General features: G+C 44.6%; 1 long non-coding RNA gene across 1 annotated transcript; it reads right to left on the bottom strand.

Moving 5' to 3' along the window:
- Positions 1–28,681: 28,681 nt before the first annotated feature.
- Gm40118 lies at positions 28,682–56,256 on the bottom strand. Its single transcript, XR_867545.1, has 3 exons — positions 56,155–56,256; positions 30,178–30,269; positions 28,682–29,038 (listed from the first exon to the last, which is right to left on the bottom strand). It is a non-coding gene; the product is annotated as a predicted gene, 40118 (long non-coding RNA).
- Between the last annotated feature and the right edge of the window lie 15,833 nt (positions 56,257–72,089).

Here is a 72,089-nt window from a genome sequence, read left to right as displayed (position 1 = left end):
CTTGAACCAGCAAGGCTGAGTGCCTTGGGTCGGGGAGCTAAGGGAGTTGTCTCTCTAGAGGCTGGAGTTAATGGGGGTGCATGTGGTGGTCTGTGAGGCCCCAACAGAACCCTGCCCTAGGATGGAGTTAGCAGCTTTGTGGTGAGGAGGCACCCATGAGAACCTCAGTGGGCTCATGTGCTCAAGCCCTGGTCCAAGTCACACCACCAGAGGCCATTGCACTCTGAAGAATGGAAGACCTGTCTCTCCAGTGCCAAGATATGGGAAGATGGTTTGACAGGCTCTGAGAGCTTTAAAGCTAGAGACAGCACGGAGAAGGGGATGGAAGACAGAGGTTTATAGAGTGATGGAATTAGTCCTTCCATTTGTATGGAGCTTCCAATGTGTGAAGACCTCGAAATGCATCATCTTGGTAGCATCCCTGCAACCCAAAAGCCATCAAGGTGGCTGTTCCTCTCTACTGTTTTGTAGGTAAAGAAGCCAGAGTGTAAATGAGTTGACTGGCCTGCCCAAAGTCGTGAAGATAACTGGATAGAGACTCAGGAGTAATTACAGACAGACAGATAGATAGACAGACAGACAGACAGACAGACAGACCCAGGCCCCATTGCTCCTCTGTCTGGCCTCTGGCATTATCTGAACTTTTCTGTTTTTATTCTGCAAAGCTGAGTAGAAACAGCTTGGGCAGTTGAGGCAGATGATGGGTCTAAGTAAACAATCAACAGGTCTAATCTGCTGTTTCTCCTTTCTAGGGCTGGGACTATGGCTCAGTAGTATAATAACAGTTGGCTAGCATGCTGGTTTTAACCTTAGTCCCACACACTGCAGAAGAACTCCTTTCTTTAGGATAGACAATGAATGGGGTAGAGGGAGTCAGAAGGCCTGATTTCAAATCCTGCTCACTACTTCTGGCTATGTGATCCTAGATCAAATTACTAAATTTTCTAGTAATTTTTCCTTCTGGAAATGGAAAAAGCAGACCTCTTGACAGCTGAGAGCACAGAGAACAGACCTAACGACCTTCAGCCTTAATAAACTCAGTTCTTCTGTCCACTGCAGACATGAGCAGTCACTTTTTCTGAAATCTGCTAACAAATTCTCAAAGACCTCTTCTACCTTAGGCTATGGATAGTTATTGTTTATTACTACCTTTGTGGTTGCTTACCAAGCATTTGTTCTGACCCAGACACTGTTCAGTGCTTCGGTGCTTAACCTGCGTTATCTTGTTTTGGAGTCTAGGTTTAGTTGATGTTATTGGTTTACAATTTTTGATTGTAGAGTCTTGCATGGCCCTGGGTGACCTTGAACTCACTAGGTAGTCAAGGATTATCTTGAACTTCTGATCCTTCTGCCTTCGCCTTCCAAGTGTTGAGATTAGGAGTATGTCCCTGATGGGCTATCTTATTTAACTGCTCTATAACAGACAAGAAGTTCAGAAGCTCACCCAAGGCTACTGTTAACAGTGGCAAAGATGAAAACAGGCTCTAAAGCCAGAGCTTTTAACCTATCCAGGCTTGAGCTGACCCTGCACACTCAAACATGGGGAAGAGTGGGATTCCTTTCTTCATGTATGAGTATCCCGCCTTGGAACCTGAGGAACCTGGCAAATTGGGAAGCAGCCTGGCCAAATTGAAAATGCCAGACTTAATCATTTATGCAAATTCCAGGATTCTGTTTGTTTAAGAGGTTCCGAGTTGAGATGCCTTTGGGAAGCTGGGGGATGTGGATGATCTCAGAAAGCCGATTAGTACACAAAGGGATGTTATCCCTGCTGGAGAAGACAGGCAAGCACTGAGAAGTTCAAGAAAACTTACCGTGTACAAAGAATTCAATTAGAGAAGCAGCCACTAAGATTAAGAACAAAAATGAGCATTAAGAATAGGTGCCCTTAAACTTTATATGTCCCAGTACAGGAGAACGCCAGGGCCAAAAAGGGGAAGTGGGTGGGTAGGGGAGTGGGGGTGGGTTGGTATGGGGGACTTTTGGTATAGCATTGGAAATGTAAATGAGCTAAATACCTAATAAAAATGGAAAAAAAAAAAAGAATAGGTGCCCTTGACACTTACAGAGGAGTTTGTTGTCTGACCTCCAGAGATCATGAAGTGACACACAAAGATCTGGGTGCCTGGTACTCAAAACAGACAGACCCTGGCCCTGTATAAGTGAGGAAGGAAGGAGGGAAGGAAGGAAGGAAGGAAGGAAGGAAGGAAGGAAGGAAGGAAGGAAGGAAAGGATGATGGATGGGGTGAGTGGATGGATGCATGGATGGATGAATGGATGTGAATGGATGGATGAATGGGAGGATGGATGGATGCATGGATGCATGAATAGATGGAAAACAATTCTCTTACTGAAGAATGTGGCACATTTCTTAACATCCAATAACCTCGGGAAACTCAGGAGACTGAAGAACTCACTGACAATAGAAAAATAGAAAGTCAGGACAGGGTAGGAAGCTCACCTTGCTAGGAAGCTGAGGATGGATAGAATTGCACTAGCTTCCTGAGTCCTAAAGCAACAGGGTCACCAAGCAGAGAAGGGCCACTCCATGAGGGATATGTAGCCTCGACATAATTGTTTGTTTTCCTAGAAATTGACGTATTGGTAAAACCAAGGTGGCCTACCCTTCTTGTTAGCCTGCCTCACTTCTTACCCTGCAAGCCTACCCTAAATCCCAGGAGTTTCCCATTAAGTGACAATGCCTGGAGGACCTAGCACATGGCAATGTACATGCTAGATATACTCATAAGACCAATTTCATGGGGACGCAGCTTTTTTCCATTTCTATGCCTCTGATTTTAAAAGTCACTTCTAAAAGATTCTAGTCAGTTTAGAACTCAGTGGTAGCAGCTACAGTTCAGAGGCTCCTAATTTAGGCAGGCAGCTAGGCTGGGGACTCATGTGGATCCTGTTTTAGCTTCAGATTAACCTAACACCACCAGTATTTAATTAGTCGCTGTGCTGGTTTGAATGAAAATGGCCCATAGACCCATAGCGAGTGGCATGATTAGGAGGTGTGGCTTTGCTGGAGGGAGTGTGCCATTGGCTTTGAGGTCTCAGGTGCTCAAGTGAGGCCCAGTGTCTCACTCTCTTCTTGCTGCCTGCTGAAACAAACAGAATTCTCAACTACTTCTCCAGCATGATGGTAATGGACTAAATCTCTGAACTGTAAGCCAGCCCTTAATTAAATATTTTCCTTTATAAGAGTTGTTATAGTCATAGTGTCTCTTCATAGCAATAGAAACGCTAAGACAGGCCCCGTTTTACTGGGGGAAACCCTGAAGCTGAGAGAAGTTAAGAATTTGACCCAGGGGGCTGGAGAAGTGACCTGTGGTTATAAATACTAGCTGCCCATCCAGAGGGCCTACAGTTGATTCCCATTATCACTTGGCAGCTCACAATAGTCTACAACTCAAGTCTCAAGGGATCCTACACTACACCCTCTTCTGTCCTCTTTGGGCATCAGCCATGCACATGGTACATAGACATGTAGGCAGGCAAAACACCAATACACATTTTTTTAAAAAAAAATCATAAAATAAAATAACATCTTTTTTTTTTTTTCAAAAAAGAATTTGACCCAGAACATAACTAACCAACGAAGGACCCAGTTTTGAGACCCAAGACATGAAAATGATTATGAAACCCCCTCCAGATATAAGGCAAAGACAAAACGCTGGTGATAAAACAGATATAAAGAACTTTACAAAGATCTTAGTTTTCCCATGACTCTTTTAAACACAATTGTTTAAAAGTAGCTCAGTGGCAGCTGCTTACAGAGCCTGCATGCTAAGCTTGCCCGTTTTTCTGAGCTCTAACACAAAAACATAATCTCCCCTCTCCCTTCTTTCTTTTTCCAGTATACCCAAGATATGCTATCAGACATTCTGGGCTCCCTCAGTATTCTCTGGGGACCTCGTGCCCCATCGTATTGAACTGCTTGCTAATATGCATGCCTAACTTGAAAGGCATGACTCTCCTCCTTTTTTTTTTTTTTTTTTTTTTTTTTTGACCTCCCTCCTTCTGGTAACTGCCAGGATTTAGAGCTTGCCTGGCCTATTGTTTTTCTCTCAAACTCTAATAAAATGATCCCCAAGCTTAAACAAAAAGAAAAGAAAAACATACTTCCTTGACTATAAGTAAATCTACCAGGATGAATAACCCAGGGCTGCCTACTCTAAATGATGAGTTCTTTTATTAATTTTTGGCCAAGTTCATTCATACATATATACATACATTATATTTTTATCATAGTCACCCTCCACTCTGCCTAACTCTCCTCAGATCCACACACCACTTTCCATTCTCTCCCAGTTTTATGCCTCTTTTCATTTTTTAAAGAACACTCCAATTTGTGCTACTCATATACTCATGGGTGCAGAGCCAAGGGTATGGTTGACTTACCATGACCCACACCTTTAAAGAAAACTGACAATTTTGTCTTCTTTAAAACACAGAGAGAGGGGGGGAGAGAGAGGGAGAGAGAGAGAGAGAGAGAGAGAGAGAGAGAGAGAGAGAGAGAGAGAGAGAGAGAGAGAAATATTATAAGAATATGGTTTTGTTTTAATACCAGGTGGGATATGGGGCTGCTTCAGGTTGTCCACAGCCGCCGACTATGATTTGCCTCCTGCAGGGGTATGATTTTGCCAGTGGCAGATAGTTTCTGTGATTGTGTGATGTTTGGAACTCTGGGGACTTTTCAGAGGATATATAAATGCTAGGGCCCTGAGAGGTGGTGGCTGGGGTAGGGTGTTGGTCATAGTTTATTAAGTAGTCATGTGCAAAGAATAAGAAAGAAGAAATTAGATATCCCAATGGCTGAGATTGAACTTGCCTCAAGGAAGTGGAACTCCCTAATCAGCAGGAAGTAGTCTAGCAATAATATCACCCCTTTTCCTTTCTATCCTTTTTTCTCTACCTATCTCCTTTCCCCCCCCCCCTATCTAGAAAAGGGTAGAAGAAAGAAGAACCCACAAAGCAGCTAATGCCAGCTTCAGCCCCACTTGCCCAAGGACAGATAAAGTCCTATAATGTTGGGGGCTGTTCTTGTAAGATAACAAGCCACATGTCTTCGCTTCTATAAATAAGATTGGTTGCCTCAAGTGCACAGGATGTGCCTGATCACACATAGGCAGAAGGTATGTAGGCAGGAAGTACATCAGGATGTATGCTTGCCCCACATTGGACAAAGGAGAGAAATATGTAGCCTTGAGGGGTTTGCCTTTATAAGCATCGGACTAACATCATTCACAGTTATTCTCTGGGAATCCCAGGTACAGGCCTGGCCAGTGTCCATCATCCTGATAAAACTAGCTTCAAATTGGCTCAAAAATTGTGGTAGTGGTCTTATTCTTGCCTGGAAGGATTAACATATCCAGTCTTCCAGACATTGTTTTTTGTTTTTTTTTTTTTTTTCCTCTGCATTTACTATAAAGGCTCTTTCAGTAGTCTCTGTCCAGAATACATACCTCACTTGTAAGGTTCAATTCCGTCATCAGAGAAGGCACTCCTATGATACTTTTCCATCCAAAGCTGATAGACTAAAGTGGACAATGAGCACCAGCAGGGCTGATCACATCTTTCTTCCTTAATATAGAGTCAGGGATCTGGAAGTCAAGTTGATGGCACCCCAGAAGCTCAGAGACATAATGGCTGACACCAGGGTAGGATGCCATGTTGTGCTGTTGCAACCCATGAAATGGCACCCAAAAATTACAGCCCTGTGGGGGTCTGGAAGGCTTCTGAAGGAGCCTGAGAAGCAAAGCCTCTCTGAGTTTCTACTATTCTGTCAATTTCCCCTCTTTGTGCCTGAATGTGTATCAGAGAAATCAGCATCCCTCTCCCCTAAGTATATCGTTGAGATTGGAACTCCCTTTCCCTCAAATTGGTGATAAAATCTAGAGAGTCACTCTTTCCTTCTCTCTTTACCCAGAGGCCTAAGAAGCTGCCAAAGCCAGCCCTTGCTTGGTCCCCAACCTGCCTGTCACATCATGCCTTTTGTACAATATCATTTCACCTGGCCACCTTTTCTTCATTGAACCTAAGCACAAACAGTTTCTTCTCAGTCTTTGTGTCTTCTGAAGCCTCTTACATCACACAAAATTAATCAGTTATACTTGTCTTTGGTTTTTGATGGTGGTGGTGGCCGTGGTGGCGGTGGCAGCAGTTGTGTTTCTTAGGATAGGTGAGGAAAGATGCCTTCCACTCCATTTCCACCCCAATCCAATGAAGTACACACGAAGAAGAAGAAGAAGAAGAAGAAGAAGAAGAAGAAGAAGAAGAAGAAGAAGAAGAAGAAGGAGGAGGAGGAGGAGGAGGAGGAAGAGGAGGAGGAAAGAAAGAAAAGAAAAGAAAAGAAAAGAAAAGAAAAGAAAAGAAAAGAAAGAAAGAAAGAAAGAAAGAAAGAAAGAAAGAAGAAAGAACGGGGAAAGAGATGAAACCACACAGGGACAGCAGCTATCCCAGTCCTTAAAACACCTTCCTTCCTATCTCCTGTCTCTACAGAAGCCCAAGTTCACGTTCTGCTTTTGGGAGTGGACTAAACTCCACCACATTGTGCTTCCTCCCTCCAGAAGTCCCTTTGAGTCAGTTCCCATATTGGCAGTCAAAAGGAGAGTCTTGGAAAGCAATTAACATTACCATCCATACTAATGGTTATTGAGTACCTATTTCATGTGGTCCAGAAACTGTCATGATTTATCTCACTTATCATCATCTCTTCATCTGCAACATCATGAAAACATTAGCATCAAAGAGTATTCATAAAGAGCCTACTTTTCTATAACAACACTCAGCTAGACTGAAAGGGAGTGACATCAGCCACATCCAAGTCCCTTGACAGTCTTCTAGACAGGCACACTGATGTGAAGACAAATGCACAGGGTGTTAGACTAAGACAGGAAGAGACAATGAGATATTTCCCTCATTATCAGGTAAGAAGTGAGAGCGGGAAGCCAGAATAGACCCTGCAGATAAGCTAAGGGCCTGAGAGGTCAAGGTGGAGAGAATGGGTCCCAGTTGGGGAAAAACTCCAGCTCTGCTCAACCTGGCCAAGAAAATGCAAGGAAAGAAACATAAAAGAAACTGAAAAAGCCAGTCCAGTACCTAGTCCAGTTTCTATGATCAAAGCATATATGCTTAGACTTGGAAGGGGAATTTGTGGGAAGGGGAATTATGGGAAGAAAGAAGTGCTGGCATATATAAATGGACTAAGAGGCTAAGAGAAGAAAGGCCAAAAGAATTTGTCAGTGTTGGTATCAATCTATCTGGAAGATCTTAAAAAATATCCAGCCTGCAAAACAGAATGAGCAGGGGGGGGGGAATAGAGAGGTATGATAAACCCCAAAGGGCAATGGTACCAAGTAGAGATGGAGAGAGGGGGCTTGGACAATCTAAGGGTGGGGGAAAGGACAGAAAAAAAGAGATCAGAATGAGGGTAAAGGGTGGAATCCGAGATAGGAAACACCAAAGGCTCCGCCAGGTAAAGAAGACACAAAGGAATCCCTAAACAGAGGACAGAGAAGGTCTAAGAGAAGAAGCAGTAAAACTAGGCTGCAAAGGAGGGTGGGAAGAGAGAGGGCTCTATGAGTCTCAACACTCCCCTCAGGAAATTGCTGTTCTCGTCCACCCTTCTGTCCTTCCGTCCTCTCGTCTGGGAGCCTTTCTAATTTTTCCTCTCCTCTGTTCTCTGAATGGATAGCAGGCATGCTGTTGTGCCATTCTTCCAAACACTCAACCATCCTCCACCCTCCCGTCACTCTGCGTGATTGACACCAAACTTGTTCTTACCGCTAGTAAACTCTAAATCAGCAGTTCTCAACCTGTGGGTCACAACCCCTCTACCAACCCTTTATCTCCAAAAAATATTTACATTGTGATTCATAACAGTAGCAAAATTACAGTTATGAAGTAGCAACAAAAAGAATGTTATGGTTAGGGGGTCAGCACAACATGAGAAACTGCATTAAAGAGTCACAGTATTAAGAAGATTAAGAACTGCTGTCTTTATTCCTGTCCCAGCAACACTGATTGATCCTATTTTCAATAGCTTTATAAAGATCTTTTGAGATGACCTTATATCTTCCTACCTGCCATGCGAATTAATAATTAATAATTGATTAATAATAATTAATTAATCATATCCACTCCAAGATCCATTCAGTCATTAAGTACATATTTCCTGATAATTAGTCCCAGTTCCATGCTCCTTGTTGGAGTTTTAACCCTGAACATCATAGAGCAACTTCTGATCCATGGAACTTGGTGATTCATAGCCAAGTCAGGTATTAATCAACCAACTACTACTATGGCAAGTGCCACATGGGAGAAACAGAGGGTGGCATGAAAATGTAGAACTGAAGCCGAGTATTGGGGTGGTAATGTTCCAGCTGACCACTGAAGAAATAGGGGACCTTGACAGTCCTGGTGCCTGTGATTCCTGCATCTGAGAGGCGGGAGCAGAAAGATCAAGAGTTCATATCCAGCCCTTGCAATACAGTGAACTCCAGGCCATCTTCCAGTGCAGCAAAGCAAGAGCCTATCTCAATTTAAAAATAAGCATAAGAGAAGGAAGGAGGAAAAGGAACAAGCAATTGGAGAGGTTGCCAGGCTTGTCCTTTCATGGGGTCTGGAAATTGCAAAATTTGCAGACCTAGACTCAAAGCTATCCTATGGTAGCATTTCTACCATCATTACCTCTGTGTCCCTAAGAACACCATCTGATAGGCATAGTATATACAGGGGTAGACACTGCCATGCCTTCAGGGAAGACTCCATGCCACCTCCAAACCTTAGTGTCTCTTTCTGTGTCTTTCACCCACCCAAACTCCCCTGCCTGCATCCCCCCAGGTCCTGCAAACTTATCACACCCTTGTCTGCAGGTCAAGCCCTGAGCATCAGTTGGCATCTCCCATCTTGACTTCACTACTGTGTTTGCACTATCATCCAACACCTTTTAGCCTCTACCGTGCCAAGTAGGCACACTGCTGCTGCCATTTCTCCATCCTGAAAGGCTGTGCTTGCCACTACTCTAAACCCTACTCACCGTGAGTCTTCTCTCCTCTTCTCTCACTCATTGGCATATTGCAATGAAAAAGTGCAAGGAACCCAAGGTCAGAACCAGTGATGAATTCCATGTACTGCTTAAATTCTCTCAACCTGTTGCCCCATCAGCAAAATTTGGGCATAACAGAAATATTGACATAGGAATCAAAACATCAAAAAAAGCTAAGTTTCTATCTGAAAAATCCTTCATAAACTGAGAAGCAACTTCAAAGAATGAGAAATTGACTGACAGCCCCTCTCTCCACTCACCCATTCGTGCAAACAGCATGAAACACTTGTGCCAGAACTTGAACCGTGGCCTTAGTTTTCTCCCTCAATCATACTAGAAACCACCCAAGGGACAGGTATTCTTCACTCCCTTCCTCCATCCTCTGTGGTACATAGGAAAGAACTGGGAACCTAGTAAATACATCTGGGTGAAACTAAGATCTATGAGGTCTGTGAATATGATGGAGATATTCCCGAGTCAAGTGGGCTTAACTCAAAGGCAAAGGTACAGGCATACATGCACACACGGCTTCCACTGAGTCAGCAGATCGGGGTACTCCGTCTCACAAACCCCAAGAATGAATTTCAAAGACAATGATGGGTGAGATCAAGAAGTTTTATTATAAAGAGAAAGCAAGCAGAGTTCCCGCACATTAGACAGGTTCACAAGAGAGGGTTACTGGCAAGTTTAGACTTGGGGGCCTGGCATACATAATGGGAAGGGGCCAGAGACTGAGACAGAATTGCTGCCAAAGGATTTTTTTTTTTTTTTTTTGGCTAGGGGCTAAATAGGCTCATTCCTGAGGAAGTAAATTGGTCTTTGAAATGATTTGGATGACATATGGCATTATGGGGTGGTAAGATGACCAGTCCAGCTGGTCAAACCTTAGAGCCCTGTGAGATGTACTGTACCTCTCCATCCTGGTGACTAGACAGGTTTCAGCACAACACATCCAAAGATCAGGGAAGTATCTGATCACAAGTAGCTTCCAGGCAGCTCTGCTCATTAATTCTCTGTGCAAAAGAAGAAAGATTTAAAACCAAGGACACAAACCAATATCTCTAGTCAAAATATTTTCCATGTTTCTGGTGATGAACCAGCCTGCCTCCGTTTTAGGCTTGAGAAACATCTTATAGTAAAGATGAACTAGGCTTGTTCTTGTTTATAATTAAATCTCTGTTTCTCAAGAACTGGGCTATGCCCCATCTGTAACCTTAACTACAAATGGTTCTGTACTGCCTGTTTCAGGAAAGTACAGCCAGGGCTTGTTTCAGAAAGTTGTTTATAACCGCCTTGAAACCCTACTTTTGTTTCAAAAGGTTGTTTTGACTACCGTCATGACTGCCTTGTTAGGACCACCTTGTCTTTGTGTCTTGTCTCAGGAGGTTTAGGTCATTATGACTGACTTGTTTTGCTTATCTGTTGCTCCTGTAACCCCAAGTTTAGCCACCAAATCCCCTATTTGGAAACCCTCTACCCCAAACTATAAAAACTTTATTTTTTCTGCATCCAAGGCTGATCTCTTGAACCCCACTCCCACCTTAGGGGGAGGCAGTTCGTGTACACAAATTAAAGAGCTTGCTTTAATTAATCGCCTGTTTTAATTAATTTGGCCGTGGTGATTTGGGTCAGTGGTCTTTCTCCTAGCATCTTTGGGACTCACACTGGCCTCCAGCCAAGACACAACTGCAGTAAGACTAAGGACACTCCTGACAGAACTGGCTGCTTTCAGGGTCTCCAACTGATCCTATCCCTGCAAGTTTCTTTCTCCTAATCTCATCACAGGTTTATGGCTGAGCTCTCCTAAAGTATCAGGAGGCTGTCCCATGGTGATATGGAGTTATTGACACCTGCGAGGCTGTCTGGGAAATGAGCCAGCTCTTCATGCCTCTAACCTCGGGCTATCACATCCCAGAGATGTCAAGACTCCCAATGCCACCAGAACCAGCAGCCATTAGATTGATTTAGAGAGACTTGTTTTTTTGGTTTTTTTTTTTCCCCAGAAATATCTGGATTTCTGTTCCCCTTGCCAGCCTAGCTATAGCCCTAGGATTATAACGATAAATTTCCATTTAGCCATGACAAATGACTGCACAGCTCCCTTCCTCCTGTCACCCCAACCACCTACTTTTGAAGTTTCACTCTCAGAGGCAGCTGGAGGGCCTTGCCTCTGTGTGACACTGGCAGAGTCTACCATTCACAGGGGCCTAACACCAGTGTTATTTCAGAGCAGACTGTGCCCTGGGAGGAAAAGCAGCCCTGTGGGACAAGGCTGGGGTGTAAAGTCTTCCAGCCTTCCCTGGGTGAAGTCCCTGCTGATCTGGGATGAGGACAGGAGAAATCTGAATAAGAAGAGGCTGGTGGTAGAGGGGAAGGAGGAAGAGGCAAAAGAAAAAAGAAAAAAAAAAGTTCATTAGCTGCATTGATTCAAGGGGAAGACGAGTGATTAAATAATTCACCCCCAAGGAAGAGGCTCCCCTCCTGCTCTTTCCTTGGCAGGATGCAGAGATAATTTTGTATCGAATCAGTCCTTGCTCTGTCTGAGCTGGGGCTAGAGTGAGGGGGCTGTGGAGTGAGACTGCCACACCTCCGGCAGCCAACCCTTAGCCAAGCATTTTAGAGGAGGCGGGGCAGCGCCCTCTGGCTTCTGAATCAGCTACTCCCGGTGGAGGTACGCTGAGCTGAATTAAGCCCAGCACCAAAAGGTTCCTTCATAAAGCTTCTGTTCCCTGAGGCAGGGGCCCATGACAGAGGGGAGAGGAGCAAAGGTGGACCAAGGACTGGAAAATGTACAAAGTAAGCAATCTCCATCGTCAGCGTCCAAAGCCAACCGTCACACCACTTAGAAGAGAAAGGAGATAGCATTTCCATTGAGCCTGCTTGGTTCTGAGGGCATTCAGCCTGACTTACCTGTTTTTATTGCCCTCTTGTTATCTGCCAGGCAGAGGGACGGAACACAGAGAGACAGTCCCTCCAGGCTTTCAGTCATTCTACATAAGGAAAGGAAATGTGAACAAGTAACTGTCAACGGTATTAAGTTAAGACTGGCAGAAGGTGGGGGTGTAAGAAGGAGGGAGGAGGCCAGGGGCCTCTGGAAGGTTCCCACAGGAGGTGTGTACTTTGCTGGTTCACATACCCCAAGCTCTGCTGCTCACAGTGTTCTAGCCCAGACTCCTTCGCCAGTTCACAGCTGTCGGAATGTGGCCAGCCTCACTCCTGCTTTCCCCCAGCCCAGGATCCTTGCTGTAGGATCTACCTTGCTAGAAAAGGGTGTAGTCCAGCCCCTTCCTGTGAGAACACCAGAGGCTTGGTGCAAGAACTTCTTCATACACATTTCCACAACAGGACTCGGCCTTGCCAACTTGATGCCACGTTTTGGTGAGTGAGCAACTCTCGGATTGTCCTCTCAATTTTCTACTTAGCTTATACAGTCTTCAAATCAAGTTTGAATCCAGCCTGGAAGACAGGGTGTCTAGCTGTCCTGGGCCGGTCCTTCATGCAGGTAGAAGAAAGAGAAACCTGCCCCCCTCCAACACCAGCCTTCCTTCCCCCATCTCTTTCACTCTTGGCTCTGAGACAGAAACCACCAAAAGAGGAAAGGAGGTAAAATAAACTCCTGGCTCCCTGCTTTTTTCCCCACACCTGACGCCTGCCCATCAGCTTCCACCCACCTAGCACTAAATACTTGAAGACCTTCAGGCAAGATGCTGACCTCCCATTATCCCGCCTCTGCAATCAATAAGAGCTTGCCTTTCCCTGCAGTTAAGAGCCGCCCGGCCTCTTCTTCGGCCAGTTGCTGCTCTCTTCTCCCATGAGCCAAAGCCCCCATTAAAGCCTTGCCTGCAACGTACACAAACTTGGCAGGGTCTCATTTCTGTTGCTTCAAAGCCAAAAGATCCAGGTCTCCAGTAAACACATCCACTTCCTATTTAACCAAGGACTTCCAGCAACAAATTCACAAAGTAAGGGGAGTTTTGGGTTTTGTTTTGTTTTGATTTTTGGGTTTTTTTTCCTGTAAGAGCTCCATAAAGAAATAAAATTGGTTTTGGCCAAGTTGAAGGAGAAGCTAGATGTTCACATAACTGATCCCAATTGTTTAACTTCATGCTCCCACTGTTTCAGTCATGTGATGCCAACTCCTGCTTCCTAGGAAAGCACTGAAGACAGTGCCAGGATGTCCATTTCTGATCGAACACTTATTTGAGTCAGGCTCCATGTTCCTTTTGCCTCCACCTAGCAAGTTGCTCACACTTAGCAGCTTTGTCAAGATAGAAATAAGAATGGTGGCACACGCCTTTAACCCCAGCACTCAGGAGGCAGAGGCAGGCAGATTTCTGAGTTCGAGGCCAGCCTGGTCTACAAACTGAGCTCCAGGACAGCCAGGGCTATACAGAGAAACCCTGTCTCGAAAAACCAAAAAAAAAAGAATGCCTGTGTTGGCAATCAGTTCTAACGCACTTTGTCATATTTCAACTCCTCCAGACCTGAGGGTCCCTGCCCCCAGCTGGTTTCGATTGATAATAAAGAATTACCATACACCCAATGACTGGGCCAAAAGATGGAGATGAGACTTTTAGATTACACAGACAAGGGGCCAGGAGAGGGACGAGAGGAGAAGCCATGACGGGGAAGGAAAAAGATGAAATTTAAAGGCCCACTGGCATGTAAGAATCCCAGAAAGTGCCCAGAGACCACTTCCGCAGTTAAGTCTGAGGTAGCAGAGATGAAATATAGGTTTTAAAATACATTAACTCAGGAATACCAGAAGGGGGTATGATGGCTAGCCATGGGGGAATTTAGAAGTGCCCAACCATTGAGCCAGTCAAAACATATCAAAATTAACTTGTGTGTGTATGTGTTTCATTTGAGAATCTAAGGGGCTCTGGTGGGTGGCTGAAAGAGCCACCCACCTGAAGCCAAAGCAGTTGAACTAATTTACCGCTACAGATGGCACTAACATGGTAAGCAAGAACTCACTATTAAAAATTATTTAGAGATTCTCTGATGGCATACACACATGCCATGATGTTAAATTAAGATTTGGGGGAGAATTGGCTTCTTAGCAGGCTATAGGTTTTGCCTGAGCCACATGGGGAGTCCAGAACAATACAAAGAACTTGAGCTCAGAGATGCTGGGAGCCCCTGCTGTGCAAAGAGACAGGTTGCTCAGAGGCAGAGAGAGTCAGATGGTAGAGAAAGTCAGATGGTAGAGTCAGATGGTAGAAAGAGTCAGATGGTACAGAGAGTCAGATGGTACAGAGCGAGAGTCAGATAGTAGATGCTTGTTTCCTACAAGCAGATAATCAAAGGATAGAGATGAATGAAATTTGATTTAATTGTTTTTAAGGACAGAAGGCTGTATAATGGTAATTGTTTAAATGTTCTTAAGTATACATGGAATAAAGAAATCTAGGCTTTTGATCTTAAATTATAGGTTGTACTGGCTGGTTTTGTGTCAACTTGACACAGCTGGAGTTGTCACAGAGAAAGGAGCTTCAGTTGAGGAAATGCCTCCATGAGATCCAACTCTAAGGCATTTTCTCAATTAGTGATCAAGGGGGAAAGGCCCCTTGTGGGTGGGACCATCTCTGGGCTGATAATCTTGAGTTCTATAAGAGAGCAGGCTGAGCAAGCCAAGGGAAGCAAGCCAGTAAAAAACATCCCTCCATGGCCCATGCATCAGCTCCTGCTTCCTGACCTGTTTCAGTTCCAGTCCTGACTTCCTTGGTGATAAACAGCAGTATGGAATTGTAAGCTGAATAAACCCTTTCCTCCCCAACTTGCTTCTTGATCATGATGTTTGTGCAGGAATAGAAACCCTGACTAAGACATAGGTCAAAAGGCAGAGGGTAGGGAGCCAAACCTATCTCAGACAGTAGAGACTTAGGCCTTGAACTCACTATTTAAAATTAATCATAAAACAAACAGGAGATAGTGGAGGAGCACTATCTCAATAGATAATATTTGTTTAGATTGTTTTAATTGCTTTGAGTTGTTTTAATTATCAAAATGAATATGATTATACATTTGGTGGTATTTATATTTAAATTCCTCTGAGAGAGAGGTCAAGCTATACTTTTATGATTTCCAGTTATTGGACCACAGTCATGCTATTTTGGGAGAGAGGCTCTATATTTGTGTTAACAGGAAAGAAGAAAAGGCTTTGGACCCTCCCCCCTTCCAAAGTAATATGGATCAGATATAATAGGGGAAGACCCCCTGAAGATCTTGGTTACAGACAGAAAAGAAAAATCAAGAAGACCAAACGGGATAGCTAACTTGATTTGCTGATTCCTCAACATGGGAACAGCCCAGTAACTGGCTTAGATAAAAAAAAAAAAAAAATGTCTCTAGCCAAAATTTCAGCTAATTTAGACAATAACATCTTAATGTTTACAAATTGTTAGTCTCTTCCCTCCCAATAGTAGTCAGAGGTACCATTGACCAACTAAGAAGTGGGACTTTTCCCAAAGTATTAATATACACTTCATGCAGGTGTTCACCATATGGATGTGTCCATATTTATGGGATTTCCCCACTGACCTGAATTCCACAAGGGAAGTGAGAACTGTTGAGCATGACCACGTAAGCTACAACCATAGTTAGCATAGAGAGATGAGCTGAAATATACAACAGAGGGGGCATTTATATCTATTTAGTCTGGTTCTCAGCTGAAAACAGTTAACAGTAGCTTCCAAGTTAGATAGTTGAGCTCCAAGTGCAAAGAGTTTGGGGAGCATTTCAAGGTTTCAGCTTCTTTGATACTTACTCTCCCTAAGAACTGATATGCACAAAGGACCTGAGATAGTATCTAAGCCAAGCCCTGGAGGCCCAAATCGGGGAGTAACTTAACCTCCAGGTCACCTGGCTCCCAATATTGGGTTTTGGGACATCATCACACAGCCACTGGTTTTTCCAAGAGAAGAAAGATGGATTAAGATTGGCAGGTGGAGGGGCTAGAGAGATGGCTTGGAGGTTAAGAGCACTGATTGCTCTTCCAGAGGTCATGAGTTCAATCCCCAGCAACCACATGGTGGCTCACGACCATCTGTAATGAGATCTGATGCCCTTTTCTGGTTTTTCTGAAGACAGCTACAGTGTACTCATATACATATAATAAATATAAATATAATAAATAAAACATTTTTTAAAAAAGATTGGCAGGTGGAAACATTTATAACAACATCAATCACAAAGCATTGATTGATCAACCAACTACTATGTACTTAATGCTTTTCAAAGCACTTTGGCAAATAGAAAAGAGGAATCTAAACTGGGGAGCAAGTACTCCACGTGATATCTCTGCCTGAATCACGCCATAGGTGCTCATTAAACATTTGTAGCATTGCATCCCATAAACTGCAATAATACTGATCATTATTTACTGAATGCTTAGCGTGTGCCAGGGATCTTGTTCAAAGCTCTTCACGTGCATTTATCTCATTTGGTGCTAACCACACTTTAGAGTTGGACACTTCTAGTAACTATTTTTCAGATAATGCAACTGAAATGTAGAGAGGTCAAGCACGAAGCCATATCCTGGGCAAAGGGACAGAGGAAGAATGTGCATTCAACCACAAGATTGTAGAAGCCTTGAGACACACATATGGTGTGTGAAAAATCAGCCCCTTCTAGCTGAACTGCATTTGCCAGGTCAGAGCTAATAGAGCCTCTCAACACTCCTAGCATAGCCCTGTCCTTCCAAGGGTATGGTGAATGCAAGCCCTAACATACGCATAAACCCAAATGCACTGGGAGAGGCACCAAAAAGAAGTTCAATAACATCAAAATGAGGGCAATGGTTTTATCTCCTTGAAGAGGAAATTCAGAGATAGACTGAGTTAATAGAAAGAGGAGCTTAAAGAGAACCTAGCAGTGTGCACACCATGAGTACCACCTGCCAACATCATCATCACTGCACCACCATCATTGGTGGCAAACATGTACTACAATTGGAATATAGAAAACAGGGCAGAAGTACCTGAAGAATGTTTCAATGTGTGCCAGAGTCCAGGATAGACCCCAAAGAATGATGGAGATTTACAGGGACACTGACACGTGATAGTACCCCTAACTAATAGGACTGGAGATGGGATTCCAGCCTCCTGGTAAGTACAAGAATGTTTACATGAGCCTAGAAGACTTGCACTGATTCTTCTCAAATTGTGGGTAGGAGAATTGAATGAAAGGCTTTGGCCTGAGGGGGAATAGAGACATGGCTCATCAGTTAAGAATACTTGACTGCTCTTTCAGAGTACCCAGGTTTAATTCCCAACACCCACATGACAGCTCACAACTGTCTTCAACTCCCATTCCAGGGGACCTGACACATTCACACAAACATACATACAGGCAAAACACCAATGCACTAAAATAAAAATAAACAAAAAAAATTTTAAAGTCTTGACTTGGGACCATGAGCCCTGGAAAGGGTACCCCACCTTCCTTAGAGGTAATAGGTCATCAGGGTCTGGGCTTTTAGAGAACTACTGTGATTTGGATATGTTCCCCAAGGACTCTTGTGCCACAGAACTATGGTGGTACTATGGGAGGAGGTACAACTTGTAAGAGGGATAACATAGTGGGGCATCCTTAGGACATTGGAGTCATGCCCTCAAAGAGTGCAGGATCCTGGGCCTCTCTCCTTCTCTTGCTTTCCAGCCATAAGGTAGGCCGTTTCCTCTGCCTCATGCCTCTCACTGCCAGGCACCCCTCCAGAGGCTCAAAGTGATGGTTTTGTCTAACCCTGGATAGGAACATCTAAATCTAAGGGCCAAAATAAGTCTTTTCTCTTTATAAAGTTTTTATGTCTTTTATTTTGTTATAGTGCCTGAAAGCTGACTATTTCCAGAACTGTATCACAGGAGCCTAGTGGGGCCACAGCAAGCCCTGAAAAGGGTGTGACGCAACCTGGGTCCCCGGATGAGTACACAGCAGTCCTCACCCTCTCTACTTCCCTCAGCCTGGCCAAGCTGTATGGGATTTGTGTGCTGTTTATAGAACTGCCCTTTTATTCTTGAAGCTGAAAGCTTTACTGGGTGTTAAATTCCAGCTTCAGACTGCTGTTTGTGCTCCTGGATGAAGAAAAAAAAAAAGAGATGGGGCTTTAAAGCTTTCAAAAAGCAGAACCTGAATCATTTATGCATAGGAAGCCCCAAGCCAGTATTGGGATAAACACTGCTTCCAGGAGGAAAGAGTTGATTGTGGAAGGTGGGGTGCTATCCTCACCCCATCAGCTCCTAAACCATGCAAGCAGGATCATGTGCACTGGCCCCTTCATCACTAATGAATACTCTGCCAGCATGTGCTATGGTGAAGTATGTCAGCCCATGACACTGTGACAGAAAGGGCTCTGACACTTGTCTTTCTGAGATAAAAGAGAATTGCTCAGTCCTGGATCCCATGGCTTCTTCGGCTTTGGCCTCATTCTTATTGGAATGTTTAAGCCTCCTTGTGTTTCTCCTGAGGAGGCTGGTGCCCAGTGGGCTGCCCCAGTTGATAGCTGACAATGGATCCTAGCTACTTTCCCAGGCCCAAGCCCAGATGGGGACTGTACAATGTCAGAGCTAAATAGCTCCTACTATTTCTTTTTCTTGAAGCCAGTAGCTCAACCCTTTCATTAGAAAGGTTATAATCTGACAGCAGAATGCTTCCTTTTAGCACTGTAGCATTACAATGCTGAAAGGGACGGAAGACAACAAGACCAAGTATCATGCCATTTAAGAGGATAGATCTCTCTCCATACCCAAGTATCCCCTCTCCTCCCTCATCACTCAGCAGTTCTACAAATGTTCCAAATAGCACATGACTGTCATTCCTTATTACAGCTGAAGAGATCTGGTCGTTCAAGCCACTGTAGACTACCCATTCTTGAGGTAGCCAAGGCCCTGAAACACTGAACTTGGTTGCTTCCAGAGAGATCTTGAAGGTGCTGGTTTTACCCAGGCCAGCAGCTGCCAGGTCCTTCAATACCCAACATCCCCTATGAAAATCCCAAAAGGACCAAGAAGTTGGGTTTCAGAGTACCATGCAGGATTTTGCCACAGTGGGGAGGATGGGTGTACTTTCTGCTTTGCTAACCTCACAGAGCTGCTGGGCAGTCATGTCGGTGATGGCCACTTGCTTGGCTTTAGCCCTGGAATGTAAGGCCAGCTCAGTCACTAATAAACTGTGGGAGCTGGGTTCTCAACTCCCTGACCTCCACTGTCCTCATCCTAGACAGGAAGTAGTTGATGGCTCCCATGATCTCCCAAGCTCTGTGATCCCAGTTTGAAATTTGTTGTGAAGACCATTATAAGTTTCTGCCCTGCCTGATAGGAGGGAAGATGCGGTCCTGGTACCCAAAGCCGTGGGGCAAAGGCAGCCACCCAGGCTCCATGCACTTGGGTGAGACAGGGTACAGAGGAGCTGAAATAACCTAACAGAAGCTCAACAGCTTCCCTCAGAGTCTAAGTCAGACTTACAGGGGTCTGGTGGACCAAGGCGTCATCCTTATCCCGGAAGAGGGTATCCTCCAGGAAACAACTCCCTGCCCTGCCTCCTTACAGTGTCAGGTAAAGGGTCCCTCCTCCTCAAAGGTCCTAAGGAGCATTCACCGAATGCCACCTTAGAGTCAGTCTGGAGCTCTGGAGATTAGAGAGGTACAAGGTAGAGCTAATGGATATTACGTAAGACCAAGTGTCCAAGGGATTGGAAGGACAAGAGCAGAGACACAGCCATGATGCAGAGCACAGGTGCTGCTGGCCTGGGTCAGAGAGGAGTTGCCTGGGAACTCCCAGGATAGGAAGCCCAGAGATCTCAGTAAACACAAGAAGCTGATGCCCAGGAGTATGGAGTATATGGGCAAGAGAAAGCCAGTTAGCTGAAAGTAGAGTCACGCCAGGAAGGCATTATCCTGGGAGCTTGTGCCAAGGGCCACCTGCAGCTAGCCCTGCCGTAGAGCCTCAGCTCATCTGGGAGTACTGCAGCTCAGGACTGTTGTGAAGCCAGACCGCATGGCCCAGAGCCCTTTTCTGCCCACATGCACAGGTTCGAGACCAATGGCCATCCCCCCGGGGGAGGATGGAGGTAGGAAAACAAGAAGTTGTTCTGGAGTTTGAGGATATCTGAGAGTTTCTTCTCCTTAGAAGGCCTGAGTTTTCCCTGTAGTCAAAGAAGGGCTTGAGGTTGATAATCATAAGCTACCTGCTCAGACATTTTGGGATTCTATTATTTAAGAATAAATAAATAAGATCATATATAGTATGTGTCTTTGTCTATTTTACATAGTATGACATTTTATGTTAAATCATGGCTATGTTAGGCAGATTTATTTAATCACTTTACAATGGATACAAATACCAAAATGTCATGTTATATACTATAAATATATGCAACTTTTACCTGTCAATATCTTAAAGCTGAAGGGAAATAATTTTTAAAACAATAAGTGTAAAGGGGGCAAAGAAGAAGAGGTGAGGAAGGAAAACATCAATTTATGTCCTGGTGACCATACAGGGAAGAGACTCCCAAGATCCAGACAGTGGTACAGAGTGGGACTGACCTCTTTTGAAGATAGACGTGCTTTGGCACGGAGGACAGAACTCTTTGAGTGGCATTCTCTGTTATGCTGATGGGTGTTAATTTATCAAGACCCAGAAGTTTCCTATAAAGCCTTAGCTCAGCTGTAGAGGCCCTAGGTTGTTTGGTGTCCTTCCATTTAAGCCTGCACATTGTGCCAGGGACACCTTGTACCCTGAGCCTTACCCTAGAGAGTTCTGGTCAGCTGACACAGGACCCTGGGACCTCTAATTACATCATCAATAAAGAAAGCCAAGTTCTTGAGCCTATAGCCATTGCCAAAACCCTGTCACTCATGCCTAAGTGGGGCAGGGCCAGCTCAGGCAGGAGGATTAATGACAGTGATTGAATATTTTATAAGGGGAATATTGTGTATTTTCCAAAACCAAATGGAATGTCATTTTTCTCCCCAAGAAAGATGGGGAACGTCACTGTCCTCGTTTCCCATTCAGACCACATACTCCAAGGCAAACAAGATGAATGAAACCAGAAGTTTCCAGGAGAGGGGGAGAAGCCAGAGATAAAGAGAGTTCCTTTCTTTCTCTCTCTGTCAGCCCCACATGGCTGCATCCAACATAACCCAACAGTTGAGGCTCCATTAACCTTCCTACTAGGGGTATACCCACTCCAGACCACAAGTTCGTCTTTTTCTCACAGGCCGATTAAATCAAAATGCCACCTAACCTGCCCCTCTTTTTCCATGAAACAGAGAATCAGATAGAGAACACATCTCCAACTCTTCCTAGTGTTCTTAGTTCAAGCTCTCATTTATTGCTATTATTTATTATTATATGTACCATGTGTACATGTGTGTGTGTGTCTGTGTACATCATTTGGAAAGAGCATGCACACAGGGAAGTCTGAGGGTGACTTTGTGATGTTTCTCTATTTCCACACTGCTATGGGATCAAACATAGGTTATCAGGTTTACTCTGAAAGCGTTTTACACACTGAGCCATCTCACCATCACCCACCCCAGCCCCATCCCAGCCCGCTACCATCAAGCCCTCATTTTCTTTAGAAATTCCTTCCTTCAGGAATTCCTAACTGAGGTCCTTAAACTCTGAATGTTGACCCTTGTGGAGAATAGAATATAAGTGGCCACCCTCCTTAGGGAGGAAATTCTACCTGGTCTCAATAGGAAAGTCTGAAACTAAAGGGTTTCTGAAGGCTTGGATCTCGAGTCACCTCCTAAGGCAGGCTCTTGAACACATCACTGGCCTGTGTGAGCGGTACTGTTTGATTAGCCCTAGAGTGGTGAGAGGCCCCTCTTTGCTCAGTGCCCTCGTGTGTGCTGCAGGGCCACCCACAAGCTCCACAGTTTTCCATTTGCCCTGCAATCTTTCATGCCAGTTGACTTCTCATCTCCAAATCCCTTTTCACATTAAACACAAACCCACACACTCTGTCCCATTTTCCTTTGAAATAAATCATAAGCCCATGCCAGAAACGACTCAGGGCGTTCTCTGGAATTTGTAAACAGCATTAAAGTCTTGTGGGAAATGTCACAGGGTGTTGGGCTGAATTTATTAAGTAATTTCTCAGCTTAAAATATATCTTTCCAGCCCGCTGTCTGACAACGTTTACCTCTAATGGAATTTTATCCACTCTTGATCACTAAGCACTGTCTCATCCCAGAGTTCAGATGCCCAAGCTCCGCTCATCCTGTTAGACTCTCCGTGGGAGTGCTTCAGACTCACTACCCAGGCCCCTTCCTTCCAACAAGCCAGTTGTGGGTACCCAACCAGGCTGTGTTCTCAGGATGTCAGTGTGTCACCAGACAGCAGTGCGTGCATGCGACCAAACTGAAGACCAAATACATATCTTGCGACTACGGTCAGCCCGCACCAATGGCAGAACTGGGCAGTGTCTGAGAAAAGGTCTCCCCAATGGCCCTTGGCTCCAACCTACTCTGAACATAATATTTAAAATAAAAATCCACTATTCTCTGTACAAAATAGCTTCAAGACACATCCTTTTAAATTGGCCTCCTCATCTCCAACCAATTATCATCTTTAAGTCCTCTTAAGTAGAAAAGTTGGCATCATCCTTCGGTGATTTTGACCTCTAGTCTTAATTGGTCACTTAAGTTCCATATCTGTAAAGAGTAACTTTTTATTCAAATTTATAATGAAGAACATAAGTGAAGAGGCTGCTCTCTTTGGTCCTTCTATATCAAGTCCAGGCTGATGTCTTCTATGACCTAAGGCCTGTAGCTCCAGGGCCCATCCTAACTAACTAAGGCAGAGGGTAATGCAACAGCATTTGGTAGACCTGTCCTACAACTGGAAGGTAGGCTGCCCAAAGTAGTTAGCTCTACACCTCTCACACCTCTGAATGTTAGCCTTCTCTGCTGTGTAATACAAGAAATACAGTACCCTGGTCAAAATGTCTGCAGTTGGGGCTGGCAAGATGACTGACTGCATGGGTAACGGATCTTGATGCCAAGCCTCGCAACCTGAGTTTGAATCCTGGGTCCCACATGGTAGAAACTGTCCTCTGTAAGTTCCTCTCCACACACTCCACACAGTCACTGTGGCATGTGCAAATATCACTCACACACACACACACACACACCACATGCATGCAACTGTTAGGTCTCAGGTAGTGCATATGTCTAGAAATGGCATTCTTGCTCAGCACGGGCTGGACCATAGAAGGATTTCTGGTAGTTAGATACAAACCAGCATTCCCCTAGGAACTTGTAAAATGGGTTCCTATCTTTCATTCCTTTACGTCTGGCAGAAGGGACATATGACTCTCCATTGGCATATACCTGTGGTTGCATATCAAAGCCCATGCTGGCCACCAGACTCCTTTAGCCCCTACTCACATGTACATGTATATGTATATATACATACATATATACATGTACAAGGGCCAGGATGCTAATGTGGGCTTTGATATACATATTTAATGTGCATGTACATACCATGTGTATATGTATGTATACATATATGTACATATGTGTGTATATATGTGTGTATACACACACACACATACACATACATGCATACATACATACATATACATTTACAAAGGCCAGAATATTAGCATGGACTTTTATGTGTGTGTGTGTATACATATATATATACACATATATACATGTACATATGTGTGTATGTGTGTGCATGTGTGTATGTATGTATATTAAAGCCCGAACTAACATCCTGGTCCTTTTCAGTACACAGACTTCCCTCCTCTGAGATATCTGTCCTCTATATATTGGCAAGTTTTTCCCCTGTCTCCACTGTTACCCCTTCTCTTGAAGATAACAGTGGCCATAACAACTTTGCTTCTTTTTCTCTCTGCTTTGGACTCTTCCAGATGCTCCTGGATGTTATCTCTCTCCTATCCACAATAAAAAACCTTCTCCCTTGCGGTGGTTTGAATATGCTTGAGCCATCAGAAGTGACACTGTTAGGAGGTGTGACCTTGTTGGAGGAAATGCTTCACTGTAGGGGTGGGCTTTGAGGTTCTGTGCTTAGGTTCCACCCACTGCAGAGGTCAGTCCTTCTCCTGGCTAGCTTCCAATCAAGATGTAGAACTCTTATCTCCTCCAGCATCATGTCAGCCTGCCTGTTGCCATGCTTCCCAACATGATGATAATGGACCGAACCTCTGAAACAGTAAGGCAGCCCCAGCTAAACGTTGTCCTTTATGAGTTGCCTCAGTCATGGTGTCTGCTCACAGCAGTAGAACCCTAAGGCAGCCCTAACTATGGGGGCCCCATTTTGGTGTATTCTTTACTATGCTTTCACACACAGTAAATTAAATGTTTTTCACAAAATCTGCAATCTGGAATTCCGTTGTTGGCATCTTAGTTTAGCTATTCACTTGCTAGATGATCTTAGACAGAGTTATGACTTAGTGTGCTTTAAACATACACCCAAGAGTTTCATGTGCTGGAATCCTGGTACCTACTAGAAAGTTCTAAGACCCTCCTGAGGCTGGGTCTAGCAGGAGGTGGTTGGTCCAAAACTTCCATAGCGAAGAGACTAACTCTACTTTTGAGGAGTAGGTTGGATGTGACTAACTCCTGCCCATACAGATTACTACAAAGAACAAGTGTGGCCTCTCCCCTATCTGTTCCTTCCTGTCCTATCATGTGACCTCTGTCTTTGCATGTGTCCACTTTCCCTCCTCTTTCTCTGCTGCTATAAGGCAGCCAGAGCCTTCACCTGATGCTAGCACCATGCTGTTTGGACTCCATTGTGAAGCAAACAAAATGCTTTCACTAGGTACTGCCAGAGTCAGGTGCTATGTTGTAGTAACACAAGGAGACAGGATGAGTTATTGAAGCGATTTCTGCTTCAATTTCCTTATCTATATGACATGATTATATTAGTGTCTACTTTGTAGGGTTACCTTGAAAAGTAATATGTGTAATATGTATTAATATGTATAAAATGTCTATATTAATACCTGGTTATTATTCCTGAATAATTATCAAGCATAGTCTGTAATTATCATTTGCAACCATTAAAATGTTTGCTATTGTTTTCTTGTCTGACTGGCATATGCCCTTTACTGTCTTTCTTCTAATTATCTATACCAGGTCCTTAGCCTCTGTGAGGTAGTTATTCTTTGTCTGAGGAGAAACTTTGAGCTGACTTCTCACGCTGGGTGAAGCTCTTGTGGTACCGCTGCTTTAAGGATTTGGAGACAAGCTCAGCTCTCAAGGGGTTACACTTCTGAGGAGAAGGTAAAAGCTGAGCAGCCTTCCTCTCCAGAGACTGCAAGGAACTCCCTTCTCCCAGGCCAGGCCGGAGGCTCTCCTGTGCTTGTGGAACCCAGAAAGTGACAGTCTCTGGGAAACGGAAACTTGTTTCACCAGGCAATTTCAGAACAAATGTTACAGCAGAGCTGTTAACAGTTGGTGGCTTCTGGGGAGTAGGGAAACCGCTTTCTTTAGGGGATGGCCGCAGGAAGGTTCCCCATGACCCACTGAATAACTGCACATCCATGCACATATGCACAGCACTAACTGGACTCAGTGGTTATTTCCTTAAAAGAAGAAAATATAATATTGAAGGGAGACATGTTGCGGGGTGAGGGAGAGTTGGGAGGAGAAACTGAGAGTAGATATAATCAAGATACAGTGTATATATTTATAAACTTTTCAAGGGATAAATTAATAATTTTAAAAGCTAACGCAACAGTTAATCAGGATGATCACAAAATCCTTTTTCCAGCTCCCCAAAATTTAGTAAGGGACAAGAAATATAAGTCAAAAATATAAACATACTAAAACCCACCAGCATGGCTTAAGAAGCCAATTGTAAAATTTGAAAATTATGTCTATTGCAAGTTTTTGTTTGTTTCCTGAAAAGTGTTACATTCAGGTACCTCTGTCCTCTATTCTAAGAATAGACCTACTGAGTGGATGAGAAAGGCCAGCTGTGGTGGCACACACCTGTAATCCCACTGCTTCAGAGGAGAGAGCAGGGAGATCGCAGGCCTGAGATGAGTGCCTGAGAAGGAAAGAAAAGGAGAAAAAGGATAAGCAGGTAAACACACTGGAAAAAGGTTTCACCTGGGGCTCAGTTTTAACTCCACTCAAAAGAGTGTCCTTCTGTTTGATGACATTGCCTTCGACATACTGCAGTTAATTATACCAGGACTCTTTTTACATTTTAATATAGGAAGATGTGGGTGGCATCCATTTCTTAAGATTTAGAAAGTGGTCTAAACACTGACGATGCATTTATAAACTCACACTGGGTTAGTTATGTGCATCCTAGTGTTTTGGTTTTGGATTTGGGTTTTTTGTTTTTTTTTCCTCAGTCAATGGCTAACTATACAACTGAAGTCTAGAGGCTATTTCGAGTCAGCCAAAAGACAAAATAAGCCATACGTTTATTTATTTATTTGCATCATACTCTGTGTTTTTAAATAAATGCAAAGAATTATGAGACCATTTAAAATATTTACTCTGCCTCTTAAGTCCCAATTAAAACATCACAATGAAAGAATGTTCCTACAAGGTATGGCAGAGGCTCAGGTGGCTGGGGAGGCAGAAGGCTCAGAGTCACCCAAGAGAGGAAGCCTGACTTGGGAAAGCTTCCTCAGGGCTGTAAAATCCAACAGTTAATGAGCAAATCTACAGAAACAGCAGAGAGCAGATAGACAGGAAGGAAGGTCAGAAGCAAACAGGTCAGGGCTGAGAATAAACCAGGGATTAATTATAAATGAATTAAGCCTACCAGCTCAAATTAAATAGGCAATTTCAGTCTGACGTTTACAAGTATTTTTGCTAGTTACCATTTTGGTGTGTGTGTGTGCTCTCAGAGATTATTCTATTTGTGTTTTCTTAAAATTTGTTGAGAAATTCCCATTTCTGGGGCCAGAGAGATGAGTCAGCAGGTAACGGCGCTTGCCTAGGCAGCTGGGCAGCCTCAGTTCAATCCTCAGAATGCGTATAAAGGTGAAAGAGCAAAAAAACGACTCCACACAGTTGCCCTCAGGCCTCCGTACTCGCTCTGTGGCATGCACACATGCACGCATACGCACATGTACACTCGTACACAGCATGTGTGCACAGACACAGACACACTAAAACCAAATAAATTAACACAACTAAAGAAGGAGAAGGAGAAGGAGAAGGAGAAGGAGAAGGAGAAGGAGAAGGAGAAGGAGAAGGAGAAGGAGATGAAGAAGAAGAAGAAGAAGAAGAAGAAGAAGAAGAAGAAGAAGAAGAAGAAGAAGAAGAAGAAGAAGAAGAAGAAGAAGAAGAAGAAAAAGAAGACATTCTTTTTTGTTTAAATTTTTGTTAACAATCCATGTAGCTGCTGGGGATGTAGCTTGCTTGGTAAAGCTCTTACCTTTCCTGTATGAAGCTCCGGGTGTGATCCCAACATCACACCCAGATGTGCTGGCTCATGCCTCTGATGTCAGCACTCAAAAGGTGAAGGCAGGAGGTTCAGAAGTTCAAGGTCATCTTTGGAAAATTAAATTAAATTAAAAAGGTAAAAGGAAAGGAAGCATGGCTGTTCCTAGATATGGTGGGAAAGGTTTCTGGTAGATATGTGGGAGAACATAGCCAGAGGCAGGAACATCTGGAAGAGTCCAGAATGGACATGACCAGACTGAGCTGGGCCATGTTGAGAGCTGGGAGGGGCATGGAGAAAGAGGGACCAAGTGCAGCATTCGGGAGACCCAAAGTACAAAGTAGCCAAAATGGTTGGATTATATAGGGAAGAGCAGCCCAGACCCTGGGCTGGAGAGTTCAGAGTAGGGGGTAGAATATACCAGACAAGAGGGCCCCTGTAACAAGTTTGGACTGATGGATTTCATGGAGAACCTGGTAGCCAGTGTCAGCTTTGATATGTTAAATCGACACCCCGGCCATTTGTCCCAGGTTTGAAACCTAATGATCTTCAACTACTCAGGGTTTATGGCCAGCCTAGGCTAGAACCCTGTCTTTTAAAAAGTTGTGTGAGGTTTGCTATCTGTATAGTTGATTTTGCAAATCATAGTCCTGGCAAGTCGTTCTCAAATCATGTTCTTTATCAGAGTCCCTAGGACTCTCAGGCAGTCACGTGTGTGAGCCCAAAAACCACTGAAACTTTAGAAACAGAGTCCTAGAGAGCAGCATGCTTCCTCATACTGTCTGACCAGTGCTTTCCCTACCTCCCATCTTTGTTCACGCTTGGGAACCCACGAGCATCACCAGGTTACTATGGAAAAACAAAACAAACAAACAAACAAGAACCCTGAGCTGTTGTCCTGACCCTCAGATACTTACCTGGAAAACCTAACAGGCTGCAGAGGCACAAACCTGAAAGTTAATTACTCTCACAAGGCAATCAATACAAACCCCAAGGTAAGGGTGTTGTACATCCGAAAACATGGCAGAGTTCAGACTACTAAGGCTAGGGTTGTAGTCCCAGGGAAAACTGTGATGCAAGTATGTCTGGAGCGAACCCTGAGGGATGGACACAGATGATTACTTGGTGTAGGTGGATAGGGTGAGAGAAGGCAGCAATGGAGACTGCAGAGCAATGATCCCATCTGGGTTTGCTGTAGTAAGATGCTAATTAAAATTGCCTTCGGTTCCCACAGGCACCATCTTGTTAAAGCTCAAATAGGTAGAATTAAAGAGAGAGAGAGAGAGAGAGAGAGAGTCCATAAAATTTAGTACCAACTTAATTTTTATTCATTGTGAATCAATGCAGAAACCAGAATAGACCTAACACATCGTTGTGGGCTGGGGTTTGGAATCACAACACATTCTTGGCTGGAATCAGAAAGGTAATAAAACTGAAGAGGAAGCACCAGGTCTTCGATCCCGCTGGTGCTGCTAGTTCTGTTCTTGGTGTCTACTTGCAGAACATCTCCAGGAACAAGAAGTCAGCGAAACCCAGTAGGTGCAGAAGAAGTCAGATCTACATCCTCTATAGTATGTGCTCAGTACCATCTTTGGGCCTGGGGAATAGGATGTTGTCACAGTTTAGAGACCCTCCCTCCCTAGCTACTTGGATCCCTTCTCACATGGGAAGAACCCACGGGATTAAGAGATATGCATGTCGGTCAGGGTTTAGTGACCTTCCTCATAGATGGAACTGTAGATACTGGAAACACTAAAATTCCCTGTACCTTCTTCCAGTTCTGTTATTCCAGCATGGACAGTCTGCACTCTCAGAGCTAAAAAAAAAAAAAAAAATGCTTGGGGGAGGCTTGAGGAAATGGTATGGACAAAGCTTAGACAAACAGGGGAAATTCAAGAGGGAGGGAGGGAGGGAGGAAAGGACAGCATCGAGGAAATGAAAAGGAGGTGTCTAGTGGAGCTTGAATGTCTCTATTTGCCTAGACTGCAGAATGCTAGGGAAGAGCATCAAAGAGCCTCAGTTTCTGAGGGTTGTGGCAGCCCCTACCTTGGTGGTTATGACTCCCACAGGCTCATGTATTTGAATGCTTTGTCCCAGTTGGTGGAACTTTCTGGGAAGGATTAGAGGGTGTGACATAATTGGAAAAAGTGTGTCACTGGGGGAGGGCTTTGAGGTTTCAAAGGTACACACCATCCCACATTATCTCTCTCTGCCTCACTCTTGTGGATCAAGATGTGATCTCTCAGTTACTACTCCAACACTATGTCTGCCCACTTGCTACTATGGTCCCTGCCATGGTAGCTGTAGACTCTAACCCTCTGGAAGCAAGAGCCCCAAATTATATGCTTTTTTTTATAAATTGCTTTGGTCATGCTATTTTAGCAAAGCAATAGAAAAGTAACCAAGATACTCTTATCAATGTAAGTACCCCACGTTATGCGTTTCCATGACAGAAGTGAGCATTTTACTCTATCCCAAGAGTGAAATGGGCCTGTCTCCATCCTCAGGTTGTAGAAACTTGTGTGGTGAGGATGGTTAGGAAAATTCCTGTAAATGCCTAAGCCAACCTTTCCTGCCTCCCCTGGACTCCACATGCTTGAATCTATCACCTTTTCTTCTCCTTTTAGGGATCAGAAATCAAAGCTAAAAGCTTTTTTTACCCCGCTCTGGTCTGTCTGTGGATTCAATTCAGGAAAAAAAGTAGAAGGCTGCCTTCAGCCATAGATCTAACCTTACCTTTCAACACAGAAGCAGTCACTGATCCCCAGGACACTCCAGCATCAGCTCAGGACTGTGTCATTGGACAGGTAACTATAGCAGAGCCAAGCCTAAGATGCGCCACAGGGAGTCCACGGGTAATAAGGCAAGTGAAAGTAAAAAGAAACAGGAAACAGTCTTCATTTAGGAGAGAAGGCAGCCAGAACAAGCGGTGAGGCATCATGGACCACAAACCACAAAGAGCAACCTCGGTGGCAGCTGCTGAGAAAGCAGCTGGAAAGTGTGCAGGACAGGCTGGACCTTGAACCAGGAGCTAGAAGTTAGAGATTTGATACTAGTAGGATGCCATCTAGGCCTTGGAGCAAAGAGAAAAAAATGCTCCAGGGAACCTAACAGCACCTCCAGTCAGGATTGGGAGTGAGAAACTGGAGAGAAGAGGAAGGACCTAGCATTTCAAAGACCAAGAACAGCCATAGGGTTCAAAGCCCACCTGGTATGTTAGACATGGTGGTTAGACTTATGCTTATGACTCTGCTGAGAGCTGCTCCTATTTACGTAGACCTTGAAACCTGAAGCTCCTCCCTGGTGAGTGGGGCTCCGTGGGGATCAGCTGCATGAACAGAAGTGTGCGTGTGAGCCACAGTGGAACCACTGTGCCCAGCTAGACACAAGCTCAAAGTCAAAAGCCCAATCTGATGTCCTAGTTCCTGTAGCCAGAGGATGGGGGCGAAGGGGAGGAGGAAAAGGGAGGAGGGCTATAGGCAGGTGCTGCCAGAGACCCTGTCCTTTTACGAATACTTTTATTGGAGAATATTTTGTTTTAAATTTTTCCATCTCTACCTTGGCTTAACTGAAAGGAGTACCTTGGGGGGAAAAAACCTACACATTAGAATTCATAAAACTTTACGTTTGTGGAGTTGTGTGCCCAAACCTAGAGAGATGGGTCGATACATAAGAACATGGCATGAGGGAAAGCTGAGGGCAGGACGGAATGCTTGAACCGGGTCTTTCAGGAGATGCTTTTTAGAGAAAGAGCCAGCAGGACGGCCCAGTGAGCAAAGGCACCTGCCAACCAGCCTGACGACCTGAGTCTGACCCCTGGAACCCACGCGGTAGGAGAAGAGAACAGAATCCCACAAGTTATACATACAAGCCATGGCAAGTTAAGAAGGATCTCTTGTGCGTGCCCTGACTCGACAGCAAGAACGACGATGCAACAGGATCCTTCTGCACACGTTTATTGGGAGAGCTTGATTGCAGAGGCGAAGAGACCCCAAGCCCAGAACTGGTGCTGCTTATATAGGCCTAGGAGAGGCGTGTCTCACACCCGGATTGGTTATGCATGGGTTATGCTTACCACCTCATTTGCATGCCTACATCTGATTGGTTAACTTGTCTCTCATCTGATTGGTTAACTTGTCTCTCATCTGATTGGTTAATTCTCAAAACCTCATCTTGGCGAAAAACTTTACTGCCTATGTATGTGTGGTGGCCAGCGGTAACCAGCACCACCCTGCAACGTCACATGTGACTTCCCACAGGATCTAAGGAGACAGCTCAGCTGTTAAAAGCCCTGGCTTCCCTTCCACAGAAACAGGGTTCAATTCCCAGCATCCACCTGACAAATCACAACCCTTCACAACTCTAGTTCCAGGGGATCCAATGCCCTCTTCTGGCCTCTATAAGTACTACACACGTGGTGCACAGACATAAATGCAGAAAGACACATATACAAAAAAAATCAAAATGAAATATTTTAAAATAACTTTTAGAAGAAAAAGACATAACAACCGGAAGAATTTTTGAATAGGAGAAAATAAAGAAAGGGGGAGAGGGAGTGAAAAGAGGAAGGGGAGGGAGGGAGAAAACAGAGAAAGAGGAGAGAGAGTGGAAAGAGGAAGAAGGTGAAGAGAGGGCAAGAGGGAGGGAGGAAACGAGGGAAGGAGGGAGAGAGAAAAAAGACAGGAGAGGGTGCAATAAATGGGCACATGGAAGAAAGAAAGGAAAACACAGATGTTCTATAAGTAAAACATCCTCATCTGGAGCAGGGATGTTTCAGTTTCCACTCAACCACGTTGCTTGGCTGGGTGTTTGGTTTTAAAACCAGCAGGCAATGTCACACGGCTGTTTTACAGCCTCTGTCGCTTTGTCAAAACTAGCCTGTGCTGTCCAACTGTGGGCACCAGACAGCACACTGGTGCCAGGCATTGTAGGTAACAGATGCGCAGGATCTGCAGGCAGTGCTGTGACGCTCAGGCCTGGGTCCCAGCTCTCCCTTTGGAGCAGGGACCTGAATCAGAGACCCTAGGAACACTGCCAGGGAGAGATGAGCAAACAGGCCCGGCAGGCTGTCTCTTTCCAATTTTAAAAAACTCTAGGAATAGTCTTCCCTTGGTGGGAACACTACAAAACACAGACTTAGGCTCCAACTTGACCACAGGCCAGTTGATTTACTGTCAAGTCTCTGTTTCCCCATTTACAGACTGTCAATAATATTTATCAGGGTTTTTATGTGACTTAAATGACATGATAGCATGGCACACAGCCTGAATACAATCTTCCCTCAGCTAATCTCTTCCTCTTCTTCCTCTTCCTCTTCCTCTTCCTCTTCCTCTTCCTCTTCCTCTTCCTCCTCCTCCTTTTTTTGTGGGGTGGTGGTGTTAGGAGGGAAGGTGTTTTGTTTGATTTGATTTGGTTTGGTCTGGGTTTTTGTGGGTGTTATTGTTATTGTTGTGTCCTGGAACTTGCTCTGTAGACTATGCTGGCCTCAAATTCACAGAGATCTGCCTGCCTCTGCCTCTCAAATGCTGGGATTAAACACATGTACCACCAACATTCAGAAATGTGTTTTTTTTAAATATTGAGGAACACAAACAAGCCTAGATGTATGGATTCATGGGTGTGTAGGGTACATGGATGCACGAATGCATGGGTGTATGGATGCATGGGTGCATGGGTATGTGAGGTGCATGGGTGCGTGGATGCATGGGTGTGTGGATGCATGGGTGCATGAGTGTGTGAGGTGCATGGGTGCATGGGTGTGGGGTGCATGGGTGCATGGATGCATGGGTGCATGAGTGTGTGAGGTGCATGGGTGTGTGGGTGTGGGGGGTACATGGGTGCACAGATGCATGTATACATGAGTGTGTGGGGTGCATGAGTATATGGGGTGCATGGGTGCGTGGGTACATGGGTGCGTAGGGTACATAGGTGCACAGATGCATGGGTTCATGAGTGTGTGGGGTACATGGGTGCATGGATGGATGGGTGCATGGGCATGTGGGTACATGGGTGCATGGGTGCATGGGTGCATGGATGAATACCAGAGAAGAGATAGTGATTCAGGAATCCCTTCAGATAAATTTTTGGTTTCTGATAAATTATAAAAAGGTAATTTTTAGGTCCCCTCCCACTTCATGACAGTAGCAAAGCTACTTGGGAATCACAGAGACAACTCTCTTTCTACTCCTCCCCACTCCAAAAAAAAAAAAAAAAAAAAAAAAAAACAGCAATACTACTCTGAACACTGTCTTCCCATCAAGCTGGATAATGGTCATGTCAAAGGACCCCAAGGATCAGACTTCCTCCAGTGGCCTATTTCCTCCTGAAAGTTACTGCATAACTTTGTGATGTGTCTGCATTAGAGTGGAAGTAGGGCTCCAGAGTGAGATGATCTGAAGGCTCAATAGCAGCATTGTGAGAGAGGAAAGGACAGCATGTCTACTGCTCTCTCAGGATAACATGGTCAAGAGAGGGGTCAAAGGTCAAGGTACCCAACGTTCACCATCCTCATTAGAGCACTGTTTTCCAAAAGGCATATCATGAGGCTCCAGACAGAATATCAGCATCTGTATCTTCATCATCAACATCCTTACCTTCATTACTCTCAACCCAGAACAAACCATCCCAGAAGACAAGTGGGTCTTGTCCACAGGGCATAGAGAGTCCTGCCACAACCCCCACCCCCCAATGGGCACTTTACTTGGTTGCCTGTTAATGTGGCCCAGATCCAGCCTGCTTCAGGGAGGTCTCAGAGCCTGTTTTCCTCATCTGTACTAGGTCTACCCCCAACTTCCAGGGCCTAGATCATAGGAGTTAAAAGTTATAAATCAAGCCAACAGACTGTTAAAATAAATATACTCTGTCCCCATACCTCAACAAATATACTTTTATAAGCCTGGAAAGTTTAAACTTAGAATTTTTGGGTTCCTTGGAGTTCTGCACTGGAGTGGGGGAGCAATGGGGAAAGATGATTTCTAACCTGCAGCCCATCCCTAACCAATTCCACATTGAGCTCCCTCACCCTAGAGAGACCACACACACAGACACACAGAGGCAGACACTCAACTTGCATGTCCAAGCCCCCATTCACAGAGTCAGTCTCTGGAAGACTCTGGAAAGAGGCTTATAAGGGCATAAGAAGCTGGCTTAGGACCACTTAGCAGGAAGCCCCAAGTCCTTAGGATACAGAAAGAAGGGACTCTAACCCTAGATCATGTGGCTCTGACAGACCCTGCCCTTCTTCCCCACTCCCTCCACCTAGTTTAAAACCATTAGATTACATTCCCAAGGTCTATTTCTTTATTTGGTCAATTCCTCCTCCTGAGGCTGACTCCCAAGGTCCAGCTATCAAAGCAAGTATTGAGGTACAGAATTCCAAAGCCCCCTCTGATTCACCTAATTAACATGCCCAATTAAAATTCAAAGCCTCACCCTAACATGGGGTTTCCCCTGGTACCTTTATAAACTGCCATTTTCCTATATGCCACATCTGTCTTTTCTCTATCCAGTGACAGTCCTTTGTCCTCTCAGGAACAAATACCCCTTACCCCTCTCCGGCCACACTGCCCTTGCCATCAACATCCTCATCTGATTCTCACCAGAGTATGCCCAGTACCATCCAAGGGAGCACACATCCCTCAGATTCCCTCCCTGCCTGGGCCTTGCTGTCACCTTGAGCTAAGTCTTTCAACAACTCCAACCAGAAGCACAGAGACTCTTAAGGCCAAAGGCCCTGTAGAAAAGAACTACATGGGACAGACAGAAGGAGACCTATGTGAAGCTGGATAGAGCTGGGATTCCTCAGCCAGCTCCCATTTTACAGCACAGGCACACGTGCAAGCATGGACACGTGCACACATATATACTCACACACACACACACACACACACACACACACACACACACACACCAACAACAACAACAACAACAACAACAACAACATCAACTACACCACCACCACCAGATTTAATGGCTCGATTCTGCTGCGCTTTTCACAGTGTTGTGGCTCTTAATAGGTTCCCCTGGTGGGCTGCACAGGGCCCACACTGCCTCAGAGCAGCTGCTGTACTGAGCTAAGGTGCTCAAGGGATCCTTTGCAAACTATGCTGCCTGTGGCTCTCTCCGAGAGCCCTCCCAGCACGTCCTGGAACAGACTTCCAAGGAAGCATCGCAGTTCTGTGTGTTCCAGCAGCGTCACAGCTGCTGACTGGATGAGAAAAAGCTGCAGAAGCCAGTGCCAAGCCACTCAGGAATCTCAGGAGCACCTCCCCCCACCCAGTCTTCACTGAGAGAGGCCGCACCCCAACAATGTGGGCAGGGGCCCCACAAGTGTCTGGTTTCACCTCCTGCCTGGCAGAGGAGGTCAGACATTTGTCCAGACCTCTGTTGGTCTTGAGAGAGAGCTGCCAGCTAGAAAACTCAGGAAGCAAGTCAGGTCTTCAGAGGCGTGCATCACTGACAATTATGTGATCTTCATCAATGCCTCCATTTGCCCATTTGTAGAATGGAAATGAATCGACTTCCCATCCTCAGGGCCATGCCAGTTTTCAGAATACTAAATATTTAGTTAAGAGCTGTGGGTTCTAGGCCAGGATCATGAGCATCACCTGGGACTTGGGAGAAATTTATACCTGGGCCTACCAAATCAGGAACTCTGGCTACAAGAGCCAGTGATCTACTTCCACGAGCTTGCTACAGTGTATGTGTGAGTACCCCTGACCAAGCAGCACACCAGTGAGCTCCCCACCTTCCAACCCAGTACTGCCCAGATTGTCTATAACCCAGCAACCAGAGGATCAACACCCAGCATAAGAGAAGCCTCCAGGCCTCTGCCCGGCTGCCTCCATTCCATGTGGTCAGTGCCCATGTCATACCTGTTTAAATGTTTTCACTACAAGCCTTATTGTGATCAGCATTCAGTGAGTCCAGGCCATAGGCACTGGCATAAGAAAGGCAATGCTCTGATGTTAGGTGAAGGGTTCTTGCTGTTCTTTGAACCTTCTGGGTTCACAGCTCTGTCTTGAGCATGCTCTGTCTCCCTTCCTTTTGCTGCAGAAAACCAGGCCACTGTTAACTTGTAATGGTCATCAGACCTTCACTGGCCCTGAAATAGTATAGTAGTATAGTATAGTATAGTATAGTATAGTATAGTATAGTAAACAGGATAGTACCTGTTTCCCACCTACCTTATTCCTAAAGAAAATCAGCAGCCTTGACAGGCTAGTGCAGTGATGCTCAGCCTATGGGTCACAACCCATTTGGAGAAATCAAACGACCCTTTGACAGGGGTCACGTGTCATATACCCACATTACAACTTATAACAGTAGCAAAATCAAGGTTATGAAGTAGCAATGAAAATAATTTTATGGCGGGACATCACGTCAACATGAGGAACTGCATTAGGACCACAGCATTAGGAAAGTTGAGAGCCACTGGGCTAGTGTATTAGGGACCTGTCTCCTTGCAATAGAACACCTGACAAAAACTGCTTCAGGAATGAAGGGTTTACTCTGGCTCGCAATTCCAAGGGGTACAGTCCATCGTGTGCGAGACGGCATGGCAGCAGGAGGCAACTGGTCACACCACACCCAGTCAGGAAGCAATAAATACTTGTGCTCAGTTTGTTTGTTTCTTTTTATTCAGTCTGAAGGTCTCACCACCTCAAGTAGCTTAACCCAGACAAGTCTTTCATAGCCATGCCCAGAGAGTTGTTTCTACCCATGACTCTAGTCCCAAGGAGTTGACAAGGAAGATTAGCTGCTGTGGTTCGTATCCTTTTGTTTTGCTGTGCTATCCTTGCATCTTGGCTGGCTGTTGTTGATAAACAGACTTTTTAGAGCAGTTCCAGGTTTAGAGCAGAACTGAGCAGAAAGTGCAGTGTGTGCTGTGTACTTCCAGCCTCCACAGGAGCACGGCCTGCATCTCTATCAGCATCTGTCACTGGAATGGGAACATGTCCTTCAGCCAACAACTCTACTCTGACATGCCATGATCACCCAGATTCCACAGTTGATAACCGGGGGGTCACTCTTGGTGTGATAAGACTTGTGGATTTGGGCAAACTATAATGTCATGTGTCCAGTGTTATAGTACCATCGAGAGCAGTTTCTCTGCTCTAAAATATCCACTATGGTCTGCATATGCCCCCAACCATTGATGACCACAGTGTCTTCGCAGTGTTGTAATGTTGCCATTTGGGGAGTGTCAAATGTCCCCAGAAAAACTTTCAGCTCCAACAGGCAAATGGTCACACCTTTGGAGCCAATGGACTTTTTGAGGATCTAACTAAATCATAAAATTCACATACAAACATAATACCTGCTTTTACATACTATCTTGGGGTACTTACAAACTTCTCAAGGCTCATTCCTGAGGTCATATTTGGTGAGCATGTTAAAAGGTCTTGCTAGAGGCACGGTGGGGCAGAGGGGAGGGGAGGAAAAATAAATAAATAAAACAGTTGAGTTGCTAAAAGAGAGCCTGGCAGAGTACCAAAGATTAAAGTATAAGCCATTCTCCTTTAATGAAAATGTCCCAAATTATTCCAAATTCACAGTCCATATCCTCAAAGCCCCCTAGGCCATTTCCTGGCCAGTCTCTTGCTCTTTTGAGATTAGTAGAAAGAAATGAAATAGCTTAGAAAGGTCATCTAGCCCTGATGGCACCACCTCATGTAGCCCCAAACCAAACAGAACACACACAATCTACCCTCCTCACATCTTGTGATGTCCCTCTTCCCACCACAACAGTGTTCCCCATCCTCCAGTCTTCCCACAGCTCTCCTCTGCCCCCAAAGGCTCCACCCAGTGGGTGTGCTACCTTAGGCCTCTGGGGTCCACACACAATTGGGACCTGGGTAAAACAAATGAGGTGCCAACATTATAAAATTTAAGAGGACTCTGCCAAGAAGTATAACAGTGAGGACCCCTTCTCATGAGGACCCCTGACTTTCCTCTCCTTTGCCTCACATTCTAAGTTCTTAAGAAAAATCACAACGGGATGATTAAGACATTGCTAAATAATTTTTCTTTAGTTGGGAAAAAAAGATAGGACATCTCATCTCCTCAGAAAATATCAGAATATGTAGCAACCTGCCCTCCCCGCATCCTAGTTCTGTACATCAGCTAACAAACACAAAGAATGGAAACTGATGTCAAGTTAAACTTGCAGAAAACTAGTATGCTTGTCTAAAGAGGCTGGAAAAGTAGTTCAGTAGCTAATGGCACTTGTTCCTCTTACAGAGGATCTGGGTTTGACTTCCAGACCCCATATGGTGGCTCACTACCTACAATCTGTAACTCTAGTTCCATGGGACACCACACCCTCTTCTGGCTTCCACAGGCACCAGGCACGCATGTGGTATAATAGGTCCCAGACCCTAGCACAACTGACACCATGTTAGAGGTTCCATTCTAACATTAAACCTTAAAACGTAGGCCCCAACACCTGCCAAAACAGGAACAAAGCCCTAATCCATCCAAGACCTAGCCCATAGTTCCAGCAAAGTCCATAAAAATACTAACCTTGCTTTTAGTTTCTGTGTTCTGTTTCTTGCTAACTGAAGCGTCACAATCAAGATGTAGGTTTTGTGCACCAAAGACAGAGAGCTATAACGCTCAGGGCTGCATGATATAGGCACATTCCCAGTGCAGTGTCAAGCCAGCAATATAGACTTTTTGGCTTTATGAGTGTCCATGTGGTAGTCTCTGCTGGGCTTACCTTGCAACATTTGTGCAAATGTGTATATACAGGCAACACACTCATATACATACAATTCTAAAAATCTAATTTTTTGAAAAAAGAACTGCAGTAACTAGTACTGGAGATGTAACTCAATCCTATAGGACTTGCCTAGTATATTGCAAGGTCCTGGGTTCAATTCCCAAGACTGCAAAGAAAAAAATATTATGCAAGAATTATTGGAACTAGCCCCAGAAGTCAAAGCTAATTGCAATGTTCTATCCAGAGGTAAAATGTAAAAGGTAACACAGGCCCTGGATGTTAAAGACTCCACGTAGCACACAGTCTTCCCACACACACTGCCAGCTGTATCTCTCCTTTCCTGCCCTATAGAAAGCTTTTTGTACCTGGTTTCCTAAAATGGACTTTGCCAAATGGTGAGAATAGATCCTCCTTTGTCTCGGGGTGCCAGTCCTTAAATAAATCTAGTTCCCTTCCCATCAACAGCCAGCTCTTGAGTACTGGCTTTTAAGCAGTGAGCAGATGGACTTGGGTCGTAAGAGAAATCCATCCAGGAATTATTTGGCTAGCAGACTCACCAGTTCATGAAACTGGCTGGAGAGTGGAACCAACCACTCTCTGGCCCAACCAAAATAAGTTGGTTTGTAGAAACCACAGCTACTTCAGACCAAATTCCCTGCCATTTCACAAATCTCAGCCTCGCCTCTGGTGCTCTTGAGAGGATATAGACAACAGATCAGCTCCCATCCATGAAAGAGGACTCAGACCTTACTAACACAGGGCTTCACACAGAGCCCTGGAGAAGCTGGCCTGGATCTGGAGGTAAGGTTAAAGGTCTTTTTCCACATCACTCTGAGTCAATGTGCCCTAATGTCTGCTGGGCCAGCTTCTTCACTGAATTGAAGGAAGCTATCCCACAGAGAGCCAAATATTGGCAGTCAAACCTAGCCCTCATACAGACTATTCTTACCAGTTCCTGTTGTGAACTCTCCCAAGCCCCTCCTACAGCTCTGCAGTCTTACCACCCCTTTCCCATTAGAAGTAGATTCTACCACCCAGCAAACCCTAGCTCTTGCCTTTCTTCTGTCCATCCCACACTCCTGCCTGTCAACTGTCTGAGGTTTCCCTAGTCTTTCCAGGCCTAGGAAATTCCGCTTCAGTGGAAGGGGGACAGAGATCATCCCACCCCCCCCTTCTGAACCACCCTCTGGTCCTGGTGGCATGGAAGAAGAGAGAGGAATGTGGTGAAGCAGCCAGTCACTGGTAATAGAAGCTCGTCCACAGTTACTCAGGTGTGAAGCTGGTGAGCCTGAGAAGCTAACTAGGGTGTGAAGCACACCCTTAATGTCTTTTTTGGATGGGGAAGCCTTTACATGCTGGACCTCCCAGTCCAGGCAATCTGAAAGGCAGAATAGATAGGGTCTGTGTCTTAAACATAGGATGTTCTAGCCCCACTCATGGGCTGTCCACCTCTCTGTTCTCCTGGTCTCTCTGGCTTTTCCCAGGCTTTATCCAACTTGCCTGTCACAACAGCAATGCTCAGTCTTGGAAAGGGCTGATGTGGAAGCCACAGAAACAGGGAGGAATGGGTGGGCAGGGAGGCCTAGAAATTGAAGAAATTTTTTTCTACCCATTTCTCTTAAGGAAGGTAGTTTTCAGAGTTAGAAAACTACAGAGAGTAACCTTACTATAAAAAAAATGCCCTACAAAGAATGGAGAGCCTATATATCATTTAAAGTGGAAAGAAAGAAAGAAAGAAAGAAAGAAAGAAAGAAAGAAAGAAAGAAAGAAAGAAAGAAAGAAGGAAGGAAGGAAGGAAGAAAGAAAGAAAGAAAGAAAGAAAGAAAGAAAGAAAGAAAGAAAGAAAGAAAGAAAGAAAGAAAGAAAGAAAAAGAAAGAGAACTTTTGATGGCCTCAGAAAGAAAGCTTGGAAATCTAGAAGTCAGCCATGCAACTTTGGGAGACAGTGCAGCTTCCTCCCCCAGAAGGCACCCCACAAAATGTTTTGCCTCTTGGATGTCAGGAACATGACACTGAACCTCTTCACTGCACCAGCCACTGAACTAAGTAGAGGTGATCAAATTAGTAACAGTCACATTAACTATGTGTTTCTTACAGAATGACCAAATCGTTCTAAGAACTTTATCACACTGGATTCTCACAGGCAATCTATCATTGTCATTATCATGTTAATTAAGCAAAATGCTCACAGTCTCTCTCTGGGAATCAGTGGGACAGGATAGACCCACAAGTCAAGTTCACAGTCTCGGTCATTTGGAAGAGTGAATCGTATCTCTCTTCAAATATATTTCTTTGATATGGTTTGAGTTGGTGGCTCAGAGATAACATAGACCTCTGCAGACCACCGGAAGGGCTCTGAAAGTCTCCCTCCATAAAAGACCTAACTATACATCTATTCGGGAAGGCAGCATTCCTGAAGGAAGTAGCCAGGGAATGCAGTCAAGCTGTTTTATCAGACATCTTCCTTTCTGCCTGGAAGGATCCTTTTGCAGGAAGAAAAGTGAGCCATCTGCCCAAGTAAGGATGACAATGGGCAGCAAGAACAGGACGGCACACAGTGCGTGCTCTATCCCCCCTTGCCTTGATTGTCTACAGTCTGCATCCCATTCCTCCCCCCAATAAATCCCATGCCCTACCCCTCTGTCTGCCACTATATAAACTTCAACTGTCTAGCCTTAATGTGAGCCTTGTGCTTTGTATATAGCTTTCGTAGTTTTACACATTAACAAAACTTGTCACATTTTCCTGTTAATATGTCAACTGTCCATTTATTTATAGACAAAAATGATTAAACTTTCGAAGGCAAAGAATAAACTGAAATTTTTCCCAAACCAAGCTGGGAAGATGGCTCAGTGGGTAAAGAGCTCACTGTGCGAGCATGGGGACCTAGGTTCAGTTTCCCAGCACTCACAAAATGGATAGTCCTGATGTGCACATCTGTAACCGCAGCACTGAGGGAAGGGTACAGAGCTAGGAGGATCCTGAGAGCTCTCTGGCCAGCCAGTCTAGCCCAATCAGCAAGCTCTAGGTCCACTGAGAGACTCTGTCTCAAAATCAGACTTTGAGGTGGTGAGTGAGAGAAGACACCCAACACTGACCTCTTATCTCCATGTGTGCACTGCACACACACACACACACACACACACACACACACACACAGAGAGAGAGAGAGAGAGAGAGAGAGAGAGACAGACAGACAGACAGACAGACAGACAGACATGTGTGCACACATACACAGTCCTTACAATTAATTTTTCCCCTAAACTACTATTATAAACTGCTTCTCAAGATAACAAAAAAAAGAAGGAAGGAATGGAGGGAGGGAGGGGAGGAGGGAGGCAGGGAGGGAGGGAGGGAGGGAGGGAGGGAGGGAGGGAAGAAGGAAGGAAGGGAAGGAAGCAACAAAGAAGAGAATCTCTGCCTTACAGACCTCACAGTCCATATTTAGCCCCAAACCTATATTTCTGAGTAAAGTTTTATTGAGTACTGAAGCAATGGTGGAGTCTATAACAAGCTTGCCTTGCAAGCATAGGGGCCCATGTGTAGATCCCAGCAGCTGCATAAAAAGCCAGGGGTGGTGGCACCCAACTGTGCTGGGGAAGCAGCAGTAGGATCCCTGGGACTTGCTGACTAGCTTGTCATGCTGATTCGGTTAACTGAGCTCAAGGTTCAGTGAGAGACCTTGTGTAAAACAGTAAGATGGAAGATGATAGAGGGGACACCCAACATTGACCTCTGTGCACTGGCTTCCACAAGAACACACATGCATGTACCATGTACTCACATACATAAACACATATACACACATGCACCACACAAAATAATAAAATGAAATAAGGCTTTATTGAACCACACTCACTTATATATCCATTATCGATGCCTATGTTTACACTATGATGGCAGATTTGAATGACTGTGACAGAAATTTCATGAGCCACTAATCTTTTTTATTGAAAATAACTTTTTCACGCAGTACCTTTTGATTATAGTCTTCCCTCTTACATCTCAGATCTTTCTCAGATCCCCTCCAAGAAAACAAGAAAAAGAAGAAAACAAAACAAACAAACAAACAAAAAACCCAAGAGACAAGTAAAGCAAAAAAAACCCAAAAAATCCCAAAACCAAAAATAAACATTATGAGATAAAACATCTTCAGAAGTACCACTGAGCTCATTTATGTTGGCCATCTACTAATGGGCATGGGGCCTCCCGTACATGTATGCCCAGTGTGACTCCATTGGAGAAAACTTATTCTTCCTTAGTGAACACTTATCAATTGGCAAAGGTTCTGGGTTAGAGTTGAGGGGTTTTGTGCAGTTCCCCTTTCAGTATGGAGACCCCTTCTGGCTTGGACCTGTGTAGGCCCTGGCATGCTGCCACAGTCTGTGAATTCATATGTCAGCCCTGCTGTGTTTAGAAGGCACTCACTGTTTCCTTGGGGTCCTCCATCCCCACTGGCTCTTACACTCTCTCTTCCTCTTATTCCACTTAGTTCCCTGAGTCCTGGGTGGAGGAGTTGGATGAAGACATCTCACTTAGGACTGAGTATTCCAAGGTCTCCATTGAGTTCCTACCTACTGCAGAAGAACACTCCTCCAATGATGGCTGAGTCAGCCTCTGATCTATGGTTATAGGAGAATGTCTTCAGAGTAATTTTACTGTTATGTTCTTTTAACAGAACAATACTATTTGGTTTTATGGGTTACAAACCATAAAGGATTGCTATATCATTCCTCTGTGTGTTAGATTTTCATTACTGTGACCAAATACCTAACAGAAACAAGGGAAGAAAGATCATTTCAGTTCATGATTTCAGTGGAACATCATGGCAGCAGGACCATACATCAGTTAAAGTCCTTCATTTCTTGGCAGCCGGGAAGCAGGGGAAGGTGCCATACAGGAAGTGGCCAGGGCAAGATGCACTCCCAGTGAGTGACACACTTCTTCCAACTAGCTGTCCTACTATGCTACTCTCACCTCCGCCCCAAAGTACCATCTCATTTGAGGTCCTTGTGGGATTAGAGATAAGCCTTATTCTCAGAGAAACACAAGGCATTCATCAATCCCCTAAGCTCTTCTTAATCCAGTCAGGTTGATTATCAAGACAACTACTATAGTCCTCTACAGAAAGAGAGCCAAATCTTAGTCTGGTGAAAATAGAGCCATCCTTTTTTCCCCAGGGACATCAGAAGAGTTCACGAGGTCAGGGCAGAGACAATACTTTGAGTCACTGATCTAAGAAATGAGCAAAGCATACCCAGCGTATATTCAGCCTGTTACCCACATGGATGCTATTCCATCTCCAGAATGATCAGGAAGGCTAATCTGTGAGCAGCCAGATCCTAATTATTCCACCATCACCTTGATACCAAAGTCCAAAGGAGGCATAAAGGCACCAGGTGGCAGGAGTCCATTTACTATGTTAGTCATAGTTACAAAAGGAGAATCCATAAAAATTGTAGCCACTAGAACACTCTCTGGGCCAAATACTGAAGACAGCTTGGGAAACAGTGAGCTCTACCTTCACCCAGTGGAGCTACTCATCCATTGCATCTAACTGTTCAACATTCATCAGTCACATACTGTATACGAGGCTCCAGAGTGAGTGTTGTACTCATTGGGAGTAACATAATGGACAACATAATTCAAACAAAAATCACATATTGGTCTAGAACTAAACAAAACAAACAAAAACAAAACAAAACAAAACAAAACAAAACAAAACAAAACAAAACAAAAAAACACCATAATCCCTTTTATAATTCCAAACTGTTAGGCTTGGATGGTCTCCTATAGTTTGTTTCTTTACAAGGAACGCCTCTGCTTTTGGGTCTCAGAGAGCATAGAAGTACTGTGTGAAACTATTCCTGGAGAGATGTGAACAAATATCTATTCTCTCCAGATAGGAAATTGATGACAGACTAAAATAAAGTAAGGAAACTACCAAAGTCCAACCTGATGAACCAATGAGTTTGTAGGAGTTACTTACAGGAGTATAGGAGAGGGGTTATCTTACAGGAGCAGAAATGACTCATCACTGACAGCCCACTCCAGCATAGGTGACAGCTCATGAGAACTGGAACCCTGGAGCTTACTGCATAACTTGAAGCAGCTTGAGAGGTCAGAGAATATCTCTTCTAGCCAACTCAGCTAAGGTAAACCTCTTCGGTCAGTACTGCTACTCTGAGCCTCTTTTGGACAGCTTGACTGTTCTGATCTCTTTGGCAAGTCTTACTGTTTACTTAAGCTTAGGAGGGGCGAGGCCTTGTGCACCTGGTCAGTTTCAGGGACTTCCTGAGGCTTCCAAGTTTCCTTCCTGAGTTTTAAGATCCTACCTTCAGAACTTGCCAAGCTTTAATTAGCATCCTCGGGATGGAATATTCACCTCTTTTTAAAACACCCTGAAATCTTTTGTAGAGGAAACTGCTATGCAACAAGGGGATCAGACTGAGAATCAGCTGCCCCTCTACTTTCACTGCTTCTAAGTCTACCCTCCTTGTTCTATAGAATAGCTCTCAGCAAATACTGTATAATTCACTAGTTTCCTACATATATGTAATCCATATACATTATTTATATATGTATATTCAAGATTCTTTTGTTCAACCTTTATTAAATGGTACCTAATGAAAAAAACATCAAGTAAAGATGATATTGACATAAGCATTTTGAGGATGTGAAACCATAGATTAGCCTGGGACTTGGACTGACAGATGAAAAAGGTTAGAAAATATTTACATATCAGAAACAAAAATGTGGTTAAATCCATACTTCTTGTCAGCATATAGTTGAGTTTCCATCTAAGTCTATTTATGAAGGGAAGGGGAGTATTCAAGGAACTTTTCTATAATATGAATAGTTTAAGAGTTCTAAGAACTGCCAGCTTGTAACCAAGAGACCACTAAAGTTTGCTGTCAGAGACAACATGTGTGAAAATGTTTGCAGTAGAAAATTGTTCACTTAAAGTAGCAAAGCTGTTTTTAATCAAAGAAGGTTAGATTTGTCTCGCTCTCCTCGCTATAATTAATCCACTGCCTATGACCTCACTAGTCTTGTTATAATTTAGCCAGTGAAAAGAGACTCAGCCGGGCCTCTTAAAATTAGGAGCGTAACTAAAGGCATTCCTTCTGTTAAAAGGAAATGTATTTGGAAAAATCAAATAAACAAGTGGTCCTGACAGATTAGCTTCAAAACACCATGCAGAATCTCGATTTTCCACGACAGCGAAATTGTGGTGTCAGGAGGGTTGATGAAAGTGCCTGAAGAGCTTCCCCTCTTTAATGCCAAATGTGGGCACATCTTCAGGTCACCAAGCTGTTTTCCTCCAGGCCTAGGGCTGTTCATTCCTACTTCACTCCAGTTCTCAGGAAAAAAAAATACGCAAAGTGCATCCTCTCCACAAGCCACTGGCCTGAATCTTCATTGCCTCTCTTGCAGCTTGGCCTGCAGAAAGGCTCTGGGAAAACTAGCTGGGGCTGAGTGTGGGGAACCTCCCTGGAGGACTCCAGCTGTTCTCTTTACCCAGCCTGGAGCCTCCCAGAGCCAAAGACCTGTGACTGGAAAAGCAATTTGCTTTTCAATGCATTTTCTCCTCCCAACCAGGGACAGAGACTTGGTGCTAGCTGCTGCTGAAGGCTTTTGGGTTAGACACAAACACTAATGGAATGACAGCTGGCAGAAGGCAAACAGCACTGTCATGCCAGGTGACTCTTGGGGGAGTTTGGCTGGATGGCCCCAGAAGGCCTGCCAGAAACCCATGTGAGGACATTCAGTGCAGCCTCACAAACCAGGGCATGACTTCTCTCACGCGTCCCAAAGCAGGCACCTGCTGACATGCTCACGTGACGTGGCTCACATGACCACAGGAAGACTCAGAGTGGGACAAGGTTTTAAATGATCTGTTACTCCATAGTTTTGTTTGGTTTGTGAGACAGGGTCTCTAGTAGCCTTAACTGGCCTCTCCAGTGATGATCTTGAACTCCTGGTCCCCCTGTCTCTACTTGCACTTCCACACGTGCTGAGATTACAGCATGTGCCACCATGTCCTGGTCCTCCTGTCTCTGCACTTCCACACGTGCTGAGATTACAGCATGTGCCACAGTGCTTGGGTTTTATGGTGTGCTGGGGACTGAACTCAAGGCTTGCTGCTTACTGGTCAGCACTCTATCAACTGAACCACAACCCCAGCCCTGCAGCCCAACTGTGAACAGCTGAAACTACTGTCCGTTTCCAGAATAAACTAGGAACCAGCTCTATACCAAAATGTCATTATGCCCCCTAGATTCCCAGGGGTTGGAGGACACGTGGACACCCAGAGGTTGTCTGCCCCTCCCTCTCACCCTGGAAAAGCATAACTCCAGCTGAAGGATGCAGGGAAGCTAAGTGTCTCCCTCCTCCCTTTCTTTCTAGATTTCCTTTCTTTCAAGATTTTAACTTCTCAGCTGTTACTTCTTCCTTCATCCCCTTCTTTCTCTTCCTTTTACTAAGTCCCTTTCCTTTGCTGATCAAGCTGAACTCAGAAACTGTAAAGTAAAAAGGGCTCTAGCTGGGGTCTTAGTGTGGAAGATGCAAGCTGTGAATGTTCAGAGGAAGGTAGGAGAAGTGGCTTGTTCGGAACTGGGGCTGCGTATCCATAGATAGAAACGTGCACAAAACAGAAGTCCAAGAACCTCTTAGTAAGTATATGGAACCTCTGGGCACTTTAGTTCCAGATGCCAACAGGCAAAGGGCAGAGAAAAGAGTCTCCATCCCCAGGTGTGCTGGAGCATGCTTCAGCTCTGATTCCTAATGGCCTTCAGAAGCCACTTGCAAAGCTCTTACAGTGTTACCTCCATTACATGCACTCCTTTAGATCCACTTACCCTGCCTTTTCCCCATCTTCCTTTTCTGATAGCCTCTCCCTACTGGTCTGAGAGTTCCTTTGCTCACTGGAAAGGAGTAACTCTCAAACTCAGGAAGATCAAATGCCATAGATAGACTTGCTGGTGAAGGAGCCAGAGCCATAGGGAATCCTAGCTGAGTTGGGCAGGGAGTCCTTTTCTCAGCTCTGGTGAAGGGAGTATACCTAGGATCTGATGGCAAGGCTGCAAGGTATGATGCTTCTAAGTCAGAGAGTTTGAGTTATGGCTCTAATACTCACAAGCTATGGGATCCTGGCAAGTTCCTCTAGCTACCTAGATCTCAGCCTCTTAATCTCTCAGAACAAAAATCATACCTATCTCAGAGTTTTGAAGATTAAAAAGAGTTTATGCAGATAAAATATCTGGACCAGAACTGGTGACCAAGGTAAGCCAGGCCCCTTTCCTTCTCTCTTTCTTCTGTGAGTCAGTAGTGTCATCCTATAGGTAGCATCCTTAGAGAAAGGGTCCAGGAGACTGATCCATCCGTATTACACTCCACTGTCTGCCCACATCCTAGGACATCAGTATCTGCAGTGATTCCACATAGGGGCCTGGGGAGGTAGCTCTGGCAATGACACACTTGCTGAAAAAGCCTGAGGCCCTGAATTCAAATCCCCAGGACTCATCTCAAAAAGCAAGGTATGGCAGTGTCTGCCAATCATCCCAACATAGGGAAACAGAGAGAGGAGGATTCCCCAGAGCCTGCTGGGCAGCCAAACTAGCCGAAAAGAGTAAGCTCCAGCTTCAGTGAGAGACTGTCACAAATAATTAAATGGAGAGCAATGGAGGAAGGTCCATGATATTGACCTCTGATTTATAGACACATGTGTACACACAAACACACACACACACACACACACACACACACACACACACGTCAACCAGGATAAACAGTGAAAGCACCCCTGTGTGAAGGGAACAGAGTTCTGAGGGGTTCACACGATCAACCAAGTCTCTCAGGGCCTGCTGACAACTGGTTCAATTCCATTCCCCTTTTCTTTAGCCCTAAAATGCTCACCCTGTGAGCAGAGGATACAGATAGCCTCAGGCCCATCAGATGTACCCCCACTGTGCCGCATGCTGCCATCTAGTGTCTGTTCTGATATAGGCCTGCTGCTTTGTGCATGAGGGACCAGCCAATCAGAACTCTTCCTGGAAGTGAGCCTGGCTCTACAAAGGAGTGCTTAGTCAGACCACTGCATATGGTCCAGAGCTCTCCCTTGGTCCTTTCCATCCTAGAAAAGGTTGGAGAACTATATAAAGCCTGGAAAGAAGTCCCCAGCTGTGCTCTCAGAAGGTTTTGTAGAATAAAAGCTATAATAATAACCAGTAACACTAGTGTAGCTCTTTGAAGTGTCTGAGGAATTTTTATCTGTTTAAACTCTGTCAAAAGTAGGCTAAATGCTACAAAGAATGACCCCAAAATTTCAGCAGCCTAACAGAATCAAAGTGTTTCTGTTTTCATCACAGTTGAAGGCAGATGGAGGTGAGCCTGGCAGGAAGGAAAATCTGTCACAGAGGCAGAGGGCCAAGGCTCCTTTCGTGTGCCTCTGTCAACACCTAGAGCCGGAGTACTTACCTTCCAGTCCTCAGGTAGGGAATGCAATAGTATGGAGGGCCACAAGAGAGGTCTCTGTGTATCAGACCTGGGAATGAAAATATCCATTCTGCCCAGTGATATGATTAGTCATAGGCTTACCCGATTCCGAAGGAGGCTGGTGCTGAGAAGGGAAGGAGCCAGGATGTGGAAAGTGAGTAACTGCGCTATCCTTGCTCTAACACCGTGAGACAACAATACTTTCCTCCAGAGCAAGAAACTGGATCTGAGAAGAATGGATGTGCCCCATATACCAGTCAATAAATGGCCTTGAATGTGTATCTCTTTCCATGCCTTATCTCATGAAGGACTTTTCCTTCCATAGGTACAAGCTGTTGAGCAACTTATAGAGTCTTAAACATAGCCTGGTTGTCTGTGCTGTATCTTTTCTGCCCTGCCTCCAAGTATTCAAAAGCTGCTCATGGGATACTGCATTTCTTGCCCTGGGGAGAAAACAAGGTCCTCTATTTCTAAGAGTTCACAGTCTGATGACAGAAACATAAACCGCTATAACTTGGCTTGATTAGACATCAGCAGGTCTCTGCAAAATGCTTTGAGAACACACGTGAGCAGGAAACTGATTTTGTCAGAGAGTCAGAGAAAGTTACATGGAGCAGGCCAGGCCTGCCCTGCCCTGAACTGTGAGTCAAAAATAGCTGGGTAGGGGAGAAGGAGGAGGCATGGAGGGCCAGAAAGCAGCATTTGCCCAGACATAGACATGAAAAAGAATGGGCAAGTCCTTGACAGGAAACAGGGAACAAACCTAGAAAGCTGCAGAAGCCCCTGCCTACCCCCTGCCTCACCCCTGGGAGAATGGAAGATGCTGAAGACTATCATTGACTGGGGAGAGTTCCAGGGCATTATGCTGCAAGTCTGAAAGGCTGGGAGGCCACAGCTGTGGTATCATTAGCCATCACTTGTGCAATAGGATGTCTAAAGTCTCTACAGACCATCACTGCTGGTCTTCACTATGCCGTTGAGGGAAGCAGATGTTACAGACATTTACTCAGCAGGCAACTGCAGGATCAGAACTTACCCTGGGTCCTATACTCCAAAGGCCATAGAGTAGAGAGCTAATTCTGAGAGTGAGCATCTCAGTGCAGCACCCCAGTCTAAGGGATGAGGACTCTCCCCTGATTCTGGATGCAGACCTACCTACCCCTTCCTCAATCATCAATAGTTCCTCTACAGCATCTTTGTACATCACACATTCCTTCCCAACTCTGCTTCTTGGTGTATTTCTGCTCCTTCTTTCATGGTATTCCTTAAGCCTTGTAGGGGGTTGATGTAGATGTCCCACATAGGTCTGGGCACTCAGGAATCACTTCATCTCAGCACTTTGACTGGTTTTTTAGTCTCTGCTTTAACTTCTGCCCACTACAGAAGCTGACAGCAGCACTAATCTACAGGTATAAACATAAATATTAAGAAGATAATTTAACATGTCCATTTATCAAAACAACAGTTGTAGGTTCCCAACTTCAGGCCTATGACCTCTAGAGACATCGGCTTTTGCCCAGCTTACATTGCCAAGAAAGAGTTCTTTTCGTGGAGTAGGCCTCTAATCCAATCAGAAAGTGGTTGGTTGTCCCCATTACCTTCATACCACTATTGTATTGGGCACATTTTGCCTGGCAAATCAGTTCCACACACAGGATTTACTGCTGGGTAACACCACCGGTGACGTCCCCTTACCCCAGCAGCCTGCATAGCACTTTCTTTTTTTTTTTTTTTAAAGATTTATTTATTTATTTATTTATTTATTTATTTATTATATGTAAGTACACTGTAGCTGTCTTAAGACACTCCAGAAGAGGGCGTCAGATCTTGTTACAGATGGTTGTGAGCCACCATGTGGTTGCTGGGATTTGAACTCCAGACTTTCGGAAGAGCAGTTGGGTGCTCTTACCCACTGAGCCATCTCACCAGCCCTGCATAGCACTTTCTGGTGCTATGAAAACAAACTAACAGGGAAGCAGTTTTCAGGACAGTTCCTGTTTAATTTCTATATGTCCTGTAGCTAAGGGGTGTATGTCTCTAGCAACAGGGTTTTGCCATCTAGTGATAGTGGGCAACCAAGCACAATGGTGGTAGCCTATGTGCACCTAGGGTCTTCCTGATCAATTACTCATATGCTCAACACTTTGGGGGGAATATCCATATTAGGAGTCTGTGGGACAAAAGTCAACACTGTCTTCATCTTACTGATGAAGAGCCTCACTGAAACCCATTAAAAACTTATAAATTGGCCCATCTGTGAATTGGGAGACTACAAGCTATGCCTACCAGGAAATCTATGTTTTACAGAACTCTGCTCTTAAGTTTGTTTTCTTAACTTGAGAGTAAAAAAAAAAAAAAAAAAAAAAAAAATCTTTAAAAAACAATAGACTGTTAGTTGCAATCCAAAGGAAGGAATTTTGTCCATGCTAAAATGTAGTGATAGCAACAAAATTAAGCTCAAGGTCCATTTTAGGGGTCAACGGGAACTAGGAATGGAGCAACTTGGTAAGCTTCCTAATTGCTCTTAACTAAAACTAAATTAAGGAGTGTGCAACTAGACCCCAATCTACAAAAATTCCAAGGGTCATTCAACACCAAGGAGCCAGGAAACTATTTTGGTCTGAGAATAGATGTCAAGGATAATAATAATAACAATAACAACAATAATAATAATAATACAAAATCATCAGATAGTGAAAATGGTTGAGCCAGGAAGATCTGTTTCACACCTGCTAAGACAAACTTCATCAGAAGAGACCCTAGAAGCACAGCCGAGAGATCTGCAGGCGTTCCCAATGTGCCGTGGCATCTACCCCACATTTCTTTTTTTTTTTTTCATTAATTTATTTATTCACCTTACATCCTAATCACTGCTCCCTTCTCCCAGTCTCCCCTCACCTAGTCCTATTCTCCCTCCCCTTCTCCTCTGAGATGGTTGAGCCCCCCCCCCCCCGCCAATATCACCCCACCCTGGCACATCAAGTCTTTGCAGAGCTAGGTGCATCCTCTCCCACTGAGGCCAGACGAGGCAACCCTGTTAGGGAAAGAGGATCCTCAGACAGTCAGCAGCTTTAGAGACAGCCCCCGCTCTAGTTGTTGGGGAACCCCATGGAGACTGAGTTGTACATCTGCTACATGTATGCATGCAGGGGCAGGAGGAGTGTCTAGGTCCAGCTTGTATTTGCTCTTTGATTGGTGGTTCAGTCTCTGAGTCCCAAGGGTCCAGGTTAGTTGACTCTATTGGTCTTCCTCTGTAGTTCCTATCCTCTCCAGGACCCTCAAACCCCCACATTTCTTAAGGGTAATATAACTAATTGGTATTGAAGACCACTGCAGCTGCAGGGGGTGTCTACTGACATCTTTTCTCCTTTTGCTTGCATCTTGAAGGATACTTCTTTACAAGTTTGGTCTCTCTGTGTCTCTGTCTGTCTCTCTGTCTCTGTCTCTCTGTCTCTGTCTCTGTCTCTGTCTCTCTGTCTCTCTCTCTGTGTCTCTCTCTGTGTCTCTCTCTCTGTCTCTCTCGATCTCTCTCTCTCTCACACACACACACACAAACACACACACACACACACACACACACACACACACACACACACACACACACTGGGGGGAACTCCGTGCATGGTAAGTTTGATGGCCTGAAGAAGTTAGGAAAGACATAGAAAAGACATGCACATTAGCTAGGCAAATAGGAGAGGCAGCTGGTTCTCCTCGGTTATTTAATGCAATTCTGCTCTGTTCGTAAGGGGGAAAGTTCTTCCTCGCCAGGGAGCTCAACAGAACATTCATTGGGGACTCCGTGTATATTATGTTGAGCAGATACAGCCAGATAGCAATTAGTATAAGCTAAACATTGGTAACAAATCCCCAATTTGTACTTTTGGGTCTTGGTTACTGTTTGGGGTTTCCTTTTATGGGGTCCAAGAGAAAGAGGAGCTGGCTACTAGGGATCTAACTCGAGTGAGTCTGTTTTGATTGACAGACTTGTGTTATGTAAACTTTTTTTCTTTTAAGTATGTCTTTCCCTACAATACACCTGGTTCTAATCATATTACACCCAACTAATAAGCATTAAATGGTAAACCGAATATTCTCCCTAGTTCATTCAAAAGTCACAGTTTGCCTTATTTTGCATACATCCAAAACCCCTCCAGACCAGATTGGTACCCTACCTTCCAATTTTGGGTATATTCAGTAACATGTTTGAATAGAAACAAATCAAAATCAAGATGTTTCCAGGGGAATAACTTATTTCCATTTTTTTGAAGTATATACGTGCAGCTCTATGCAGGTGGGGGTTCCAAGTTGTCAACAGGTTGTTGGGTGTATCATTAGGAAAAGGGTGTCTTCTATGCCCCTCCTTAGATTTGGGAACAAAACACCCATGGAAGGAGTTACAGAGCCAAAGTTTGGAGCTGAGATGAAAGGATGGACCATGTAGAGACTGCCATATCCAGGGATCCACCCCATAATCAGCATCCAAACGCTGACACCATTGCATACACTAGCAAGATTTTATTGAAAGGACCCAGATGTAGCTGTCTCTTGTGAGACTATGCCGGGGCCTAGCAAACACAGAAGTGGATGCTCACAGTCAGCTAATGGATGGATCATAGGGCTCCCAATGGAGGAGCTAGAGAAAGTAGCCAAGGAGCTAAAGGGATCTGCAACCTTATAGGTGGAACAACATTATGAACTAACCAGTACCCCGGAGCTCTTGACTCTAGCTGCATATATATCAAAAGATGGCCTAGTCGGCCATCACTGGAAAGAGAGGCCCATTGGACTTGCAAACTTTATATGCCCCAGTACAGGGGAACACCAGGGCCAAAAAGGGGGAGTGGGTGGGCAGGGGAGTGGGGGGTGGGTGGATATGGGGGACTTTTGGTATAGCATTGGAAATGTAAATGAGTTAAATACCTAATAAAAAATGGAAAAAAAAAAAAAAAGGAAAAGGGTGTCTTTATTGTCCAAGTCACATGGAGTCCCAGACTGCTAAGCTAGTCTTGTGTTTGCTGGCCTCATTCTCATAGAGCTTTATGAGTCAGGAGAGACATAAAGTCAATAAATGAATAAACAAATAAGATCAGGAATGACATCAAATTCAGTCCTGGTAGGAGATCAAAAGAAGATAGAGTTGGGTGGTTGTTTGATGGAGCTGCTACTGCACATGCGACAGAAAAGCAAGTGCAGTCATGAGGAAATCAGAGGCCTGGGGGAAGAGAAGGGTCGCTCCTCTAAGAGTGTCTGCTCCTGAAGAACAGGAGGGAGTTGATAAGCTATTCTGTACCCCATCTGCCACTGTGTAGCATAAAGATAGGAATCAGGAAGTTTTGTGGTCACCAATGCAAGTGGGGTCATCATTACATGGACAGGGATCATCCCTTCCCAACTTCCCCCTTCTCATCCAGTGAAAAATCAAAAGGTTAATTGGGTTGTCCACCACCGTTTTCTCATCGTATATGGAAAAGCTTTGTTAATGCCACTGCTGTCCACAGACCCCTGGGCCCACAGGCAACTGCCTCTGTGCTACTTACACATTCAGCTGCTTCTCTCCTCCCAAAACAGGGCAGACGGGAGAGGGAGAGAGGGAAGGAGGGAGGGAGGCAGGAAGAGAGCATGTGAAAGCAGAAGGAGACAATTGGGAAAGGGCAAAAAGAAAATAAAAGACAACCTCTCCCACTTCTTCCTTTGACCTGACACCCTTCTGCTAAGTCCGGGTTCTGTGAGGTGAGAAAGAAAGGCTTGGGTTTCTCTTGCTTCCTCTGCTAGCTATTGATTCTTTCCCCACAGTCAGACTGTTGGCAGTCCTATACCTACAGTCTGGGTTGCTGGTGTTCCAGCTGTCTACTTTAATCAACAACAAGAGTAAATACAGGCAGCTGCTGATGACTCCCAGGATGCTTTATAGAGCTCCTCACACTCTGCTTGAAAAGGAGAGTTTTCTGAAATTGATTCAGTGTATGTGACCCTAGAAGCATCCAGACTGCAGCCAAGGAAACAAGGAAAGGACTCTGTCTCACAAATATGAAACAAGGAGGTTTGCTTTGTGACTTAAGAAGCTATAGACTTCAGTTTCCAGCAGCAGCATCAAATCCCAACATCAGTGGCTGACTGAGCCGGTACGCAGAGTACTGATTTGGGATTGGTGTGAGAGACATAGACCTTCCTTCTACAGGGTTTCTCCTCTGACTTCTCTCTGCCTGTGGCTGTGTTCTGGGCAGCCCTGATTTCAGCCGCCTGAACAGAACTGTAACGTTTCAGGGTAAGGAGAGTGTGGTATGGGAGAGATTCTGAGCCACCGCAGCGGCTGGCTGGACTTTTGTTTCTTGTTTATCTGAAATCCTATGTTAACTGAATGCCCTGTATTTCTGTTGATTAAGCCCAGCAACCATTAGAGAGGAGAAACAAACTGTAAAGACCCAAGGCAGGAGGCTGGAAGGGAAGCATATGCCTGCGCTATCTGCTGAGCCGCTATGAACTGCTGTTCCCACCTGTGCATATGTACACTCCATCCTGTCACTTCAGATTGTGCTGAGGATTCACGGAGACGCTCCATGCAAAGCACTTGGCCCAATATATGGCACAAAGAACCTTGTCACCTGCAAAATGGAGGCAGGAAAATTATACATGACATTAGAACCCAAAACCCAACTGACTCCAAAAAAGAAAAAGAGGACTTCATTATTGGATAACTACCATGCACTCAACTAATAGATCAGAATTAAGACAAAGGACATTAATAAGCCATGCAATTAAAAAACAATAACAGTGTGGAGACTAAATATGAGCTCAATAGTGATTCCAATGAAAAAGACTCTGGAGTTTCAATTAGCCACGGGCTCAGTTTGAAAGGAGAGTGGAACGAGCAGCTCACGCAATGGTAAATTGTATAATGCTAATTCACATATAGTGAGCGCTTACTGTGTCCCAAGTGCTATTTTAAGGACTGTACTTTACTTATTCAATGCCCTCAGAAACCCAGGGAGATGCTGCTTTTATCACCAGTTTATAGATGACAAAACTGGACAGAGTACATGAAGTACACTGCCTGTAGTGACAGAGCTGGCTAATAGCAGGGCTGGGGCAGACTAAATTCCCTCTTTGCATAGCTCTTCTTACACTGGCTGAGGATGTTGTCACCGCACAGACACAGTTCCCTGACTCCACGGTGCCCCAGCAGTTAAGCTCCTTTCCCAACACTAGGCTCAAAGCCCAAGCCTTGACTCCAAGATGCCCACAAAGGTTTGCATCACACTGTCTGCTGAGCAAGAGACTCTGCCTCGAGTAGTATCTATGAAGTGCACTGTTCCTAAATCGTCACTTCTCTCTCCCCCAGCTCCCATCAGCCCACTCAACTGAACCCCAGAAGCTAATAGCTACCTGCCATTCAAAATGATGCTACCAAAGAGAAGGCTCCTGTCCCCCAAAGATTTCTATGCAGTTAGTGGTCAATAAAAAAGGAGAGACATTTTCTTCAGTGTACTTGCTCTTAAGGGACTTGTGATTCTTTACTCAAACCCTAATGGAACTTGTTGGGTCACGGAGGAGAAAATAAAGACATTAAAGCAGAAAGGGGGCTAGTTAAAAGAGAAAGGAGATTAGCTGACATGGTGGGGAGGACAAGGGAAGGAAATGGAGTATGATATAAATGCATGGCGTTTGTGTATGAACGAGTAATAATGAAGGCTGTTTGCTATGCACAACTAATACACTCCAACAGACATCTTTTAAATGATGGTACCAAAAAAAAAAAAAAAAGGAGACAAACTTGATGTCTTCGATGCCTCAAATCTTCCAAAAATTCATGAATATTTTGTACTCTACTTTGTATTATATCTAGCTTTGTTTGAACATAACCATAGTATTTTAAGCAAATTAGCACTGTGTAGAATTGATGCTCTAAGTGTGATGAAGCATCCCTGCTGCTTCGTATGACTCCAGCATACTGTTAAACATCCCCAGCCTGAAAAGCTCAGAACTACAGATGCGTGTTTCATAACATGGAGGATGTCCACGCATATCACAAGGGATAAAAAGGCTACCAAGCAGTAGATCCTTCAGTGCCTAAAAGGCTGTCTGTTTATGCATGTATACTAAAAAGTTCACAGAGATCACACATATGGCCTATAAAAATGTGGGAGGTTTGATTTTGCTCTTTTTTGCTGGTTATGCCATATTGTTTTTCTATTATGAGCATGTGAAGAAGTTATGCAATTTGTGGTAAGTTCTTTGGGGGGGGAAAGATGGTTAGTTTTGTGTGGGATTTTGTTGTTGGCGTGGTTTGGGCTTTTTTAAGATTTAATTTTATTTTTGTTCATGTGTGTGCATGCATGTGTGTGTGTGCATGCACGCACGTGTACACACACACACTATATGTGTGTGTGTGTGTGTGAGTGTGTGTGTGTGTGTGTGTGTGTGTGTGTGTGTGTGTGTGTGTGTGTGTGTGTGTATGGGTACCCATGGAGGCTAGAAGAGTATGTTGGATCCTTTGGAGTTCTAGATACTGGGAACTGATCTCTTTCAGTCCCCTGGAAAAGCAGCAAATGCTCTCAACGGCTGAGCCATCTCTCCATCCCTGTTTTGGGTTTTTTTGAGATGGGATTTCACACTATCTCCTAGATTGACCTACAACTCCCTATGTAGCCCAAGCTAGCCTCTAACTTGAACAAGACTCCTTCCTCAGTGTTTGGATTACACGCCTAAGTCACTTTGATGGGCTGTTAGTTTTGCTTTTTAAGATTCAAGAGTTAACAGCTGCCTAAATTATTTAGACATCTCTTCAGCAGGCTTGTCCTTTAAAAGCCTGAAACCATTTCTCCCTGATGCAGAGACACAAAGCCACAGTGCAGGAGAGTTTACATTCTCCCTGACTTCCTTTGTCACTTCCAGCAGTGACCTGAAATACCTGGGATGCTTGTACAGACTCCTCTTCAAAGTTTGCTGCTAGTAGCCCAGCAGCCTGATCCCCAAAACTGTTTAATTTTATAGCCAGAGGTTGCCATGCTCTGCCTGTACTGTCCCAGCCATCAACTCCAGTCTTCCCCAAGCTTTCCCTTCCTGACATCTGTCTTAACACATGTCATTGATACATACCACTGCAGGATAAGAGGTAAAGGTTTCCCAACTCTGGATTGATTGTCCTCAAGCTGAATGCTGCCTGAAGCTTGTCATAACCCACTGGACATTTGGAACTCATAAGTTAGTCCTCTTCTTATTCTTAGAGATGCCCCCAGTGCAAGCTCAGTCTCCCATTCTTCTGTCTTTACTTCATTCTAATGTCTCAACCCAGATTCCATTACCTTATCACTTATGATATTATTATTCATTTTTATTGCAGAATAATGTGATGACAAGCACAGGTAGAGTTATATATATATATATATATATATATACACACATATATATATATACATACATACATATTCACCTTTTTTTTTTTGGACAGGGTCTTATGTGTTCTAGGCTGGTCTCAAACTCACTATGTAGCTGATGATGATGGTGAACTTCTAACCATCCTGCCTCCACCTCCTGAATGCCGGGATTGCAGACCTGTGCTCCAGGCTTGATTTATGTGATGCTGTAGACTGAACTTTGTACATGCTAGGCAAGCACTCTAGCAACTGAACCACATCCCCAGCCCTGTGCGTTGTCTTTTAATGCCCATAGCAATCCTGTGAGGTAGATTTCAGGAGCCTAGTTTCACAGATAAGGAAACTGAAATGCAGAGAGCTCTAGTAAAGCCTAAAATAGCCATCCAGTTGCCTTCTGCTGCATACTGAATTGCTCCTAAACTTAGAAGCTAAAGACAACTCTTTCATTCAGAGGTTGACCAGGCCCAGTTGAGTGACTCTTACCTGAGCTTGTTCATGCTTTTGCAGTTAAATTGTTTTGCAGTTAGGGGCTGAATCCAAGCATCTCAGGGGTTTCCTTACAATACATACAGATACCTTGATGACTGTCTTTTTTTCCTATTAGACAGGGTCTTACTATATATTCTGGCCTAGCCTAGAACTCACTATATAGCCCAGGCTAGCACTGAGCCTTCAGTCCTCTTCCCTCAGGTCACCCAGTGCTAGGATTATAGGCATGCCTCCACTGTGCCCTGTTTTTATACTAAGTTTTTATTAGTGTGGGTTATAAATGAAGACCAGTCCACTTAGTTACTTCTGCCCTTTAATGGTTGGCTTGCTTCCTACTTCTCCACCATGTGGCAGCATCATAGTATTGGTCTTTCCTGTCATACAAAAAGCATAAGCCAAAGAAGACATATATATATATATATATGTTATATATATTATAATATAGCAGTTATTATGTTACAGCAGCAACAGTGAGCCAAGTCAGCGACAAAGGCAACACAATGAGGTGCAGGTATTCTTATGATTTACCCTCAGAAGTCACACTTAGCTTGTCTCAAAGGTCTACCCAGGCTTCAGGAGAAAGAATATAGATTCCACCAAATGGTAAAAGCAACATTATCACACTGCAAGAAGAACATACTGAGTGAGACATATTGTGGTGGCCATCTTTAGAATATGCAATCTGCTACAATCACAAAAGCTTGGGCAGAGCCAACATTTGAACCTAGTTTGGCCTAACTTACCGGCCTGTCCTTCACTTACTAGAGTTTTTCATTGTGTAGTTAGTTGGGTGAGTAGATTATTTTGGTTTGTTTTTGTGGATTATTAGAAACAACATCTTGATGTGACTAGCCTCCTGGGTACTGGGGTTACAGTCCCCCATTTCCATATCAGCAAGTTTGTGCTCTTAAACCATGAGAGTATACTGCCAAGGCAGATTCATAGCATCCTAAGCAGTAGTTTGTGATGGAGAACACAGTGCATCAGAGAGACATTAAGCTATAAGTGCACACTGGAAAAGTCGGCTGGGGTATTGAGATACCCAGGAACAGAACAGCATCATATAATTTAACAAACAGTTGAGTATTTAGCCTAAAGAAAGAAAGAAAAAAAAAAACCTTAAAGACATCATGACGTCTTTCTTCAAATATGTTAAAGGCAAATGTAGCCGAGAAAGACAAATCTTGCAGTCTCTAACAGATAAAGACACAGGAAGGCAAGTTCCAGTCTTGTGGCTTGGCATAGGTGGCCTGACACTGACTTTGGATTTACTAACTGCAGCCATCAGCAAATCACCTATCTTCTCTGGGCCTCGTGGTCTACATCTGACCAACTGACTAATGGTAATAAAGTTTATTTTAGCATTAAAAGCAAGGTCTCAGTGATCTGTATATCCGAATCCACAGCAGTGCCAACAGAGTAACCTAACTGTAGACACAACTTGGGTATCTATCTATGGGCAATTGCACAAAGACAATGTGGTAAATACAGGTAGTGGAGTAAAATTCAGCCTAAAAAAGGAATGGAAGGTTGCTGTGTGCACCCAGGGGTAAACTTAGTTGCATTGTGTAAGCTAAGATAAGACAAGTTAGTGTTCTGTAACATGGAAAAAGTTCTAGAGTTGGGTGAATGTTTCCCAACAGTATAACTGTATCACACTTACTATCACACTGCTCTGCACACTGGACAATGGTTACAATGTGGCTAGGGACATGTGGAGCATATGGGTTTAATACCCAGTGCCTAAAGAAAATGACTAAGACCGTATATTTTATATTGTGTGCCTTTCATCAATTTTAAATGTTGTAAGAAACATAGAGAGTTGCTCTAGAAATTAGAGATAGTTCATATACAGCCACAGAGCCCTCAGTAAGAACTCAGCAAACTGTCGGTGCTCATCAGAGCTGCTTCACAATGAGATGAACTCAATCTGCTTGTAAAAGCAAGCATACAAGGGCTGGTGATGTGACTCAATGGGTGAGGCTCTTGCCTAGCATGAGTTCAATTCCTGGAACTCACATAAAGGTAGAAGGAGAGAACCAACTCCACAAAGTTGTCCCTGATTGACACAGAAACAACACAGCACTTGCACCCCTACCTTCCTCACCACACACACACACACACACACACACACACACACACACACACACGCACGCACAGGCACGTGCACAAAATATTTTTTGCCAAAAACAAAATACAAGTGTTTCCAAAAAGAGTTGTAACACAGGAGAGAAAAATTATACTTGGAAATAGAACTCTCTCAGTAGAATGAATGTTGGACTCAGCACTTTGAGTCTTGGGCCCACTTGGCCCACCCAAGATGAAGCTGAAGTCTCAGCTTTTAAGACTGGTCATGGTCCTTCTGATGAGCTAACCTCAGTGTCTTACTGGGACCTTGGCTGCTCTCCCTTGGGACTGTGGCTAGGGAACAACAGAAGACCAGGGAAACCCTGAGCTACAGGGTCAGCAGTGGACCCTCAAGGAGTGTGGTTGAGGCAGCACGAGTCACCAGCAGTGTGATTAGTGTCGGAAAGATGTCAGTTCAGTTCTAGAATCACCCACCTGGATCAACCTAGGCGTGGCTTCTGCAAGCAGGTTCTAATCCCTAAGAGAAAGACGTAGTAGGTTAGATGTTGGGACCCCCATTAGGAAGGGTGACCTCCAAGAAGAACTGATTACAAATCAAGAAGCTAAGTCTCAGATCAACAAAGAACACAGGAGAAAGAAAGAAGAGAAGAGAAGAGATGTGGGTAACTTTTGACTCCCCTGCTTATTTGAACAGTTTGTGTAGCGCACACACCGTGTCTGAGGATCCTTTTTAAGTATTTCCTGAATATTCACACTAGCTTAGGCATCATGATGCTCCTATAAAGGACTGTCATTGTTCCCCCCACACCTCTTAAGTGTAAGGAAACCCAGTCCCAAAGACAAGTTTAATCATTTAGTTGCCCACACACTCACAGCTACAAAGCTGTAGTCATGGAGGCTGGGACGGCAGCCTCCATGATTGGTTGAGCATTTACCTAACATGCAGGAAGCTCTGCATCTGATTCCCAGGACCACATAACAAGTGCAGTGGCTCACACCTGTAACCCCAGCACTTGAAAGTTGCATTCAGAAGGAGCAGAGGTTCAAGATCATCTTTGGCTAAAATGAAGGCCACCCTGGGCTACAAAAGACTCTAAATCAAAAAGGGGTTGGTGGGAGGAAAAGGGTGGAGGAAGACTAGAAAAATGGCCCAACCATTAAGAGCATTTGCTGCTCTTCCAGAAGACCCAAATTTGGGCAGATCTCTACAGCTCACAGAGGCCTATAACTCAAACTCCACAGGATCCAATGGTCTCACTGTCCTCTCTTTGGGCACCTGCACAAATGTGTCATACACTCACACGGACACACACATAATCATACATTTTTAAAAAACAAAAACGAATAGATCTTTCTTTTTAAGTTGTTAGAAATCAGGCTCGAAGCCAGAAAACCTAGCTCACATAGTCTTTACCATTTAATCTTCCACCTTCATGGTGCCAGGCAGTTGTTCATCTATACCATATAATTCAGCTCTGCAGGAGGGAGAGTTATGATTGCCTCTTACCCAGAGAAAGAGAGCAGAGGCTCAGAGGGATAGAGGAGCTCCCAGACATCATTCAGTCAATAGAGAACTGAGATGGGGAGTTAAAGTAGCTTGTCAGCTCTCCCCAGCACAGCAAGGCTCTATTTAATAGGCTCAAGGACACATGATACCCAGCCCCACGCCCCGGGTGCTAGGCACCATCTTATAGTTGCAGAGCCATTTGAATCCATTCCCCATACTTGGAGGCCAAGATGTCGATCAAATCTCAGGGTCACGGCAGAGTCCCAGTACCCTCGCCTAACCTGCCACTTCTCCATTATAAATGCAGTCCTGCCTGGGCTGGGTGTCACTGTGGTAAGTTTCCGTCTCTGGTGGCAACCCTCCCAGGCCCCATCTCTGACTGCCTGTTAAGCTGCGAGGCCTTTTCCTGGCTCACCAGGGAGAACCTTGGAAAAGAAGGGAAGAGGCTAGGGATTTCCAGAACATTAAACACCCATTGCCACTGCTGCCTGTCAATCTCCGCGCTAATCACTTGGAGAAAAGAAAGCCAGCGCTCCTCAGAGGGAACCTGAGCAGGGCCTGCTCTCTACAGCACTGCCTGCTGAGAAATCCTTGTCTTTCCGGCAGGAAGGGACCTTGGAAGGTCAATGTGTCCCTTCTCCTGCCCTGGATCCGACTCACTTTGCGCAGTAAAAGAGGCCTGGCACGGCCAAAGGGATGTTTCTCTCTCCATATTTGGTAACAAAAATATCAACCAGAGTTGATTCCAAAGCCAGCAGATACTCAGTAAGTGCTTTCTACATGCCAGAGTGATTAACGAGGCCTTCGTTTTGTCGCCACGGTTTGTAATCAGAAGCTTAAGCAACAAGGGCTAAGGAAGGCAAGCTCCTCAGATCGGAGGGGGTGCTGACCCTCTCTCTCCCAGTCCCATACCTCCTTCCTTCTTCCCTGGCTTGGCTGACCCAGGGATGATTTTCATCTATGCAGAACCTTTCCCATGAAGGCTCTGTGGAGTTGAGCCAGCAGTGGGTATAGTAAAATAACTATAGAGCTCCAACTGTGTTATTTGTTTGTTAAGAAAACCTCATTGAATTTAGGGTCAATAACATAGCACAGCAGGTATAGGCACTTGCCACACACACACCTAGCAACCAGAGTTCAAGCTCCAGAATCCAGAAAGAAACAACTGCACTACGTTGTCTTCTGGCCTCCACAAATGTGTCATGGCATTCACATACACATATAACAATAATTTTTAAACTACATCTGGTGAGTCAGTTATGTTCTGTTTTGTTTTTTGATAAGGTCTCACTATGTAGCTCAGGATGATTTTGAATTCACAAGTGTTCTGCTTCCATCTCTCAGGTGCTAGGATTATACCTGTGAGCCACAACACCTGGCTTTGGATTGGGTCTTTGGGGGTGGGGGAGGGTGGAGGATCCAAACTCACATCCTCCCACGGGTGTAGCCCTAGGATGGGTCTACATATGAGCCTGGGAAGTCACTCTGACTCAGTGGGTCCCGGTTTTCTATAAAGTAGGATTTATTATAGCAAGAAATGAAGTTTATGAATGTCCATTCCACTCCAACCTTTCACCATGTTGTTATCTTTAACAAAAACACATTTTCTAAGAGGTGGATAAAAAGGGGTGAGGTGTGGGTGCTTTTGTACAGTTGGGAGAATTATAAGCTGGTGCATTCTTCTGGGGGTGTGAAGAAGCTATATTCATAACTTCTTCCAAGGTCTTTCTGGGAATTTATTTTGTACATGAAGAGATGCACACTACATCAAGGGTCATTGCAAATCACATAACTTTCCATTTTTATCATATCAGACACATAAAACGTATATATGATGGATGCCTACACTTCAAAGAATTTACAATAAAAACCAGCCACCCTGTATCCAACCTCTCCTTACAAGTCAGACCTGCTCCACTATGCCCATCACCCCAGCTACTGGGAAAGCTAAAGCAGGAAGACCGCAAGTTCAAGGCCAACCTGGTAGCGGTCAGGGAAAATCCTCTCTCAAAATCATTACATCTCAGTGGTAGAATGTTTGCTTAGCTTGGGAAGAATCAAAGGCTGAATCGCCAGTGTGCTGGCTACTTTTATGTCAACTTGACACAAGCTAGAGTCATTTAGAAGGAGAGAACTCAACTAAAAACCGCTTATTTTATATCTCACACACACACACAAAGATAAAAAGCATTTTTAAATGATGTTTAATTTAACAACAAATGCACTTACTATCATTTTAGACAACCAATATTTAAATATCTGTCATTTGCTCTCTTCATGGTTTATTCTTGGACTTTAAAATCTCCTGTTAATATTTTCTTCCTTCCTGGTGTGCAACTTAATAAATTCCTTTGGTAAGTGTTCTTGGTAGCCAGTTGTTTAATATTTTAAAACATTTTTCATTGTCTTTATTTTTACCGTCACCCTTGGAAGGATCAGAGTTCAACTTGATAGTCCTTTTCACACAGTGGTTCAAAGCTGCCATCCCATAGTCTCCTTGGCTTCCACTGTCTCTGTTGAAAAAAGAACTGGTGTTAGAATATTCATTGCTGTGTGGACAATCTTTTCTCTCTGGCTACTTTCAAGATCCTCTTTGTCTTCAGTGTTTTCAGTTTTCTACGTCATAAAAAAAAAAAAAGAATCTAGGGGCAGCAGAGCTGGGTTCTCTGGCCCAGGGGTCTCTCTGGAGACTGTCCAAACACTAACAGAAATTACAGTCACCTAAGATCTAATGGGCCAGGCAACCCACTTCGTGATGGCTGGCTCAGAGCAGTTCCAAGAAACTTTGCTTCTTACCATGTGGACCTGACGATTGGCTGCTTCAGTATCCTCCCAACATAGAAGCTGGCTTCTTCCAGAGCTGGCAGTGTAAGAATAGAAAAGACGGACAGTGTCTTCTGTGACCTAACTTCTGAAATCACAGAGTGTCACTGGCACTTGATTGTTGGAAGTCACTGAGAACTGTCTAGTCAGGTGTGGGGCACTGGGCACCACTTTTTGGAACACAGAGTATGAAAGCACTTGTGAGTTGCCACAGGGGCCATGACAGAGGCCTGAGGTCCCCAACACCTTTGGTCTTCCTAAAGGGACCACATGAGTACAAGGTTCAGTCAACTTAACTCACCCTGGGTAAATACTGATCATTAAAAGTCAAGAAAAGAGAAAATGAGAGGGGGAGAGGGAGATGGAGGAGAGGTTGAAGTGAGATGTTTTCTCATGGCCCATCTGGAAGAAGTGCCACATTGCTGGACAGCTCAGTGAGTATTCTCAGGGGGCCGTGGCTCCTTTCTCTCCTCCCCTGCCTCACTTTGCGGGGTTTTTTTTGTTTTGTTTTGTTTTTTTTGTTTTGTTTTTGTTTTTTGTTTTTGCCTTATCTTTGATACCCTCATATCATACCACAGAATCATTTTAACATATCTGCATCTCCAGATCAGTGCTCAGAGACTTGACTTACGAGAAAGATGGTTTGTTTGTATGTCATCTTTGAGAGGAAGCCTCTTGCATCCCAGGCTAGTCTACAACTCAGTATGTAGCCCAGGCTGGCCTCAGACATGAAGCAATCCTCCTGTCTCATCCTCATGAGTGCTGAAATCCTAGGCAGGAGTCACCACACCTAGCTTAAGACATGAACTTAAAACCTTGAAGTTACTAACATGAGCATGCACAGCTTCTTGATGGCTCTCTCTGCCTGCACTAACTATTCAGATTTCCAAATGCCCTTCTTGGACACTTCACCATCACTCTGGCTCTTCCTTAATGGATACTTGTATGTGGTGAGCTTCTTTAACCTGGAGATGTTTGTAGGGAAGAATTAAGCTCTGACCCCTGTTGCTACTCTATACTTGATTATCCTATACTCTATATTCTATATTTCTATATTCTATTCTAGATTCTTCATCTAGTCTGGTCCTAGACTTTCCCACAAGTGATGCTGACTTTTCAGGATAGCACACCAGCGTCCACAGCTAAAGGCTGCAATTACAGCCCTTTTGCTCCAGGTGCAAAGTCTTCTGACCTGTGAGCTCTATGTTCCACGCCCAGGCCTCTATGGAAGTGCTGGTACCTCAGCAAGGCATGAAAGATTGCTGAGTGCAACTGCCACAGACAGCAAGAACTGTCTGGGTCTCATCCAACTCCCCATCTCCCATCCTTCAGCCACGTTAAGGAGAATGTGTCTTGAGGCATCAATCCCCACCATCTTGAGTTCCTCCATAGCTACCTGGATGTTTCTGCAGAGTCCTGTGATTCCGACTTGTAACACTTTGTAAGGAGTAGAAAGCAAGAGTTGGGTCTTTGACTCTTTTGTCCTTTTTCTGCTTCTCTTCCAATTTATGTGGGTGCTGGGGATGGAATCTGGGGCTTTGTGCGTGCCTGGCAGGGGCTTTACCAGTGACATCCCCAGCACCTCTATTTTGCTCTTTATAGAAACTATCTTCTCCCGCTATGAGATTAATGAATTAAGAAATCTCTCTCTTCACAAAACCTTACTTTCAAGGCCTTTGCCCAACAATGAGTTGGCTTGGAGATTTAGAATAAACAATAGCTTCCCCTTTGAGGTGCTTCCTGGCCTCTCTGAAGCACTAAAACCCCTTTGCTTTGTGGGAGGAAAGCACAATGAATGCAGTGTGGATATTCATCCAAAATACACTCAATCAGTCCCCTTGGAACACGTAAGATGTTTTCTCAGAAATGGCCACATTGCTGCCAATCATCTGTGGAGACCACCAGCACCTGGCCTGTTAATTACACCTTCCCCTCTTCTTTCAGAACCCATTCCCAAATGCTCAGCTTTCCCTTTTTGAACAGCTCAGTTTGGACTCATTTTTCTGGTTCTGAACTTATTTTTCCAGACTGTGACCTCCAGTCTTTAAACACAGAATAAGAAAGGATTCTTTCCAGGAACATCTCCTAAGGAAAAGAGAAGTCCAAAGGAGGTACATATGAAATCATGCTAAGAAATTACATATGAGAACTCACTTTGCAAATTGCCATGCACCACATACCAAGTACTAGCTCACAAAAGAAGCTGAGAATGCCATTTCTCTTTCTATTGCCCCTCTATATACTTGCCTTTGTGATAACATTTGTCCCAGGGGCCAGGAAGGAGAACTTTAAGATCAGAAGATGTCTTCTTTAAGTCTTTAGAGGAGAAAGGTGGCACCTGTGGAGAGGCATTGCAGACAGCTCTCATCTGCCTAGACAGCCACTGACTTCAGGCAGCTGCTGGCAGAGTGGGGTTAGAACGTGCAGCTTACAGACCCTATCTAGAGAGGTCCAGGTCACGGTGTGAGATGGGAGCTCATCAGAACCTCGGAGCCAACACTGGCCGTTTCTGTGGCCCTGGGCAGAGATCCACCCAGGCTGCTGTCCAAATTCTCTCTACTGAACAGAAGAGGGGCTGATTTATATCTCCAGCAGGTATGCCAGAGAAAATTCAAATTGATCAAAAATTAAATATTCATAGGACATTATTCATTAAGATTCATCTCACCGAGTAGATGAAATGAGGCAAGGGAAGAAATTAGCTTGCTTGAGAGTGTCAAAGTGATTATGTGATTAAATTGCAATTTATAATTTCTCCTTCAAAAAAAAAAGTGTTACTTCTTGATTTGTGTTTTCTCCTCCTTGCTGTGCCCCCTTGTTGTCTAGACCTGAGCCAAGGACACTCACGGTTAATGGCAAACAAGAAGTCTCCAAACCCAAGGTCTAGGATAACTCTATGTACCCTCCCCTACCCACTCTGATTCCAAGGAGGGTCTGACACTGCTCTTTCCACCACACCTCACCCATGCTGACTCCATAAAAAGCCCTTCCACCAGCCTTAGGCCTCTGCTCTTAGTGCCAAGGTCAGGAACTCCAGAAGCAAGTGACCACTTCCCCAGAGATCATCCAATCTCCACAGCGCCACTCAGTGGACAATTTCCAGACCTGCTCACAACCTTTCCTTCCTTCATATGAAAAGTCAAATATATGCAATTCAACACCCCCCCCCCTTCCACTGGTCTTACGAGGTCTGACCAGGGACATCCCCACCCTTCCACTGGTTCCTACAGGGTCTAGCCAGGGACATCCCCACCCTTCCATTGGTCCTTAGAGGGTCTATCCAGGGAAGTCTCTACCCCCAATAGTGTCCACACTGTCAAAGAGAAGAGAGGTCCTTCCCATACCCTTGGTCCCCTCTCCTGAACTTCCAAAACAGTCTTGAGTGGTTCTCAACCTTCCTGATGCTTTGACCTTTAATATAGCTTCTCATGTTGTGGTGACCCCTAACCATTAAATTATGTTCATTGCTAACTCCATAACTATTATTAATCACAATGCAAATATCTTTGTTTTCCAATGGGCTTGGGTGACCCCTGAGAAAGGGTCATTCATCCCACCTCAAAAGGGTCATGACCCACTCACTGGTCGTGAGGAAAAGTCTGAGTCAGGTAGTCAATTGATGAAGTCCACCCAGTGAGAAACCTTTACCTGGAAACCCGCAAGCCAGCTCCCAAGCTTGGCCAACAAGGCACCCTAGGGGTAAGATTGTCAGAGTTCAAGAACCCAAAAGGTTAAAAATGTAAGCAAATATATGTTTGGTACTGAAACCCAGCTCTAGGGCCAGGTGGCATATTCTGTCCTCCACACCCCACTCTAAGTGACGCTAGACTCAGCCTGAATCCAGAGACACAGGCAGCTAGGCAGGGTTAGTTTCCCAGCTGTGTCTTTCCTGGCCTAACAGCCCTGTGGTGAGAGACAGAGGGGCTCCAAGGAGCAATAGGCTCCAAGTGGCCCAACTCAGCTTTTATCTGCTTTAGACATGATGTGTCTCTGTGCAATTTCATTTCAAGAAAACGCTTTGCTGCTAAAAATAATTTGGAAACCACTGAATTAGATGACCCCTTCCATGGCCCTTCCTGTCCCAGAGCCTCTGATGCCCTGACTTCAGTGGCACAAGAATCAAAATGTTCTCTGAGCTAGACAAAGGCTCTCTTGCTCATATAAAGAAACTTTGTCTGTCTGTCGGTCAGTCTGTCTAGAATCCAGACTCTAGCTAAACTGGTATGTGCGGGGCTGGAGACTGGTGGAGAACTGTATTCATCTTCTCCTGTCTTTCTATCTTCTTCCACCTTGGCCTTTTGCTGTCTCTCTAACCCCCCCCCCCCCCCCGTGACTCACTCTCGCCACTTCCCAATAAAGATTTAGAGGCTGGCTCCAGCAGCTGAGAAGGGCAATATTAATTCCAAGCTTGATTCCAAACACCACGGAGGCCTGCCCGGGTTAATTAGTTGCACAGGCTTTTCTGCAAGTGAGTGAACCGAGCCGGCAGGATTTAAAAAAAAAAAAAAAAAAAAAAAAGCTCTGTCACTGCATTTATTTGTTTGTTTTCTGTTTTATTTGAAAATACGTTTATCTGACAATAAATAACATCCACCATGACTAGGGCTGATAAGACAATGAACATCCCTTCCTGAGGGCTTAGAGAAATCACATTTAGAAGGTTTCCTAGTGGGATCCCCCTATCCTGAAGGGAGAAATGGACAGGCCAGGGATGCAGGAGGAAGCTGCAAGAGGTGACAAGACCAAGAGCAGGGACATGTAAGTTGATGCCCAATGAGGAAGCAACCATGGGGCGGGGGCACCTGAAGGTCTCAGTAAGGGGCATAAGGATGCATGCACTTGGAGCATGATAGGGTGAGGTAGACCGGTCTCCAGCCCCAGTTCTACCAAGAATAAGCTGTACCACCTCATCTGCTCACTTCCGCTCCTCAGGCTCCTCCACACAAAACTGAGAATAATCATTACACCATTCTGCCCAGAGCACTTGCAAATACATCAAGGAGATGATGGAAGAGAAAGGACTATGCAAACAATAGGCTCTCTTTCAGATGAGAAGTGTTCAGGTGGACTCGCCTGGAATATATAGTCAGGATTCTGAGTCTCCCTGGGGAAAAAAAAGCCAGCCTAACACATTAAACAGGGGATTGATGAGAGAGCATCAGCCTTCTACCTACAGGCTCTGTGCTGAAGACTAAACCTAAGGGCCTGGCCTATGCAGCACTCACTCCCAGGTCTCAATCTGCTCTTGCATAAGCCCTAGCTGGTAAGATTCTATGACTCCAAACAAAAGAACATAATGGTATGTACCTTACTCTCATCCAACAGGGCTCTGTGAGTGAAAAATGGGAGAGGCAAGGGGCAGAAGGACATGTCCCAAAACCAAGCAGCCAGTCTGCCCCAGGAGAGGCAAGGGACAGAAGGGCATGTCTCAAACCCAAGCAGCCAGTCTGTCCCAGATTGGCTTCTGCTGCTGTGGTAAAACACTGACTGAAATCAGCTTGGGAAGGAGAGGGGTTACTGCATCTTACAATCCAGGTCACCGCACAGCTCTGAGGGAAGTCAAGGCAGGAACACAAGGTAGGAAACTAGAGGCAGGATCTGAGGCAGAGGCTGTGGAGGAACACCTCTCCTGGGCCTGTTCAGACTACTTCTTATACAACCCAGGACTGCCTGCAGGGGTGGCACCACCCCCAGTGGGCTGGGCCCTCTCACATAAAATCATTAAGCGAGAAAACTCCCCACAACTTGCTTGTCTATTGGCCAATCTGATGGAGGCAATTTTTTTCCATTGAAGTTCCCTCTTCCCAGATGACTGTGGCTTATTTAAATGGACAAAACAACAACAACACTGTCCTAGCTGTGGGTAGAGTGAGCCAAGGAGTCGGATCATCTCTTTGTGCCACTTCCTAATTATAAAGTTTAGACACAGTGTTTAATAGTTTAATCTGTAAAGCCGGGGTAATGCCGGTGCCTAGCTCACTGCATTGTGCGGTAAGAACTGGGTGAAATGAAGTGTGTGATGTGCTCCAGACGTGGGGTGGCACATGGAAGAGCTTGAGCTTAGTTAAAACACTGGGGAGGTTTTACAGAAGTCATAATGCATAGAAGAAACTATCCAAGATGCTTGGACTTGCTGCCAATGAGAGCC

The sequence above is a fragment of the Mus musculus genome, chromosome 3 (assembly GCF_000001635.26).
Source record: "Mus musculus strain C57BL/6J chromosome 3, GRCm38.p6 C57BL/6J".
NCBI classification, from domain to species: Eukaryota; Metazoa; Chordata; class Mammalia; order Rodentia; family Muridae; genus Mus; species Mus musculus.
Note: the sequence above shows the minus strand (reverse complement) of the source record. Positions and strands in the feature narration are given on the sequence as shown.